General features: G+C 41.8%; 1 protein-coding gene across 3 annotated transcripts; it reads right to left on the bottom strand.

The window, feature by feature from the left end:
* Nucleotides 1-23,439: 23,439 nt before the first annotated feature.
* KMT5B (lysine methyltransferase 5B) lies at nucleotides 23,440-57,061 on the bottom strand. 3 transcript variants are annotated; one of them, XM_075426236.1, is made up of 10 exons: nucleotides 56,404-57,061; nucleotides 47,809-48,054; nucleotides 46,815-46,962; nucleotides 35,746-35,911; nucleotides 34,331-34,440; nucleotides 31,269-31,435; nucleotides 30,589-30,608; nucleotides 30,291-30,427; nucleotides 27,524-27,720; nucleotides 23,440-26,245 (listed from the first exon to the last, which is right to left on the bottom strand). In XM_075426236.1, exons 2-10 carry the CDS (start codon nucleotides 47,966-47,968, stop codon nucleotides 24,777-24,779), a joined length of 2,574 nt encoding a protein of 857 aa, XP_075282351.1. In that variant the 5' UTR covers nucleotides 47,969-48,054; nucleotides 56,404-57,061; the 3' UTR covers nucleotides 23,440-24,776. The 3 variants fall into 3 exon arrangements, with proteins under 3 accessions (XP_075282351.1, XP_075282350.1, XP_075282352.1); XM_075426235.1 differs by having other exon boundaries at nucleotides 47,809-48,051; XM_075426237.1 differs by lacking the exons at nucleotides 46,815-46,962; nucleotides 47,809-48,054; nucleotides 56,404-57,061 and having other exon boundaries at nucleotides 35,811-35,866.
* Nucleotides 57,062-72,089: the final 15,028 nt, after the last annotated feature.

Here is a 72,089-nt window from a genome sequence, read left to right as displayed (position 1 = left end):
TGTCTGCAGTGTTTTGTCCCCCATACTGAAGTCTACAGGGGCCTGTTACACTCGTTTTTCCCTATTCAAAAAACATCCATCTCCGTGTAAAGTTGGTATAGTCACAACCTTAACAGGACTTTCTTGTTTCCAATAAATTGTTTGTTTACAGTCTTCCTGGGCTCCACATCTTCCTTTCACAGTGCAGAACAACTCGGGTCCCAGGATCTCCTCCAAGACTTTATTACACCAAGGGTGAGATTTCATCACAGACATCTGCATCTCAGCTCAGCCCAAACTCCTGTGTACAGTCAACAGCACCAAGGGCAAGGTTCACTTACCCCTGAAAATTCTTCAGACAAGTGTCAACTTCTTTACTTTGGCTATTAAAGGAATCCAGACCAGGCAGCTTGGGTGTACACATCCACTTTGCAGATGTCTAGAATGAATACAAACACCATCCAAAGTGACGCTGAATTCTGTCTGAACAAGATTTACCTCCTGATTATTTTCCCGCTGTGCACACAAAGGAAGAGAAAGCTAAGCCACACACCATCAGCATGCCAGGAGCGTGCTTTTTTCCAAGCAGGAGGACCAGACTTCCTTTTGCTTGGTAACCTTCGCAGCAGGGTCTCTTTCCTTAAGAGCACGCCACAAACAAATGAGATTAGATCCACCTAAATTCAGTATCATCCTCAACACCTTGGGTGAGACAGTGTTTGTTATTTCATTAAAGAGCATCTGCACTCCAGAAAGATGCAAAATGCCTGCATGAGAATCAGTCCATGCATTGTTGCAGTTCTGGCCCTCAGGGAGGCTTTTTGGTCAGATACACATCCTTCCTCTTCCTTGGTTTCAAACTTGGCAACTTGTTTGTGATAGGGCCCCCCTGAAAAGACAGAAGACTGTCATGAACACACAGAAGAGGTAGCAACTGCTAGAGGCAGGTACAGGCAGCTGTAAAAAACCTACCATGTCTTAATAGCAAAAGTAAGATAGGAGAGAATGGAGGTGTTGCTGATTTGCACTGGGAGGGTGGGAGTGCGTAAACCTGTTTGGCAGAGGGCAGGAGGCCAAGATCAGGGAGACCAGGTTGTTTGGGGGGGTGAAGGTCTCCATGTCCCCTCGTCTCTTCAGGAAAGTTCTAGAGAAGTATCAGAGCATCAGCACAAAGATTCAGCACATGCGCTGCAAAGGCATGAGGGATTATATTTTCTGGTTTAGCCTAGCTGTTGCTTTTGGCTGATAACCAGTGAAAATAAAGATATACTGTTATTATTACCACATTTGAGAGATCAGTGTGAAGGACAACCCTGCCACCCAGCAGAGTAATGCAGTGGAGAATCTAATAGCTCCCCCCTATCCTTTTCTTTTAGATTGTGCTGAAATGATAACCTTACCTTATCTGCAAACTAACAATAGCTCTACTGCAGCATAGGAAAGTTAAACAAGCCTTAAGTCAAGGGGATGTAGCCATTACCCTTACACACTGACAGAAGCTATAGACCACATACTCTTCTAGGGAAAAAATCTGCAAAAGGAACAGGTTTTGAGGCATTACTGACCTAAAACTACAGTCCTGTGGTCATCATGTTCCACCTACAAATATTTCCCCGAAGTCCTGATCACAGGCTATCAAAATCACCGATTTGGAGGTTTTTTTGCTGTTAAATCAGAATGTAGCCCCCATCAACAGGAAAGAAAACCTTGACATCAAGCCAGTCATCAATAGACAGGCCCCACACGGTGACTGAACTAATGTGCCCCCAGGAACTCTACTGCTACAGAAGGGTTTGTTGCATATGACAGAGAAGGGAAGTGGTAATGTGGGAAATCTCTGCTCTTTTCTCTGGGTTTGCAGTCAGGCAGTTTGCAGATGACTGGTAAATTCTCTTTAAGGACTTTTAAAGTAAAGACAGAAATGTAGTTTGGAGCATGTAGTTTCCTTGCTAGAGCTGCATTAATTCTGAGTAACTCTGCTGCACTGCATTATGCTAAGCAGAATAGGATCCCTCTGCTTCTAGAAGTTTTTGTGCTACCAATTACTGAAATCCTGGACAATACACTTTGCATGGAGTGCATGGTACTTGTGTGATTCTCCTCCTACACTACATCAATTTAATTAAAATATTACAGACTTCTGGGCAGCGTTTTGTTTGTTCCAAGATGTATTTTTTCAATGTTCTTAGCTTTCCTTTCAGTAAGGTATGTTCTTCCACACCCACCCTTTGGCCTTGAGAAGGCCAGTCCCTTAACAAACCACTCCATGCTCTGTTTGTTTTAGTAATTCTTACCCAAGGTCTTTATCTCAGAATCCTGTTTGTGCAGCTTTGGACAAGATTCATTAGTTGGTGGGGAGGGAATGATTTCTTAGGGCCTTTAGTGTTTAATATGTTCTCTTACCTGTGACTATTAAGTAGATGATTTACAAGCGTGTTGACACCTAGACGGTGTGAATCTCTGCCCCTTACAGTAGGTGTAAACACAACTTGACACAGCAACTATGGGAGTGGTAAGGGCTACAGAGAATTACAGTTTCTGGACCATGCACAAAGCACCCAGGAAACCTTAGGAGAAAACACTGTGGTGGATAGCCAACTGCAAGTCCTGGCACCTGCTTCTGGCAGATCTGTTCATGACAGCAATGCACTAAAAATCATATCCATCTTCTGTTGGAGTTGCAGCTGCAAATTCATAGCTTGCAGTGCTACTCCACATAGTAAATTTGCTAATTAGAGCAATGGATCTGGGAGTTTGTGATGGAGTAAGAGCCACTTGCCAAGGCCAGGCTGCTGCAGCCTGAGCAGCATTAGCTGCTGCTATGTGAGCTTAGCAGCACAGTGCAGGAATGCCTGGAATGTTTTAGCTAGCAGGTACTTCAGAGATCCCTCTCTAGGAAATATCTGCACTTCTCATAGAAATTGTCCCCCTGCCCCTTGCCTCTCTGAGACAGTAACAGTGGTCTCCCTCTTCTCCCCCCCAAACCCCACACAAATCAAAATCTCTCCAGCTCCAGTCTTAACCCCAGCTCCCCTTTCTGCGGTAAAGTCATCACAAGAAATGGAAATTCCACAAATCAGCAATATACCAGTGCCTTTACAAACATGCTGTGGGCCTGGATACAGCCTGGGCGGCAGGTTGCTTTTAGAGGATGGTCTCGTCCACAGCAGTGAGGCCAAACATCTACATCCTGTCAATTCAACAGCTTCCAAAAGCCAGAAAAAGAAGTTGCTGATCTGCCTGTTTGAGACAGGTGGAGCTACCACAGTTTTAGAGAAGGCCATCTCTGTTTTTGTAATTATCTTCCCTGTGCTGTCCTCATCTTCCTCCACCTCTCCAACACTGAAACACTTCAGAGACATTACGAGTAAAACTTTCTGATGAGTGCTTTTCTGATTTTCTGTGTCTTTTAAACTTCCCACCTCTGCAAAGCAATGCTTGGTAAAAGAAGGCTGTCCCTACCACACCAACCACCAGCCCTGCACTCACCACCACCACCAAGAATAGCAAAGACTTGCACTCCAGTGTCTAGGGCTATTCTGGGAAAGAAGGAGCTACAAAGTGGAGCCCTTTTTAATATCATATCCTAAAGACATATCTTTTCCTCAAAAAACACCTCCTTGCAAGATTCCCCAGCCGTTCTAAGTGTGAAATACCTTTGTCCAGTGGATTAATTCTTATCACTTCTGGACAGATAAAATGACTGGCAAGATGCATCTTTTGCTCATTTATAATTGGCTAAGAAACTTCACTTCTGGAAGAGGAGATTATAAATCACTATAGCTGGCAGTAAAATTGACATGAAGTGCAGATGCGTCAGTTTGGGGGGAGATAAAAGCAGGGCTAGTTTCCAACTCAGCAGTGTAAACCTCCGGAAACACACTAGTCAATAACATCTCCTTTCTTGTCTCCAACTTCATTTGTGTCACTTAAGATGCCATCAACCAAACACTTGCAAGTTCTGAAAGAGTTTTTATACCCACCATCGGCCCCATTGATGAGGTTTGTGTTAGGAACGCACTACCAGGGACAAACAAACAAGCTATTCAAAAATACTTTACAGTCACTGCAGGCAACCAGGGGTCTCCTAAGTAAGGTGTAGGTAGATATCTTATATACAGCCAGCATAAGCAGAATTTTCTGAAGGAAGAATTAAATCACACTCCAATGATTCTTGCACAGTGGCAGGCACAGCTAATTGACTTGCTGAATAGAAAATATTAATTCAATGCATAAATATGAGAGGAAAGAAGAAAAAAATTCACTTCACACATTTTTTTCTATATGCTGGGAATCTACTAAAAGCTAGTCATCTCAGTGTTCAAAGAAGAGATTCCTCCGACGTTTGACCGCATCCTAAGACAAGCTGCTACTGCTTGGCTCTCAGAAGGAAAGGGGCTCTGACAAGGTAATTGGATCAAGGATCTTCAAGAGTGGCAGTGTCAGTTACACAGACAAAGTTCCACTCCTCAGTCTAGGAGCCAAAGCTGAAGCCCCAGCAATGGCAAGAGGTGGGGTGCTACTTCCAGCTGGAACATCTAGGACTGTAGCGTGCCAGGCAAGCTGCCTTGGCCAGGTTTCTCAAAGGCTGTATGCCCAGAGACAGACTATGCAGAGAAGACTACAGTTGTGCAGTAGCTATTCCTCTGGGACCCAATGTCACACACAAATCCTGAGCAAATGGGGAAATCCATTTGCCAATGACACATCCAGAGAAACTCTGAACTACGGCAGCAACTCTAAATGAGAAGTGTTTGCTGCTGTTAAACAAATGCACAAGGAGAGGGGAGCACCCAGGAGAAGTGACATGCAGCTTTAGCACTTCATATTGAGGAAATGTCCACTTCTGTAAACAGAACGTCCACTTTATGACTCAAGGAGAAGGGCTGGGGGAGGAGGAAATAAGTGAGATGAGAAACAAAACCGGTCTGCAAGTGGATGATCTGCCTGATGAGAGCTGTTGAGCTGTGATTACAAACTGCTACTGTATGCCCTTTGACTCTCCCATACTGCCCTATAGTAATTCAATTGCTTCCCTATTTTCCTCTCTTCCAGTGTCCAACTGAAAGTTGAGTCTTTACTCAACTCTGTTGCTGGTTTTCTTCCACGGTCTCTTCTGAATTTAGTGACACAACTCCCCTCACCCAAAACACACACAACTTTTTTATTGCTATCAGCACAGACCTTAGTGCTTACTGATCTCTCTGTGCCTTAGAGCAGGTCTTCCCCTTCCATATTTTGTATCCTTGTTGGAGACCATTTCATTCCAGCCTTTCCTTCTCTAGCCCTATTTCCTGTGCTATTTGCCTAAGTATCCCAGGACTCTTACATCCTGTACTGGAGAGCCAACTCACTTTGCTGGTGCAATTTAATATAAGAAAGGGAGAATCCTAAGCATCCCTTGCTGACTTCTATCTGCACCTCAACCTGAAAGGAGGTTGTAGTGAGGCAGGTGTTGGTCTCTTCTCCCACGCAAGTAGCGATAGGACGAGAGGCAATGGCCTCAAGTTGCATCAGGGGAGGTTTAGATTAGCTATTAGGGATAATTTCTTTACTGAGAGAGTGGTCAGACATTGGGACAGGCTGCCCAGGGAAGTGGTGGAGTCACCATCCCTGGAGGTGTTCAAAAAACGTGTAGATTTGGCACTTCAGGATATGGTTTAGTAGGCACGGTGGTGGTGGGTTGATGGTTGGACTTCATGATCTTAGAGGTCTTTTCCAACCTATGATTCTATGTTTCTATGCACTTAATACTTTACCTGAAGCCAATGCTGTGGAGTATGAAGGGTCCTCTCAGGTCCTGGGTGTCTCTATAGTACTTGAGTGAGTTAATTATTTAGCAGGTAAGGCCAATGTTACTCTTTTATGCTCACAACTTGTGCAAAACCCTTGACAATTCACAGCAAAGTTCTCTCGGAGCCTGTAGTGATCAGTAACACCTGGGTTCCAGCTCTTCATCCCTCTTGGACCAGGTGCTTTCTCCATCAGTGGTTATTTTTTGGTAGACTAGGGTGTAGTGGGCATTGAACAGCAGAAGGCCTGAGGTAGCAATCCTTCAGATCAACAGGAGCCTTACCTACTGACTTCCAAGGCCTGAGGTAATTCCACAAAGCTCAGCAAAGAGGATATAAGAAGTGATGGGCAGTCCTCCATGATTTGGGGGAAAGGAGCTTTCTTATAAGGTAAAAGCAACCAGCATCGAAAGCACCTTGTCTAGAGTCCCAGGTTTTGAAGTCTTCTTTTAAGCAGCCCCTCTTACGCAAAGTAAGTGAACATGAAAGTAGCAGCATCTGCCAAAGCTCTTAAGCCAGAGGGACCGTCTGTTCTGAATGCTGAGGCCTTCACTGAGGTCACTTTGATCCAACCAAGCCTCACGATCTTGGTTTTGAGAAGCATCTGACCAAAGGCAGCCCAAAAGTTGCAGAACTTGGATTGAGCTTGTGCCAGCTGTCATATAAACCAGAGAAAGCTGAGAGCCGCTGCCATTACTCACAGGGGACGCATCCTGCAGGAAAGTACTGCCTGTCAATAGCAGCTAGAATGAACCCTAGCTTTCTTCTGGCTGTATCAGCCTACCCCAAACTCTTTCTTTGTAGGGACTGACTGGAAATACCAAGGAAGATGGTGTTGGATTTGGAGGGTGGGCAGCATCCAGTCCAGGTGCTTCATGTTCCTTTTGTGCTCCTGCAGGCAAGAGAATCCATCCTTAACTTTTCCCTGAAATGAAGCTGAGTAATGGGGCCCTTTCTAGATTGACAAAGGGAAAGTAGGACCAGTCCTCCACATGCACCAGAGTGAACTTGAGGCAAACGGCAAGAATCAGCCATCTGAGCTCTTGCATGCCACTTCAAGGGTCCAAGACAGAACGAAATCAGCAAAATTAGGGAAGTTTCAAGGTTTTACTAACTCAATAGTGCAGTGACATCCACCCTAGAGTCTAACCTGCTAAGTGAGTGGTAGAGCTGGCAGGACAGATTTCACTCAGTCCCTCAACAACTGGAACTTCAAAGCCAATGAAAAATGTCACCTGCTCAGACTAGTTGCCTTGCTTGCATGGATGGTGACACTAGCTTCCAGGGAGGGAAGAATTCGACATGCCTTGACTTGTACAGAGAGATGAATTTCCTTTAAATCATTATTGCTCTACCAGCTGTAAAAACTCAGATGTCTATTTTTGCACAACACTTCTCCAAACAAAGGCATTATGCTGATACGTGTAATTAAAAACCACACTCTGGGAAACTGCAAAATTGAACATGCCTTCTGAAGATGTAGCTTCTAGAAGAAAAGTCAGCAACCCGAGAAATTTTTTCAGAAAATGGGGGGATGAAACAGAAGAATCCCTTACTCTTGGATTTCTGCTTCCTACCACTTGGTGCATGTGTTTATTTCCTTCACTGCATGAGAAAATGGTTGCACAGCTGCCTGGAAATCTCCGTGCAAGGTCCCTCCTCCTCAGTACAGTTTAGTCTCATTAATTTTTCCAAGGTCTCTGCTTTCCACTGCCTATTGCACTTCCATCTGCTGAGCCATCAATGCCTGCTGTTCTCTCCTGTCAATGTCACCCTTACCTCTGTTCTTGTCGCATTCTTTCTACTTCCCTCCTTTTCCTGTTGCCATCTTTCATGCAAGTGCCACTCAGCCTCTCGTCTCATTCGCTAATTCATCCAGTCTTGATCCATTTCTAGAGCATCTTGAAACAGAGGAAATTGGTAGAAGCTGGAGAAACCAAAGCCTTCAAACTTGGCTACAGGACCAATGTTTTTGCTGTCCTTCATAAATGGAAGTCATTGCAAAGAGACTTGTTGCCCTTCTGCTCTGTGTTGTGTTCTCACATAGCGTTTCAGTTCATAACAAAAAGGCTTGCGCACATTGAATACAACAGCAGATGAGAAACACAGCAGGAAGGGTTGGGAGGCTGTGTTCAGCTTGAACTGCAGCAGATAGTATTTCCAACCAAGAATAAGGGTAGTCCATATTGTCAGCTGCTGTGTTTCTCTCTCTGATTAACAGGTCAAGAAACTTCCATTTGCTACAGCCTGCAGCTAAAGTGGCAGCATGCACTGCTGCAAATACCAAAACAGGCAGGTTGACACTCACTCACTGGCAGTGGTCTGGCCATTGATATTTCTCAATTAGGTTTTCAGCTCCACCCCTGCACACTGAGCGTAGCAACTTAAAGCACTATTGCCACCCTTGCTGTATAGCTTGCTCTTCAGAGCACGAGTGACACAAGGTGTCCTCTTACTGCCCCAGAAGCAGGACAACAGCACAGGATTTACAGAGCCTGAGGGAATGATTTGCTGGAGCATACAAAGTTGGCCTAAAGCCGCTGCCATGGAGGTCAGGGACAAATCTGCCATTGGCTTATATGGCAGCTGGTACTACTGAAAAATACCACCTTTGGGCTCTGTGAACTTGGGCTTCTTTATCTGTCCCACAGTAGAACTGAAAACTTCTTTCATCCACAGCCCTGTAGAGAGGATGAAAAGTAGAGAAGAGGTATCCAGACAAATATCCTTTGCTTCCTAACAGCACTTTGAGACCTGCCGTTTAACCAGACTCCTCTACAAAGTGACAACATCACAACCCTTTAAATAGGAACTTTTTCTCTACATAGATTTGCATCTAAGTAGAAGTCAGAGAGCCCATTAGCTGTCAGAACCCATCTAAGGCCTCACTCAAAACTTCAGTTGAACCTAGCTTCCTTCAACAGCTTATCCTTTTTGGTGGTTTTTCTCCTTGTTTAAATAGGTGCCCAGGCCATCTGAAAAGAATTTAAAAACTTAAGACACACAGCTAAAGTAATCAAACATCCAAGCAAAGAGGTAGAACAGCACTAAAATGAAGCCTGAAGAGACTTGCTAATGACAACAGAAAAAAATCTGCTGCACACCCAGCCTTAACAGGAAGCAGGAATTCCTTGCTTAGAGATATCTTCTGAACAGAAAGACCTGGAGATTATAAACTCTGTAAGAGCATTAGCCCTTGGATGGTACCAGCCAACAAGCCTATGGCGAGATGGCAAAATGGATTCCTCTGAAGTAACACATGCCGTTATCTCAGAGCACATTACAAAGCTGAGGTGGACATGGCATTTATATCGAAGTTCAAGTCATCCTTGTTTCAGTGCACATGTAATTCTACGGCCCTTTAGTGACTCTTCAACTGTGGAAGTCCAGAGTCTAAGGTCAGGCCCTCATAAATAGGAATTTACTCATGCTCAGCTGACTCTGATGTTGCCCTTTGAATGGACACATCAACAACTTGAGTTAAACTACCTTACCCACTTCCACTAACCCCCTCCCTTTTTGATACCATTTTGTCAATGCAAACTGGAAGGAGAGATGACAACTCAGACCTGATAGAGTGAACTTTGGCTGCAGTGTGAACTGTTTACCCTGACCATTGGGTTGTATGACCCACCAGGCTCCAAAATCAACATGAACTACCTGATCTGATGGGCTTAGATAACATTCACTAACAGCAGACAGAGCAACACTAAGTAAACTGCCATACTCCAACTACTGCCTTCTGACTTGCAACACCGTACAGGTGTAATACACTCCTCTGCCCAAAGAAAGGCCACATGCAGCTTTATAACTGAAATCTCACTTACGTACAGAAAAGGGGACTTAAGCATGGGCCTAGATGCTGTTAAACTGGAGTGTTCAGGGCTGCTTGTAAAACAAACTGTCTGCAAGCACTTGATCATGCCTGCTTATACTAACTTAAAAGAAGTTACACATGTAAAAGTTTACCCTCTTTCAGCCTATGTCTCTAGCACAGTAGTCTCCTAGGACTGCTGTTAGCACTGATACCTTGCACTGTTCTCAATCTGTCCTTCAGAACTCTGCCTGATGCTCACTGGAAAATTTCCCAGAGTGGTTCAGCTGACAGCAGCATCAAAAATCACAGCATGTGTCTAGACTTCTTTGTATGAAACATTCAGAGATAGCGCACAGCAGAGATGTAATTGTTGCAGCTATGCTCTTCTGTCTCAGGGTATGTCTTCACCAGAGATGACCATCTCTAAGCAGACAGCTGCAGATCTCAATCAAATGAAAATAGTTTATTCCCCTAATAGCTGTGTAACTTCAGGTCTTTGCTGCAAAATCTACTCCTCAAGTTTTGCCCTTAATTTGAGGGTCATCCATGCACAAAGCCTCTTAAATCTTTCCACTGGCACATCAAGATGAAGAGTAATACTATTATTAATGCCAGTGACTGCTACAACAGACTCCCTACCACACTACTTTCCCAGGACTCCCATTGAACAGATAGCTTGCGCTGTTGTCCTTGTCTTGTCCTTGAGAATTCTGCCCATTACTCCTTGGAAATTTTCCCAGAGCAGTTCAGCTTACAGCAGCACTACGAATCATAGCACATGCCGGTAGATGTTTTGTATTAGATGTACTGAGATACAATGTAGCAGAGGCTTAATTGTCACAAGGTTAGCTCTATTCTATCCCTTCTTGGTGAAAGACAGACAGACAGATAGGAATATAGAGAGAAAGCAGTCATCAGCAAGAAACTGCAAACCCTTCCTTAAGCTATAACCAGGCTATTGTTTTTTGGAACTTTTCCTGATATAACAAAAGACACAATGAAGACAGGAACTTTGGCAGCAGTGGTTTTGAACTCCACAACATCTCATTTTCCTCTGGTTTTCTATGCATGTGTCACTGGAAATTTAATCAGAATCAGTCAACCTCCAAACAGATATCTAAGCAGCAGCAAGCCTCTGGAAGTTATTACTTCTAGAATCAAAAGAAGATTTTCACGAAAGCAGCCCTGAATTGCTGAGTTAACTGATGCCCTGCTTTGCCTGAGCACTCTCACCATAGTGATTGCAGGAGCTGCCACTCAGCCATGGCTCTGTGGCTTGGGTCAGAGACAAACAGGACGCAGTGCTGGGAGGGAAGCGAGTTGAACTCAGGGACCAGTGATGGAGATGTGGGCCGTGGGCCGGGGCATTGGAAGCAGCCTTGGGGTGCACTGTAGTGGGAAAGGCAGTTTGAAATGGGAAGAGGTGCAAGCATCTTCACCGAGTACCAGCCTCAAAGCGCGAGCATAGACAAAGGTACTGCAACGTTATGAGAGGAGTGAAGGTGAAGGAAAAGGAGTTGAAGATGACGAGCGTGAAGAAAGGCGGCGTTCACAGCAGCACAGCAAATGCTGTTTAACTGGAGCTGGAACAAGCTGATTCATTCCTCTCGACATCATTAGTGTGGACTGCTCCCTCTCCTGGGGAAAACTTGCCAAAATAAATATAAAAATAATCATAACCCAAACCATCGCTTCAAGCAAACAATGCACCCACAGAGCTCACAGGCAGAGAGTCTTGCAGACTGAAGCTGGAGAGGGCAGGGTGCAAGAACCCCATGCTGCCCTTCCCAGTGCATGGCTCTGTCCTGGCTAGAGGAGCCCAGCGTGGTCACACAAGCTGTAACCTCCAGACTCCAGTGCAGATCTAAGCACCGCTCCAGCCTGCACAGACAGCAGCAACACTGTATTCTCTGCTGCGGTACTGCTACCAAGCACCACCCAGACCATCCTGCACTCCCAAGCCAGTGGAGTTACCCAGTGGTGCAGCAGGCTGGGATCCAGGAAACAGTGCTTGCAAGGACTTTGCAGAGTGAATATTGGAGTGGAAATGCCTCATTTCTGGGAATCAGATCAAGGTCATCTGTTCCAGTCATGAGTGCTGGTAAGCACCGATATTTTTAGCCATAGAAATAAATTTCAAAGTCTGTGACCAAGGAGGAAGAAGGACAATCTTGAAACACACTCTCATGGTGAGAAATTTTCACCACCTACCTACCATTTACTCCTTTAGGATTCCAAAGTCCAGTTAAAATCTTCGCAATGAAGCTAGCTCAGAAGATCTTGCAAGAAGATTAGAAACAGATGTTGAAAATGGCATGTTACAGCAGCCAGTAAATACCCACATGAAGCACCCCTGGAGAGGTGAAAGGCTCTGCTGAGCTTAATAGCTCATGAGCATATACCATACTGGCTGGTACTGGCGTATGACAAATGCCCCTTCAGCCTCTTCCTTCTAAATCCTTGCCAAGTTGATGATCTCTGCTGTCAAAAAGTTATGATTTTAACACACACAATTAAAAATGAGAGAATTATTATTTCTGTTTTATGGAGGGGGAAAAGGGGAACAGGTTTGCCTTGTAAGCAGGAAGCACTGTCAGGGCTACTAAGAAACCTAACACTTTCCAGATCCCTGGAGTCCAGCCGAAGTCATCCACCTCCTCTAGGTGCACATGCTATGCCAGCTTTGTGGAAGCTTTCACCCTGGTGATGCAAGGATGAAAAAAGCCTTGCCTGATTCTTAATAGTCTATGAGAGTCATCATATGACACTACATTGGGCAATTACGCAATCAGCAAGGGTCACAAGACATACAGCCATTCCTCTTGGCTTTGCAGCTGCTTTTCAGAGCCAGGACTCCTCCCTTCTTACACCATTTTGCAGTCAAATGCCGCAGCACTCACGCCTGCCAAGCGCTGGGAAGCCCTACCGTAACAGTCAGGCCCTGTAAGAGGCACACCATTTTTCTGTCTACAGGCACCAACAAGAGAACCATAACGGATTTGCAAAATCTAATTAGCCTGAATAGATTCTTACTGACTGCAGCTGCTTGGCAACATAAAAGGGGTACAAGTCTCACAGATACGCTTGGGTGGGGAGAGAGAGCTTTTCCAAAGGATGATAAGGAATAGAGGAATGTTACTGTTGCCCTATACCTTCTACAATCTCAAAGAGGTCTTCCAACTAGTTTACTGTTCTAACTAGGGGAGTCATGGCTACCTAATTCAAGACTCGTAATACATACATAGATGTTTGCATAACTTGTCCTTGTCCTGAGGAGCTTATAGCTTTATTAGACTCACAGGCTTTATTAGGCTTGTAGCTTTATTAGGTGACAGGTAGCATCACCCCTGTTTTACAGGCAGAACGCAGATCAGGAGCCAGACTTCAAATGCTTCAGTGACATGTAAGGTAAGTCTAGTCAGGCATGTGTGAAGGACACACAGGAACAGGACAATTAATAAATACGAAGTGGAAAAGTTCAAGACTGAAAAAAATAATACCCATTGCAGCCTTCCCTGACCAAAGCAACCAAGCAGTCCGATTCCTAGGCGCTCAGACAAACAGCTCCTTTCCCCCAGAGACTGCCATCTCTGCTGCTGGGGCTGCAGCACAGGATGGTAGCCAGTGCCCCGGACTCCACAGTGCACAGCCCTGTGCTTTGCCACCGACCCACCTCTACCAGAGATCACGTACGCAAACCAGGTGGCTGAGGTGGGGGTGCAGGTTCTCTTCTGCCTCGCTTGGCCTGCTACTTCTGGCAGAGGCATTTCTCTCCATAAGCTCTGGAAAAGCTCAGCTCTCAGGGCCCTTACCCCACTGGTATCTATGACTATTTCTTCACTGATTAAAAGCATCTACCTATGCTTCAGATTTGGAAGAGCCTCCTATCTACTCACCTTGCCTTCTGTGAGTCAATTGGACTTTCTGGAGCATAAGCCAGACTTTCAGAGCACATCAGCATTTGGGTATAGTTCTGCTCTCTTTCTACAGAAGTAAAATTTGGATTCTGAGGCCCAGTTCAAGGACACACAATGAGCTTTTAATAGCCGATCGAGATTTCCTGCATTTCTGATCATTGTCATCCCACTGAACTAGCTAGCCAACATCAGGGAATGCTTAAACCTGCACAGAAGGTGATGCACCAAGTCTTTTCTCTGCCCTTCAAGCAGTGTTTCGGAGATCAGTGCTATTTCAGAGTTTGTCACTTCTCTACTACGTTCCCTCAAGGAGGCCAGTGCCTCCATCTCTTTGTCACTGTAACTCTGATCTCCTTCACAGGTCTTTGTGTGCCATGGATTATTGCTGCATTGTTCTTTGTAATTCTTGATCCAAAGAAGGCAGGGGCAACAGTAAGAGTCCTGAGACTTAACCCCACAGTTTCTGTGAGAGCAGCAAGCCAGGGCTGCAGAACAAAGGAAAAGGGTGACACAGCCTAGATTGAAAGAAAGACAGGCAGTGTTTGACTACATCTTTCACTATTTGCATTCCCCCATAGTTTTCATTAAAATGTTGTAGAAATGAATCTGCTAGGTCAGTTTAGATAACAAATACCTTGCAGTGTGGGGGAGAATATCAAGTAAACGAAACATGAGGGTTCAGTATACCAGAAAGAGATGTTGACTAGATGGCCAGGATCTTCCTGCCGCTGATAGCACATAGCACAGAGGTGCAACCTCTGAGCAAATATTGATTTAAAAGTACTGCATAGCAACAGAACAGGCAGCAGCCAACTCGTTCTCGCTTGATTTTGTGAGCTGTAAGACCAGCCAACAACCCCTCCCCTCCAAGAACGCAACAGCATTCCTGAGGCAAGTGTTAATGCTGGATCTTGACCAAGAAAGGATTCCTACAGACTAAGCGGATGAGAGAAGGATGTCACACTGCTTGCCTCTTTCCGCTCTTTCCCCCACTAGCCCCATTCCTCCTGTACTTGCACTTCCCCTTGTCTGAGGGCCTTGGACAGAGCAGCAAGCGGCGGGCAGCAGGATACAAGGCGCAGCAGCACGCACAGCCCGCCTGCCCTTGGCAGGAGATACTCCGGCTAATGGGAACAGCAGAAACTCAAGAGACAGGCACCAATAAGACTGGAAAATGCTGAAGGGGGACCTTTCCTTCTGGTAGAATGCAAAAGGATTAAAACTAGCGAGAGCACAGCTGCGTTCAGCATCAAGATATTCCCCCACTCCCCTTGCCGATCATTGCTCTGTAACTTGGATCGTCCCCTCCCTCCAGATCACTGCTGGCTGGCTGCTTTCTTCCCCCAAGTATCATCCAGATGCAATCCTGGGATATCACGCAGTAAAAGCGATAAATGGCCAAGCAGCTTGCAACTCATAGGTACTGGTTTCCAAAAGGGAGCGGGGCTGTGGGGCTGAGATCCCTTTCCTGGAATGTGAGTGCCACCTTGTGCTGGGACCCGTAACAGTCAGGGGACAAAAACCCAACTCGTCTAGAAAAGCAAGCGAGAGAAAGGGGACAAGAAGCCATCTTTGGAGCAAAGCTGCATTGTGTGTTTTGGCTTTTGGAGACCTTTCCCCCTGGTACCAAGCAGCATCCCTCTCAATACCCTGCTGTAGGGCAGACTCTGCGTTTTGAAGGGCGAGGTGGGCTGCAGTGAGCAGCTGTTTGCAGACAGGCTCGGACCCCAAGCAGCAGCACAAGGCCTTACCCAGCCATGTCAGATCTCAGAGGTAACCACGCACAAACAGCTACCGCTGGCAGGCGTCATCTCCATCCTCAGCACGGAGAAGTCCAGGGAGAAAGAAGGTGTCGCCTCAAACAGCAAAATTTTGCTGAGTGTTCCTGACATCCACACTGGAGCCTGGTTCACAACAGATAAGTCTGTAACACAGGTGTGGAAGATGAATCAGTAATGATGAACCAGATGTGGAAGATGAACCAGATGAATGCAACAAGCATTTTACAGAGCAATTTCCAAATGCAAAATACTGCTATCTGAAACCAATGTGCAGATGAGAGAAGCCAGCTGGCTTGCCAGAGCAAAAGCAAAGCAGGGTTTGAGTTTCTTATTTGTATCTTTAAAATTCACGTTGAGGCTTAGACTCTAAAGATGGGTTAAAGTTTCATCTGGTCAAATTATATGAGGTGCCTCAAATGAACTTCTGAAAATGCCTGCTTCTCTACACTGATTTTTAGGGGAGCTTTAGCATAGTCAGCCTCATGCAAATTTTTTTGTTTGTTCAAAAATGGGAGGTTGTTACTGTGTGAAAATACATTTCAAAGTCAGCCTAAAAGACTTTGCATTTCTGTTGATCAGTTTGGGTTTAATCTTCCTATAACTTGGAATATTTTCACAAGCTGGCTATAGACTTGGAGACAGTATTGCTCTTAGTTTTATTTGCTTCAGGGCTTCTTCACAAGCTTAAGAGCGGAAAAAAACCCCAGCGGCTTCTGGAAAACATTTCTGTAGCAAGGTAGGAACTCCTTTGCAAACACTTTGGAAAGGAAAAGGGTGTGAGTATCATGCTCATGAAAACTTCTCACAATCAGAATCCAGTAACTTGAATTTTGAAATTAAGACTACAGCTAGGTACTCTAAGAATTAAAATGCCACAAGCACAACACTGTTTTATCTCAGAGCAAGAGTGATAAACCCAGGACATTCAGAATTTGAGTCCTGTTCAAAAGAAATCTGACTGCCACATAAATGCAATTAGAGCATACAGCTCTTATCCTAAAGAGTCTTACACAAAGCGTAAGTCCAAAGCTACACGTCTAAGCAGTCCCCCTGTCTCCAGCAAGACCAGAGGTGCATACAAAGGTTACCCTCTAGGTACACACTCACAAGGCTGAGTCAAACTAAGAGTGCTAGGTGGATCATTTTTCCCATTAGTGATTAACCAGCACAATGGTGTGTGGGCAGGGAGAGCGCATCACGGCTTTTCCACAGAACCTACCACCACATCCTGGAACGGGAGGGAGGACCATCAACTTCAGAGTGCTGAAGACAGAGACTACCGCCAGAGCTGAATTTTGTCTTCCACTCCCTCTCCCAGAGTCCTGTCTCCTTTGGTATTTGCAGCACACGAGCTCTGACGTAACAGGACAGAAACATCATTAGCGACATCACCTAGCTCAGCAGCTAAGGTGGCAAAGAGGTGCCAACATCGGTTCCCAGCAGCAGGGCCACTGCTGAGTGCTTTGGTGCTGCCAGTACAACCTCAGAGAGATGAGACTGCACTGCAGCTGCACAGGGGTGAAGGTCTCCGTCCGACTGAGACAGTGGTCCTTAAGGTGATGCTTAGCACCAACCATCCACATTGGCATGAGGACAAACATCGGCACCTACTGGGAGCACGGTTCAGGGTTCTCGCTGACTGCTAGCTCTGCACTCCTAGACACAAGCTGTTAGGTGGGGTATTGTGTTTTTTTTGAATCTCCAGACACCTCTCTCCTCCCTCGGTAGATGCGCCACTTTAAGGGCAGCAGCTGCATCTTGCATGCAGGTCAGCTGCACGGGATGGGAGTGTGATATTGGAAAAGCCCTACAGAAAAGAGCTGGAGTAAAACATTAAAATCCCAGATGAAAGCAGTAAGCAGGAGGACTGACCCAAACATTTCCCAGCAGGCAAGTATACTATCTGGATACTTGATACCACTGACATAGTATCCGTGCACTCTGCCTACCAGAGCTACAAGGAGGCCTACGTACATATGACCTATTTACTGTTTAGCCTAGTAACTCTATCCATAATATTTGATTACAACAGTTTTATTGACAGCATATTTACAGCCCAACTTAACAGAGAAGCGTTACACACAAGCAGGCACGAGACAGCGATCAGTTCATCCCTTACCTAACCTGTGTGTTCTCACTAGCTGACAGCAACCCCTTTCCCTTCCTTCCTACCAAACACCCCTCACATCTCTTCCCTCTTCAGGTTTCCCCCTCTTCAAGTCTCCGAAAGTTGTCCTGTCCACCCTGACACACCTTGTATGAGCAAAGCTGTAACGGCTCGGACTGACAAACATCGATCTATCCCAGCACACAATCTCTGACAGCAACCGACAATGTGAGATCGGCCTGTAGGTAATAGGTCCACGCACTCCTTTACCAGTAATACTGCCAACTGTTTCCCCACAACTAACTGAAGCTCAATTATACAAACTCAATCCCTGTTAAGCTACTACACTTAGATTTACTACCATCAGTGGTTCATAGATATAATTAAAGCTTTAGAATTTGTGTATTACAGACCTAGGAAATATTAATGTTTTGTGTGTGGGTGTTTTTTTTGTTTGTTTTTTTTTACAAAGAGTAAGACTAAGTTTTGGTGTTTTTTTTTTTTTTAATAAAAAGATACTACATTTCAGTCTTTCTTAAAACTTTTAGAAGTGTTCAGAACACTTTTAGTACCTCAATTCCTTAACCTTTCCTTAATCCTTCTCCCAATGCCTGCTATTTTTCTTCTACCTTGAGTTCAGACTTCATGCTATTTGTATCTACCAAAATAACTGAAAACACACACATATAGTTAGTTTCACCAGAAATTACATTTGTCATCCTGTGCTATAAAGTAGATATACCATTAGCTTTGGGCTTTTTGCTAGGAATCTAATAAATCTGAAAAGATTTTAATTTTATTACACAACATATTCCCCAAGCTGGAATCCTTCCCCATTAATCACTTACTCCAGACAGCTGAATCATCTCTGCTACTCAATACTGACCTCAGAATTCAGTGTTACCTTCTACAGAAGAGAACCTACTCTAGGCTTCAACCTTACAAAACACAGCATGGAACAGCACGGATTTTTTTTTTGGGGGTGGGGGTGGGTGTGTGAAAGTATTTGTCCACTTCATTTTACAGCACTCAACACAGAAGTTAACAAGGCAGCTGAGAGTAGACAGGAAAAGACAAAAAACTACTCTGCCTCAAAATACATCCCTTCCTCCCCCCTCAGTAGAGGAATATAAAAAAGTTTTTTTCATTTCAAAGTGGTTTGAAATGAAAGCCGGAATGCAGAAAATGCATTAGATGTTTACAGATTTTTAACAACTCAAGATTTTAAACATCTTGTGTGTTATTCAGCTATCAACAGATACACAACTTCAAAAAAATAAAGAAAATATACTGAATTTTCAGGAGTGATTAACATGACCTCAGAACCAATGTTTGGTCCCATATTTAAATGGTATATAAGTAGTTTGTCTTCTGGATTTCACTGTAGATCTAAAATAGCTGGACTCCACATTACTTTTGCGTGCCATGTCAAAGACAACTTTCAGAAGTATTTAAGTACTTAAAAGCCTGAATCTGGTTCTTAAAAAAACCTGTAAATCCTGTCTCACTATTAATACTGAAGGCACCAGCACAGCATTTTCATTTCTAAGTATACTCTGTGGTCACACCCAGGGCTGGATCTCAAAGCTTGCTGTTACTTCTGCAGTCAGAAGGTGTTGTTTGCTGAAGCATTAGCAGTCTGGCATTACAGGAAGCTAATCCCTCCCAGACTGTGGCCTACTGTGACTGGATGGGCCATGGCTAGTCTTTAGTGCTAACACATTGCGGGCAGGCCTTGCACTTGAGCTACAGGAGAGGACTTAATCTCTGGATCTGGAAAGACTATCCTTCTGCCTCGGCATCCATTATTATCCCAGAGATTCTGGTAACCCCAACCATGAATAACCCAGCAGTCCTGCCCTAATGCTGTATATACGTGGGTTAGGCAAATATAAGTAAAATCATATCCTAGCCAACACACTTCTACAATTGTCATAATCTACCTCAGATCTATCAGTTTACAACCAATTCTGTTGTAAAATGTTGCAGCCAAACATAGTAATTGGAGCAGAAGAGACTACTAATCTAATTACAAAATAGAATTGACTTCTGATGAACACCATACAGCATCAGTGGAAAAAGCTATGGTTTGCTGGACCCATTGATAGCTCCACATTTGACTGAAACTCACTGCCAAAACCACAAATCTTTGCTCGTTAAGCTAAAACAATTCCTAAGCAACACTGTTTAACTGGCCCCATACCTGTTTCAGCACTGACATACCTGTACCTACAACAGGGAGTCCTCCAACACCACCACCTAAGCTCCTGTTTCTGTGGCAGGAACTGTTCTGACCAAATTTCATGCAAGGATGAATCCAAGTAAAATTACAGTTAAATCAAATGTAGCTGCCTGGGAAGAAGTCATGGATTTCCTTTGTCTGTGGGGAGGAGTAACACCGAAACAGCCATGTATACCTTGCAATAATAAAAATATTTCATGGGATTAGTATAAATAAGGTATGTGAACTCAAGCATGACTACCGCAGAATTTCCCTTGGTGGGCAAAAACCAGTGGTTACAACAGGCAAAAAAGAGCCAAACACCTGTAAGTGTTGCTGAAGACAGACAGCCTACCATAATATTGTTAACCTGTGAAATCAAGAATTTCAGATGCGGCAACAGAGATTATGCAAGGCCATAGGTTTACTTACGGCCCAGCCTAAACAACAAGAAAATACTCACTTGGGAAAGGGATTTAGGAAAACTAGGAGATATAATGCAAAGTTATGTAACTTTGCTTTTAATTTTCATTAAGTCTTATTCTGCACAGCTCCCAAACTTTCACCCCCTCATTCTAACAGGGGCAACCAGACAAATACGGGGAGCAAAGGAATTGTGTTTCTGCGCTTATTTTGAAGCACATTCACTGGCAGTGCCAGGCAAAATGGACAAACAGAAACCAGGAAAAAACCCAGCCAAAAGCAGACATGAATACATACTTTGGGGAGTACCTTGGGTGTGTTTAACATAGTGGCTGGCAGTATAACTGAATAAAGCCAATGCGTTGTGAACAAAAACCAGTAACACTCTGAACAACAGTAAGCTTCAGACAAGCTAATACCCCAGCATTCAAACTACATACAGAGATGACACCTAATGCCCAACAAATACACTGGAGGGAAAAGAAAGGGAAAAAAAAAAAAGGCGCATTTGAAAAACAGAAGAATAGACAGTAACAGGACATTCATGTAGAACTTACAGAGAATCCACAGCAATTTTATCAGTTTTTTCCAAGTCCAAAATCCCCTGCTTGCACACTTATAGCTGGAGCTGAGGCAGCTTGATGATGCTTCACTAGCTCAGAAGGGGACTCATGTCAGACAATATTACAATAATATCTGACAATCACAAGAGTCTGCTGTTTGCAGAAACATTGCTGCTTCTTTGCACAAGCAATTTTCCAGAAAATCCCCAGTGCCACAGAAACATCCCTACACATGTGAAGCAGGAAAGGCTTGATTCTTATTTGGCTATTTCCAATCAAATCACTCCTCCTCAAATAAATGTGAAAAACCTTTCTGTATCAGTCCAAAGAGACACGGGAAAGATTAGACTGCCCTGTGCAAGGCAGACAAACACACCGAGCAATCACCTTTTCTGCCCCTCTGGTATAGAGAGGGAACAGTACGCAACAGGACTGAACTGCCTGTAACATACTTTGTAGCCATTTTACTGTAGGGGTAGTCTATGCAAGCTGCTACTCGAGCAGAGCGCTTAGGAGCACTCCCTCTCCCATATGCTCACTGCATTTTTTTTTTTTGAAGAACACTCACAATTCAGTAACACCGTTTTGTGAAGAAACAGTATTTGGTGTTCTCTTATGAAGAATCAACACCTTCGCCCCTACCCTATTAACTCACCACATCAAAGGTGCAAGTCAGCTAACAGCTACATCTGCTACCCAAACATTCAAAAGCTCATGCTAAGCCTGTCCTCAACTACACAGCAGCTCAGTACACACTGCATTTACCAGGACGCTCACAAACCTGCACCCAACCTGCCATTTTCATGGTGGTTGTAATGTTTCCCTTTTAGCCTCACAACCTGCTACACATAAGATTAGCTGACACAGCCCATCTGTAATATGCTTCCAATTCTTCAACCCACTAAAAAGATACGCTGTGGTCACCATAAACCTACGCAGCTCTTGCATCTTTTCTAACCAGTATCCTGGGAAATGAGAGACGCGGAGGCTAGACAGGATCCCCGACATTCAAATTGCCATTAACTTCACAGCGCTTTGTGAATGGACAGCAAGAAACAGTGCCAGGTTGTCAGATTCTCATACATGTGACAAACATTCATCTTCCTCTCCTACTAAGGTTAAGAAAACACCATGATCCGTTAATTCACACATAAATGATGGGAAAAAAATATTTTCTGCTGAGGAAAGAATAAGAGACTGGGGTTGTGCAACTCCTGCCTACCTGACCAACCGGGAGGGAATTAATTTCTTTTAAAGGCATCTGTAACACCAAAAATCTGGGTAACAGGACATAGCTATGGACCTGTCTACCCTGGAAATGACTAGAAGCTTTTGTTCCAAATTCTCCAAGACAAGACGACTGTTCAATGAACAAGAGCAATCCAGAATTCCTGATGCCTGAAGAGATGCTTGTATTTATTTCTGCGTCAAAGAAAAGCAGCTCTCATTAAGGGGCTGGTTGAACTATGAGTTAGTAGGAACATCTACTCCAGGAAAAGTTTCCACCTGTAAGGGCAGGATTCTCTTGCACTTTTTTTCACCATGTGTTTCATGATCTGCTTTCACTGCTTGATACTACTTTAGCAAGCCCTAAAGCTGCTCTTGAGCATACTGGTCAACAACAAGGGCTGGCAATGTTTACTTGCTGCATCAACCCCCTTTCTGTCAAATGCCCAGGTGAATGATGTTTCTGCAAACCAATCACCCCCCACTAGAACCACCAAGACTGCCAGAGGACCATTCAGCATGAGTCTGCAAGCAGGAGCAGCAGGGAGACAGAAGAGCTGCCAAGAAAAACAGATCATGGAGCAAAGCAGAGGAACCGGTACGCCAGCAGTGAACAGAAAGCACACAGATGCTCTGTTCAGCTCTTCACATCTTTCACTGATACAGCCACACACTTGCATGGCACACCGAAAATACCACTGAATTCTTGAGGAAAAAACTGTATTACTGTTACTTGCCATCAACTGTTTGCTGATAAACTTCCTACTACACAGCAAGCCCTTCATAACACAGCTATCTTCCCTGTAACCCCGTTTTTAATAACCCATTTTTATATGCTATAGTACAATTAAAAATCCCACAAGACAATCCATCACAGCTGACAGTACTCAAAAACTCCAGCATACTTACCAAAGCTTTTGTGTTCAGTCTTCCATGAAGTAAAAGCCCAGGTCTGACAGTAAAGACTGTGCATTACATACAGGCCTACACATTTTTTAAAAAATATATACACTGTACATGAGACACAGCAGGCCTTTAACAGAGACTGGACATCGTAAAAACAAAGTTACAAGTATTGTGGTTAATTCTACCCTTAATTCTCTGCTAAGAATACAGAATGGGAGTGAGATGAAGGGAAAATCCACCATCTAATGTGCAGCCCAGCAAATTACCGCAATGCATCTGGAAGGATTTCTTTGAAAAAATTCTTCATTTCTTGCGAGGGTCAGACAGATGGGCAAACCCATTATGACCACTTTACATGCAAATTCACCCACCCATTTCCACTGATGCTTTCACAACTGGGCAATACAGTGGTCATGTAACTCAAGCTATTGCTTTTCTGGGCAGAGACCTGACATGAAAATACTATGCTGTTAATACTGGATTCAACTACACGTTTTATGATGTGTCTTCTGTTTCTAAACTCCTAGATACAAAATGTCTAAACCTTAATCCGTGGTTCAGTAAAAAAACAAATACCATAGACGAAAGTGCTACACAGTTATGTCAGCTATGACATTTTAGACCTGCTTCAAAGAAATGGCTTACAAATGAGCCTATTTATACATAAAAACAAGTCCATTGTGCCCAGAAGTTTCCTAACATTCTTTTATTAAAAACAAAAAGAGCCAAAGATTGCCCTGATGCTCTTGTTACAAAGAAGACTCTGAAGTACTACGTGAACTCTGAAGTATTAAGTATGAGCAAAGAACTCCAACTGATGCAGAGTTTAAAACTAGGTTTACAATTTCCTATTTTATTGGCATGGATGTATTTCTAAACTTAAAAACCCTTCTGGCAAGTTATCTCAATTTCTTATGACAAAAATTTCACAACACACAAATATTTACAACATATACATATTTTTCAGTCTTTTACAACTGGCTCTTAAAAGACAAACAATTTATAGGTTACCACAGAACAAAAGCTGTGACTTAGTTGTTTTTAATTTCATAAAACTATCATAAGTTAAGTGAATAGATTTTCTTTAAATCCCTTGTAGCATTTTACAAGTGCAACAGAAAAATATGAAGAACCAATTTAGGATAGCTGCAGTTCATTGGATAAATGTTGCCCGTTGTAATCACATTATTTCACAGCAAATTCTTGAAAAAATAAGCACCAATCATTCTTGCAAAGAACAATTTTATCTAAAAGTATTGAAAAGTGTTAAATACAAGATGTTTAATTTACATAACAAGCAATAAATACACCATATCCAAACTTTTATTCTGCATACTGCTACCCATGTACATATAATGTACTAAAAAGTCAGCAAATTGTCAACACCTTTTAATCTTTTTTCCTCTTTTTTAAAGAAATCAATCTGACTTCCAATCAACAGTTTGCTACTATAACAAAGGCCACAAACAGTACATCTGCGACAGCATACAGTGTTAGAACTGACAAACTCCAAAGGGGGAAAAAAACATCTAGCAAATAAATCGAAAAGCTGTAGATCATTGCTGGTGATATTAACATATACTAGAAAACCTTAATAAGCTGCTACTATGATTTTTTTAAAATTATTTAGTCAATTATCATAAGAGCAAAGTAATGCTCTTACTGATCGAAAATAATTATGTAGCCACACTGTATTCTCATTGTCCTGCATGGAAAGATTTGATGCAATTTTATAACTTTGCTTGAGCCTTTATTATACAACAGAGCATTACCTCTAACTCAGAATTGCACATAAGAAGGCTATTAAAAAGTACAATAAAAATCTGCACAAATCAGATTTAAGAAGAGTCAGTATGCTGTACACTTTCTACAATATTACGTTGATAGGTGAATAAACAATAAAGAAGTGCTGCCAAGTTTTTCAGAAAGTTCTTCAATGGAGGAATAATCAATGGAATTTTTGTTGTTTGTTGTTGTAGGTTTTTTTTAGTTTTCAAATTTTTTTTTAAAAATGACATCCAGGTCAGTTTAAGACCTATAAGCTTATGCATTGAGCCTTAAAGACTGATCTTCTCTCCTCCTGGAAGAAATATCAATATCTATTGAATCCTTGCCAACAATAAGCCTTAATCTCTTAGCTGGAGGAAGAGGAATAAAGTCATCAAATTCATCATCATAGTCATCTTCCTCTTCATTATCGCCTTCTGATGAATCTTCATCTGCTGTTTCTTCTTCATAGTGACTATAATCATCTACTTCCATTCTTGACTCCAAAAGGGAAAGAGTTTCACTACAACACATACCATTTTCATGAAGGTCCTCAGGGTACGTCCCTCTGTTTTCTTCCTCTCGTTTTAGCTGTATTTTTAATTTTGTTGAACTATTGCCTGATCCTGAGTTAAACCCATTATTTAGCTTTGCTACATATAAATTACTATCTTTTTCATGGTCTTTACTTAATTTTATGCTTATTTTTGAAGAATTCATTCCATCGCTTTCTTGGTCATTTGCCTTGCTACTGCTATCATGGCGTCTACGAAGAGTCAGTTTAGGGATCCCAGAGCTATTTTCAAGGATAAGTTGTGCATCATACCTTGTGATTCGCCTTTTCTTTTTACTTTTTGCAGTTCTAAAGCTGTCTTTCACTTTAAAATTGTCAGATGTTACAATAGGGCAGCCACCAGATCCAGGGATACAGTCTGTATAGCCAACAGATGTGTCCACCATGTTATTCCTCTCTCCGAGATCTGAATGAGAACTAATCAAATCTGGTACTTCATCTTTCACAGGTGTATTGTGCGTAGTATTAGTTTCTTCTATTTTTGCAGATGGTTTCACAAGTTTTCCTTGTCGAGATTTCTTTTTTGAAATGCCTGCATCATTTTTCTGGCACCTAATCTCCCCCTTATGTGATGGTCCATGAGCTATGTCATTTTCATTTATCACAGGAGACTGCTGCTCTAAAATGTCCGATTGTGTTCCGGTCAAATTATTCTTGTAGCTATCCAACATATTTGGTTCAAGCTTTATGTCAGAGGTCTCCTTCAAATTCATCCTTGTTCTCATTGACCTCCTTGTTATGTATGTGCAGGGTGGTATATCACCATGCTCATGAGCACCTTTCACAGAATTCAGTTTATGTTCTCTTGCTGCATGCCTTGTTAAGCATCCACTAGAGACTGCAACTTTGACTGGTCCCTCCAATTCTTTATCCTTCTTAATGGGCAAGTTTTTATACAAAACTACTTTAGGCTCTTTGAGAACTAAATTTCCCATTTCAAGCTTTTTAGACGCATTCTTTTGCTCTGGCCTTTTGCACTGATTTCTCAACTTTATCTTTGAAAGTAAAGGCTTTGCAGGCTTCTTCAGTCTCTTTGGTACCCTGGAATTATTTATATGAGTTAGTTTAGATGAGGTAGAATCTGAGGATGCTGGAATTCTTGATATAGACTGTCTTGTTAATGTTCTATTTTTGCTGTTCTTCTTTACACCAATTGAAGATTTTCTGTTAGCTGGAAAACAAGAAAGTGTTTTTGTTATGACACTGCTTTATCCTGGGTTTCCCACTCCCAAATACTGTAGTTATTTCATTTATTTAAACATTTCATCAAAATCTGTGAAACAGGCTAGATTGTCTCTCTCCTTACTGCATACTATTTAACTTGCAACTCAGACATGAAAGGAATTGTCATGCAAGTACACCTAAATTTCAGGTACACTTCCCTCACTGCCCCCTATATACCATGTTTGTTTTTTACTGAATTTATCCTCCTTTTTTTTTTTTTTAATCCATCCCACATTATCCACAGTTTTTATTGAGTATTATTCCAGCAAAATATGAGGATCAGCATGCTCTAGAATTAACCTCAGAAAATAACCGCAAAACTGTAACTACTATATTGGTTTCAGTTTTCTGTCACCTACTGTGGTAGGCAAAGGAGTTTCATCTCCCCAAGCAAGGCTCCAACTCTAAAACCTCTATAATTAGAGATCGTAAGAGGGTTTTGGGAAGTGTGGTTTATTTGTTTGTTTTGCTTTTTTTAAAATGTCACAGCAGCAAACAGGAGCAAGATGGAACCATAATATTTTACTTGCCTCCAAACCTGTTTGCTAGTTAAGTCAAAGTTTAAGTTGTTTATATTTTGCCTATGCTGAGGGTGGTGGGCTTGGGGAAGGGGGGGAAGTAAATAAATGATACTCACTACTCCATGAAGAGAAATTTCTCAGGAGCACCACAAACAAAAATCCCTTCCAGTTTCTCCTGATATTATTAACTGTGCACTTTCACTTCAGAATAGGTACCTGAACTATCAGTCCTGGATGTGGAGAGGGAATAGCTGCCCAATTTAAAGGATCTCCAAATGAAACAACTATTTAATAATCTCTACTAAGAGTGTTTATTTAAACGCCGTTTGCCTACAGAATGTAGCTAATTCAGACTGTGTAAGTTTTCTTTCCTAAACCATACTATTGCATGTGAGAGTCTACCATATTTTGAAATACATACATTATTGACAGAACTTTAACTGACACATTCAGAAATATGACACTATTTGCTTTTGATATAAATAAAGCAAACCAAGAACACACCACCTATTGTTCTTGAAATACTTAAGGAAAACCGTGAATTTGCTATTTAAATTGCCTTCAGATTCCTGAATAATTCAGTTCTAAAGAGCAGTATCTGAGATGCATCTCAACACTAAGAGAGGAATTCCATCACAGTGAAACTTTTTCTTATTTTTTATGAAATCTTTAATCCTGCACTCCAAGCTTTTCCCATTACTTACTTGCATTAGCTTTTTCCTGAGTGGTATCTGCATCAGTGTTAGAGCTGACAGACTGGCTGTCTGAATTTTTGCTGCTGTCACCCAACTTTTTAAGTCTGTTCAATCGTTTATCTGTTTCTCTCAGTCCATATTTACTGTTAATCACAGGAGTAGGTGCTGGCAATCCCACTCTCGATTTAAAAGCACCAGTTCCGCGTCTATAAAGAAAATGAGGACACATTGTATTAAAAACTGTTGATATAAATTTAGTACTTCATTTTGCATACAATAGTTTGAATCCCAGGTATACTTGGATAAAAAATACCAAAACCCACTGAATTTATCAGCATTTTCTGGGCTATTTAAATAAGTTATCTATACACTTATCTCATTTGAGTAAGATGTGCAGAAAAACCTTCCATTTATTTCTTGCAAGAAGAACTGCAGAAGTAGGTTTCCCTTGCTTTGTCTATTTTAGTATAATTTCATAGTCAAATTATACAAGTGAAAATGAAATATGGTAGTTCAAAATACTGCCTATATTAGCTTAGATAAGAAATTTTTCCTGATCACATCAGGCTAGTAAAAAAATGCCAACTTCAGTTACAATGCTTGTTACTGCATCAGCAAGAGTTGAAAAGTACAGAAAATGGAATAAAATTATCACATAGTTCTGTGTTCCTTTGTAACTGAAAGACTCCGGTATATATTTACCATGAAAATGAAATGGCTGAGCAAACCTAGGATTTTTTTTTCTCTTAAGTTATCACAGAAGAGGATGAAGATTAAGAATTCTGGTACCTGCACTTCATCCACCACTACAAGGATTCCTTTGATACTCTTTACTAATCCAGTACACTTGCGGTTCACAGAATTATTAAAAAAAAACTTCAGTTTGGATTCCAGTGTGTTGCACTGGAAGAAGATCTACAAAACTTAACCAAAAGTGCACCAAAAAGATCAGACAGGATCTCAGGCTTCACAAGGTTAATTAATATGTACACATATTTGTACCCAAAATAACTGGTGTTTGTTTGATATGGAATATTCTTTCAGTATTATTTTGAATTCTGCAAATTACAGGCAGCTTAAGAGACTAGTCTGAACTTCGCACAAGCAACAGCCACTTCAGATCAGAAAGTAATGGTGCTATAAACAACCACAACTGTCTGCTGACATGTTGTCTGTGGTGCCTATTTGTCTCAGCCAGCATGAACAGCAGGCTCACCTAAAAACAGTACATGCACATATGTAAAGATATGCAAATTACTTTGGTGATGATTTTTGGAGGCTTGGGAAAAAAAAAAAATTGTACAGTGCCAACCTTCCCACAGCTCTGAAATGTATCCCACATTCTCAGAACTCTAGCATTTTAACATTACAAATTAGCACTCTCTATAGCATCATCAAAATTGGGCCACTTAAAGATGTTTTCTTTCGTGGCGTACAAAGTGACAGTTGCCTCATCAGTGTTGGTAAGGACGCGTTTTTACTTACTCAGCTCCCCTAAATTCAAATCTCTCATATCTGATTGCTGTAACACAGCTTTGTGACTGAAAAGTAGACTCCTAAAGTTAAAATAGCCAAACACTAGCTTTAAAATATAACGTTTTCATGTACTTAAAATACAAAAATGACAAGTTAGTAAAAATGTTCGGACACACAAAATTGGTTTGTCCTGAAAGAGAAAGTATGTCCATATTACACTGAAATTAACAAAGGAACTTGAGCAAAAAGAAACATATCACTGCAAGTAACAAGGAAAGGACTACGACGGTGCCCATTTACTCAATCCTAAACAGCTCCCAGGACTGAAGCCCATTTTTACTAGCAGCTCTCTAGACAAACTCTGAGACTGTACGCTTCACTTAGAATGATCTATCAACACCATATGAGCTCAGAGGTCCGCATCAGGTTTTCCCTTGAATTGCAAAAATTGTTAGTGACCAAACTACCTAGTAAAAATGAAGGTAGAATTATTAAACTATTTGTATGTAGGTACACTAAGCTATTCCTCAATACGATTAAAATTTTGTTCTCTATTAGCTTTTCCTCTCTACAGTTAGGTCAAACAGTAACAGAACTGTTACAGCTTCTGTGTAGTTCCTCTTGGAGCTAGGTGAAGCTCTCGCAAATGGTGTTGAGTCTCCATGCTCACAGTAAGCAGAAGTTTCAACATGGCAAAAACTACCTATGAAATTCTTTCAACTGATTTTGTGAATAAACTAGGTTGGGATAGCACAGGTGAAAAAGAAGTATAAGAACAACTTTGCTGCTATTGTGTGATGGACAGATACAGACAAGTACCATCCAAGCCAGCAGATCTTTATGAATACACAAACCCCCAAGTTCTAGCAACATAGGGTGAAAACTACTTTGCCCATTCCCAGCAGAAGAGAACTTGAGGTCAACACAGAAAACATTAATGAAATTTGTTTTTTCCAATGCAAAAAGGAGCAAAAGCTGGGGGTCAGCTGCTGATGGTCTCAAAGAAGCCACAACTGCTTTTACTTCCAATTATAATACCAGTATTTTTAAGCATCTACATTTTTTTGTTATTCTCATTTTGGGCCTTCTCCAGAACAGAGAATCAAAAGAAAAACAGAATGCAGGAGTTCTCAGAAAACACGACCATTCAGTAACAACATAAAAAAAATAATTACAACAAACAGCTAGGAATCAGTTATGTCCAAAAATCTGAGAACTCATAATCAAGGACTTTCAACTTCACAAAATGTATCATGAATATGCCCAATTCCATTTGAAACTTATTTACATCAATACATACCTTTCACAGGTGTAACATTCGCAGTATTCATTATTTTCTCCAAAAAAACCATCTCCATAGTAACAAGAGATTTCTTCTCCAGGTTCAATGTCTCTTAGAGCTTTCACACATGCTGTATCTCTTCCCGTTGATACAAACTAGGGAAGGAGATGATAGGGGAGGGGGAAGATTAATCATTAAGGCTGAACAGTATCTGAATAAGAAAAAAAAAAAGTAAAACAGTTGGGGAGGAAAACGTGCAGGCACAAAGAAAAAGAAGTGTGGTGCTTTATTTATTTACTTTTAATTTCTTGCTTACCTTACAGTTAGGTCTGCAATCTGAAAAAGGTCCAAAAGATAAAGTCAATTAACTGTTGATAAGACCTGAAACATGAATAGTTGTAGATATCTAAAGTAAGGATTCACTCTGACTTCAGTAACTGTAGAATCTCAACTAAATACTGGGAGTTATGTCAGTATTGCACAAAGCTGTACACCAAAAGATACCTATTTTGATATAGTTTGGTTTCTGAGCTTGTCCCTATGCTATCACAAATGTGCCATTTCCCTCCTCTTTCAGGTAATATATTTATATTAAATGCTACCTGCTGTCCCTTCAGCATACAAATGAATCAGTTAAACTTCTGTGCAAAAGGTTAAAGATGGCATAAGTAGTTCACCTAAGAAATACATTACTGTTGACTATGTTCACAAAGAATTCAAGGTAACCCACAACATGCCCCACTAATTTAGCTGATAGTTTGAAAGTCATCGTGAAGGAAGAAGGCATCAGTCCCTAGAGCCTTCTGTGAGTTTCCCAGCTCACAGCCAATGAGCTCTAGTCTGGGAAAATCCCAACAGGATTTTGTCCTACAGGAATCCAGTATGTAAGATTTAGACATTTTCTCTAAGGTCCTGTGTTGTTCAGCTCACATATAGCAATACTTCTGAGTAGAATTGCTTATGTCCCTTAACATGCTTCTTATACTTACTACTCACCATGATTTATAAATGCAGCAGGGCCAAGCCAAAGCTGTGCACAGTTTTTCCGCGTGGAATACATGACACTGAAGTCATTTTCCCCATGTCTCAGCAGCATGTTTTCTTCCATTTCTGATAGTTCAGCAATACAGCCAACAAGCAATTCTATTTTATCATTTCGTTTCCTTTAGTGTAAAAAGAGTAGCAGAAATAAGAATACATATACACATTTCACAGAAGAGTTGTCAATAACAGGAAGTGTTTTGTAAACCATTTCTCACCCCTATAAACCTCATGTTTTAATTCAGTTAGAGACAGAATACTAGGCTAAATAGACTTACCAGACACAAAATAAACTTTTTTTATGCTACTATATAGAATCAGTTACATCAGTTCTGACAGACATTACCACCATTGTTTCTACAACTTTCTGAGACTGCAAGAAACTGCAAGAGTTGATTACTTCAGCTTCTGCAGCTGTTAAAACCAAAAGCAAGACTTTTTTCATTTGTGCACACTCCCTCCCCATGAGCACTTAACACATTTTGATTTCCTCCAGCTGCTCTTGTTTGCATTTCCTATACTTCTTCCTTTGGCAAGGAAAACACAGCACAGTGAAGATGCTTAGAACTCCACAGCTTCTTAAAAAAGGCCCAGTATTGACTCAAAAAAACGCCAGAATTCACGCAAGATGTTTTCCTCTCTCACAAGTGGTTCTTCAGCATCAAGCTGGTCCTTCAAGCTACGAAAATGATTAGGGGACTGGAGCATCTCTCCTACGAGGAGAGGCTGAGGGAGCTGCGCTTGTTTAGCCTGAAGAAGAGAAGGCTGAGAGGGGACCTTATAAATGCCTATAAATATCTCAAGGGTGGGTGTCAGGAGAATGGAGCCAGACTCTTTCCAGTGGTGCCCAGCAACAGGACAAGGGGCAATGGGCACAAACTGAAGCATAGGAAGTTCCACTTGAACATGAGGAAGAACTTCTTCACTCTGAGAGTGATAGAGCAGTGGAACAGGCTGCCCAGAGGGACTGTGGATTCTCCTTCTCTAGAGATATTCAAAACCCGCCTGGATAAGGGTCCTGTGCAGCCTGCTGTAGGTGACCCTGCTTTGGCAGGGGAGTTGGACCAGATAGATGATCCTCAGAGGTCCCTTCCAACCCCTACGATTCTGTGATTCAAACAGACCTTGGCGGGGTGGGGTGGGGGTGTGTGGGAAGGCATGAATAACAAAACCCAGCAAAACCATGACGCCTTCATGTGCAGACGGCCCATCTGCCATCATAAGTATCACAGATCAGAGACACTGAATACTCAGCCTAGAAGAAGTGACCAATATCCATTATCTTGCAGGGGCATTTTTTCCACTGCTCTTTAATCTGGCCAAAATCTGGCTACTCTGAGACAAATGAATATAGAGATACTAAATACACATGAGCGACACAAACTAGCAGCCAAGCCTTTTAAGTGAAAAATTATCCTTTTAGAGAGTACCGAGAACTCTATCATTGAGTCTCAGCAATTTTCCAGATATTGGCAGGGTTAAGAAGCAGCCTTCCTGTCTTGCCCTCACTCAGGTCACTCAAGATTGTGAGCATGTAAAGTTAATTCATTTTCAACACATCTAAATACAAAGCTTCCAGCCCAAAGAATGAGCCAATTCAAACTGAAAAAAAATCAACCCCCAAAATACTGATTATATTATGATTGTGGAACATCCAGCTACAGTCACGAAGAGCTAGAAACTGTCCTCAACTTTCTTACAGCTTACTCTCCCACATGCTGAGGCCATAGCCCCACCGTAACAGCATGCTTACTTGGTATGTTGCCACCATAATGTCTAGCCACTCTATCCTAGCCTGCACATATCATCATATCAGATATGCTGTTACTAGGTCGAGGGAGATTTTCCTTCCCCTCTACTCTGCCCTAGTGAGGCCCCATCTGGAATACTGTGTCCAGTTCTGCGCTATCCCCACTTCAAGAAAGATGAAGAGCTACTGGAGAGAGTCCAGCGGAGGGCTACAAAGATGATGAGGGGACTGGAGCATCTGTCCTACAAGGAAAGGCTGAGGGAGCTGGGCTTGTTCAGCCTGAAGAAGAGAAGGCTGAGAGGGGACCTTATAAATGCCTATAAATATCTCAAGGGTGGGTGTCAAGAGGATGGGGCCAGACTCTTTCCAGTGGTGCCCAGCAACAGGACAAGGGGCAACGGGCACAAACTGAGGCATATGAAGTTCCATCTGAACATAAGGAAAAATTTCTTCTACTTTGAGGGTGATGGAGCACTGGAACAGGCTGCTCAGGGAGGTTGTAGAGTCTCCTTCTCTGGAGATGTCCAAAACCTGCCTGGACAAGGTCCTGTGCAGCCTACTCTAGGTGACCCTGCTTCAGCAGGGGGGCTGGACTAGATGACCCACAGAGGTCCCTTCCAACCCCTACCATTCTGTGATTCTGTGAGTATGTAATGCCACAAAGCAAAACAAATATAAATTATGAGGGGGTGGCAGAAGGAAGGGGAAAATTTACTTAAAAATCTGAATTAACCCAGGAATCTGCTGGTATTGCCATGGACACGTTTACAACGCAACTCAGATCTGCCAATGTGAGACAGGGAAACACACTGGGGTTTCCAACTTTGTGTTTCCAGGAGAGATTTATCTTGCACAATCAAAATATGCAAATAACACCCCTCAGTTTCAAAGGTGAAAAACTTCATTTTCCCCACAATTATTTGTTGTAGAACAAATCCAGCATAACATGGTCGTGCTTCTCACAGAAGGCCAACAACTTGTAATTACAGGAAAATAATTATCTGACTGAAAACAAGATGAAAGAAACTTGTATACTGGAAACTGCATGGCTATGTCCACATATACAAAGGCATGTTTTACAGATGCATGCATTGTGTGTTAAATACTTTGCAAAAACAGACACCAAATTTAATTTTGAAGCGAAAATACAAAACTTTGTATTTTACTGGTTGCAGTTTTAACTCTAAATCATACTTTTTAAACATATTTTTTAGAATCTTTCCAAATAACTGACAGAAATAGAATGCAGCAGTAAACTATTTCTTACCATTCTTTTGTTGCAACAATTTTGGCTCCATTTTGCTCAGAAGAATACCGATTACAAGGCAGTATCTCAAACCCACTGTCAGTTGCAAACATTCGTAAATAAATAAATACCTGCAATGAAAGAAAACAGTACTATTCTGTTACAAGTAAAATAAAATCAGTGAGGAACTTTTATATAAAAATAATGAGCACAAAAAAACACAGAAAATGGATATTGCAATGGGATGTTGTTTGCTGAAATGCATTTCTGATTATAAATTTTAGCTATACACATTATGTTAATCTCATTTCTTCAGAGCAACTTGCAGGAATCTTCACATGGACAACATGACTATCCAAAGAGTTTAAAAAAAAATTAAAGATGCCTCAAATGGCACAAAACTAGCCAAACCAATAAAAATGGATAGTCTCTTCTTAAAGTCACCGAGTAGCTCCATTCAAGAATTCTCCTCAGATCTTTAAGAGCCACTGAGACGTAACAATCTACAGATTCAATTTTATTCTTTCCAGGTCTGAAAAAGGTTTTCCATGCCAAATTTAGACACTGAATTCAGGGATTGCTGCATCAATTCTTTTTAGTTACAGTGCGGCTGTATTACTCAAAAAACACTTCAGGAAAGTAGAATTTGCTGCCTGTTTTTTCCTACACTACTAGATTTGATGCAATTTAAAGTAGACCAAATTCCTTTTGGTTTCATCTGAAAACAATGCATTCACTCCTTAAGAAATTGTTTGGTTTTTTTGTGGGTTTTCTGTTTGTTAGTTTAAAATAAAAAAAAAACCACTAAAAAAATACTGTTATTTCCTTGCCGCTTTGAGAGTCAACCATCTTTATGCTACATATAAAATGGGTCTGGAGTGTGGGAATGGAGGAAGAGTAACAACACTCCCACATTACGACCCTATACCCAAAACAACTGAGATACTTTGAGGTAGCAAGTCTTCTCCCTTTACCTTTTTTAGTCACACAATTTGCTTTACAATAGCTGTAAATAAAAAAAACAAACAAAACAACACACCCAAAAACACCCACATAAAACGAGTGAGAAAAAAAATGGGGGGGGGAGGGTGGAGGTAGGAGAACCCCCTTCCAAAGAATGAAAGAAGTCCTTGAAACTTGTCTGTCCCAGAAGTAGTCTTCTCTCTTCTGCTTATGACTTAAGCCAATAGCAGAAGCACAAATGTGTTTTCCTTTCTATGTGTTTATTAAATAAAAGGCAATGGTAAGTTAACTCAAAAAAAAAAAAAAGGTGGGGGGAAGCTAACTGGTTTTTAAAAAACAAACGAAGTTTCTGTTAAATAAATTAAACAAATCACATAAGAGCAGCAGATTACTACTGCTACATTCCTAAAATTTTTAAATTTTCATAGTCTTTCAGCCATCTGCAAAAGCACATTAATTATAAATACACCTACATGTTCCTTGAACAACCTTTCCTGCATTTTGTTCTTGTTAAGAAAATAGTGCCGGGCCCAGTCACCTGACGTCAAGGACTTGAAGGCTTTTTCTAAGTGCTCATCTTTCTTAAAACGTTCAATCACCTCTTTTAGTTCTTCTTGCCTTCCTTTAATAGGTCGAAATCTGAAATAAAGAACAAAGCTATTCCAGTCCACTGTTTTTCATTCTCCATTCTTCCTCACAGTTAGTCACAGCACAGAGTTCTTTTGCTAGCCACATAAATATTTAACTCCTAGCATAAAGAAACTGATTATTAGGTACTCAAATCATAGGCCTCATTTCCTGAGGTAATGGCAGAAGTAAGGTAAAGCCAATCACACTACTTGGAATGTTAAAACTCTCCATTCTGCCGAGAAGCAGAATGTATTTATGGAACAAGTCATCTGATAGGATTAACCGCTACGGAATAATATTTCACTGTTTTCAACATCTATTGTTTGGAACAAAGCAGCTAAATAACTAGTATAATAAAAGTGTTACTGTCATTACTTTCCTAACAAATTTACTGTTATTAAAAGTGCATGTGCAAAACCACCAGCAAATAAACGGGATGCTCTAAGTTTCCCAGTTAACATTGGTATCAAGGGAGCTATGCACAGTTCTGGCTTTTGTAGCCAGGTAGAGGGGGGGTGGGGGGAGGTGGGATTTTGTATTTAAGTCCTATACAACCTCACATATTACACTATTTTTTTTTAATGGGGAACAAACTATTAGCATAACTGAAAAGACTGAGTAAGAAATCTCGAAACAGAAAAAACATGCAACTACCTTGAAGAGTAATTTCAAATCAACTTTTGCCCAACCGAAAGCCTTGTTACACTGACAAATCCACTATATGGGTTTATACTGTTAGCATACTTAACATTTGCATTCATATAAAACACACCTCAATGACTACACAAGAAGTATCTATGAATAGGAACACACAGCATAGATACTACATCTGTAGAAGACTGAAGTTCCGCAAATTAATGCCATTGTAAGAATTTTTCTCCAAAATAGTGGCTACAGGAAACAGGTAGATGAAAATCATGGGTAGACAAAATATGAAAATAAACCCCTGGACATTAGCAGAGAACTCTGCCTTCTTCCCATAAGCTTGTGATTCAGGAAAAAGTATCCTTCAAACTTTCAACAGGAAGAAACTGGTTACAGAAAAAGTCTATATGACTGCAAGAAGCAGGCGTTCCATTTTTGAGCTGCAAAACCATCAAGACAAAGCAGAACTTAATTAGAGATTATATTGAATCTCTATAAATTGCATTTGACTGAGTACCTACCTATATATGCTTCGCTTTGGGGCGGAGGTGGGGTGTGTATACTTTTAAGTGTACAATACAGCCCAGGTGACTCTTATAATCCACAGGACTAAGTCCCATTACTTGTTGCTTGAAGTGTGTTACCACACTGTTACTTACCAAATGAAGTCTGTATTTGATGACAAAAGTAAACAAGTGGAAATAAATTCTTAATGTTGGTGGAAGGAAACCTCATCAACTCCCTCACTGATAGCCTGTTTTTTAAATTACCATATCACTTGCCTTATCCTCTTCTCAGAACACTGAATGTTGCAAGTAACTTCTTTTCCGACAACCAAATAAGATTTGCTTCTTCTATGCAACTTGCATGAAGGAAACAAAACACCTTAAGTGTTGCACATTCCAATTTTATTCCACCTTGTAAAGCAGTAAGAGTTTAATCAGAAATAGCTAATAATGATGAGGATTCAACTTCCTTCATTAGAAGTAAAATTCTGTATTTATGCTCCTGACACAATAAAGATCTCCTAGCAGCAGTATCAGTTCCAGCAGCAGTCCAGTTTATCAGAGTTCCACGCCACTGCTTTTACACATCTTCTCTGCATTTTCCACCTGAAAAACTTCCATATAACGACTATGCAATCTTTTAGATCTTTTTGAATATGGCAATGATTATCAGCATAAACTTGTGAGCTTTCAGAGAAGATACAGTAAGCAGGTCTGAAAAGACATTAGATTAAGTATTCTTCTGGCTGGGATAACACCTAACAAGACAGCAACAGTCAGTCAAGAAACAGATGCCCACTTAGAATTGTGGAACAAAGTGCCAAGAAGTTTCAAATAAAGTTCCTTATTAACGAATATACTTATTTCATCTCCCCGAAAAGCTAACTGGCTAACAACCTGCCGAGACCTCATCATGCAAGAAAACTCCCTTCAGACTACAGATGACATGATCATTATTATTTTTGTTCTGTAGCACAGCAAAGTCTCCCTCAACTTGCCAGTCAGACACAAGAATACTATCTCCCAGTTCTCCCAAAACCATAAAGACTTCTCCCAGATTTGACAGTTGTAACTCACAGATTCCTCAGACATTACGGGAACTTAAAATTATATAGCCTGAACTGAACCCGACTAGTTTCTGAAAATGAGAGCAAGTCCTATTCTATCAGAAACAGTTTTCCTAAAAAGGACCCAACTGTACTTACACCATGAAAGTACAAAAGCACACCAATATACACAAACATGACAGGTCAACATTTTGTTTACATCTGTATCTGCAAACATTACAGGAGGAAAAGCCACAGGATTTACTACTAAAATTGGTCTTCAGCTATCTTGCAGGGCTAAAGGAACGATTGCCCTCTCCCTTACATTTTGTGTTAGGCATTGAAATGCAACTTTTTTTTTTTTTTAGCTAAGTGACCTGCAGAAGCAAAGACACATGGAAAAACTGTCACATTCAAAATTGCATTAGCACCTGAGACAGGCAATGTATGTGCTGATAGACATATGCATACTTGTTTATTATCAAGAAGCAGCTTGGTCTAGGCTAGCTGAAGAAAGCAGTATTCCAACTCAACCACCGGGGGGGGGGGGGGGGGGAAGCAGGGCAAGGGCAGATACTAAGCTTAAAGAGCAGCTCTCACCTACAGAAAAAGAATCAACACCCTACATTTTCTAGCAATCAGAAGCACATCTTACAGCCCCAAAGCAATGCTCATATTTCAGTCTTTCACAACATAACATTCACAGAGGCTGACTAGATGTCTACATAACTAGCTACCTTAGTTAGCTCAGAACCTGGCGCGAACCCTTTAAAAGTCACCTGCATACCTACATGGATCACATACAGCAGGTGTTTATAAGGGTTCTTGTCTCGGGCATTCCACACTGCTGGTGGAATTCCTTTAAATGTCTACCAGAAACTCATGTAACATCACTCCTGAGAAGCAGAATAGTTAATGTATGCCCCAGTCTTGAAAAGGCCAAAAAGAAGGCTGGAAATAAGGGGGTAAAGAGATTGTAAAAAACCTAAAATGTTAAAAGGTCAGATGAATGTTTCACTGTATGCCACGCATTTGAAACTTGGAGGAGGAACTGGGTTTTTCAAAGAACCCTTGGCACCCAAGGGTTCAAAAATTAATTCCAAGGACCTCCTGCAGCATCTCTATCAAAACACTGTACTGGTATTTTTTACATGGTGCTAAGACAGAGATAATCAAAAGAGATAAGCAGGAATCCAAACAAGCAAGCAGTGTCCACAAGTACATGGAAAGATGCTAGAAACCAACATAATGATGTAAAGCATTTCACTTCAAAGGTTCCCAAATCAATGAAAACAGAATGACACTTTGCACCCTGAGCCTGAATTAGGGAGTTGTTCACAGCTCAACTGCACATGTAAACTGCACTGAGAGCATATAATGCTTATGAGCTAATCTAGAATACCACAACGACTCCTCATGAAAGCTTCTGTACTTTCACAGGTGTATCTCGCTATAGACTTTGAAGGGTACCTTCCCGTTTGAGACACTGAAGCCAACATCCCAAGAAAGCCTAGAAGTTGAGTGTTCCTTAGGATAGATCTGTCACTGCTCCCAGAAGTATAATGAAATGGCAGTTTATTCATTAGTCTTTCCCAGCACCACCTACCGAAAAACCAATTGTTTTTGAGAAGCAACCTTGAATACTATCATTTTGGTGTTGCAGGGCTTCCTCGTTTACACACAAGATTAAAAAAAAAAAAAATATCTACAGATCTGCTGGAACAGTCTTCATGACTGTTTCTGAGCACCACCAAGAAGAGAGCCTGGAAAGACCCCACAGCTAAATGTATATGTATAAACTGAGCCAAAGAAACTGGCTTTCAAGTGCCAGGAAAATAGGAGACAAGTTCAAAGAAGAGAAAGAGAGAGATACAAAGAGCACAAGAAAACCAACACAACAAACCAGTCAACCCAGTCTCTAAGCAGAGAGTCTATTAAAATCAGAATTGTTTATCTGGACTTCTGGTTTGCTCCTATGAACAGTATCTTTATTAGATTTCATCATGGAAACTGAAAAAGATACTCTGGTCCTTGAATTTGCTCACAGGCACAGGCTCCTTGAGCCACCCTACCAACAGCTTTAGGGGTCAGGAGTCACAGAACATGAGCCTACTGCAAAACAGTCTGTTGTTAAAAGCTAAGAATGAAAAACTCAGCTGTCACAGTAACTTTAAAGAAATAATAATAGCCCTTCTTCCCGACAAGCTGCAGAATATAATCTTTTCACACTTCCCCAGATTTATTTTTCCCTAGTCAACAAGATCCAAAAGAGCTATGGCTATTGCAGTTTGAAAACCAGCCATAAGATGATCTTAGCCTAGTTAACAGCAAACTGAGGTGGTCTCAATAAGGAAGATGTAGGAAAATGCTTGGGGAAGCAAAGCTCTTTCTCTCTCTCATGTTTCTCTTACCTCGGGAATACTTAAAGAATCTTGAAACTCCAAGGTATAAAGCCAAAGGTCAGTGAGATGCTTGCCTATAAAGGAAGTTAAAGGAGAGTTTCTGGTAAGTTCAGAAGCACAGTACCTTGCTCAGTCAGTCACTGAGAGCAGTGAGTTTGAACACAAAGGATAAATTGATCCTGCAAGAGATCCAGTATGGAACTCCACACAGTGTACCAGTGCATGATAAAGAGTTACACTTCTAAACCTATTTCTTAACTTCTGATTAGGGAACTTCAAGAAGAGCGAATTAATCAAAACCTAGCACCCCATTAGCCTCTTAAAAACAGGCAACTAACTTCGTTGGGATGATATTTTCATCTAAGTGGCTATGGAAAAAGAGCAAGTTACTGTTCATCTAGCAGAGATCCAGCACAAAAGCTGAAACTCCAAGGCTATCAAGCTTTCAAGACAGCACAAAAAAAAGTTGAAAATCATCTACTTATAAGTGGAAACACATTCTTTGGTTAACATACATTTTCGCTTCTCTTCCACCCAACACTGTAGTATGAGTATCTTAACTAAAAGCTACTTATAAAAAAAATGAACTTGTTCTGTGTTTAACCTCCAGTATTGTTATCTGGAGAAAAAAACATGTTCTTTAAAGGACAAAGTTCAAAATGCCACTTTTAAAGAAGAAAGTAATCCGCATTACTTAAACTTCTTGAACTGAAACTATACATGAACCAGCGTGATCAAACTCTAATAAAGCCTAAAATAGAAGAAAATTGTAACAGCCACGTAATTTCATTATCCTTAATATTGCTAGAAAATACACACTTTTTTAAAATAAATATGGGGGACACACAAAAAAACCCCAACACTTTCCTTCATTTCTATTCTGACACTCCCCAAATTTAATTTAGCAGTTACCATGACTACTGGATGCACACCACTTCATCTTTTCGAGATATAACATTTTTTATTGAAGTTAAAAGTGCAACTAGAAAAACTGTGTAAGAGTAAGGTGGTGGGTGTTGGTTTGGGGGGGCAGGTTTTGGTTGTGATTTTTTTTTTTAAATCCAAAACATTCAGCAGCAGCAAAACAATCAGTTCCAACATAATCACTGTGTGTGATTAAACACAGACAACCAGGAGCAAGCTAAAGGACTTTACTGCATTATCATCAAAAATTAAAAAAAAAAAAAAAAAAAAAGACAGCAGATTTTACAGGAAAGTCAAACAAAATCATTTTGGAAAGTGCACAGACCTTGAGGTCTGAAGAATGTAAAAGCTTCATTTTCAAACAGGGTGTCACTACCTAAGAGCTGTGTATCTCTAAGCCAGTAACTCCACAGTGCCACAACACTGAAGTTGAATTATATAGCCATGTCACCTTATTTAGCAGAAGCCACAGCTTGTTCTACCTCCAAACGCCATTCAGGATGAATGCTGAGCCCTTAAATTATTATACTGAAATGAGCTAAGGAGCATAGAAGAGATTCAGCACAGACCCACGAATGGAAGTGGTATGGAACTGTGTTGCCTTTTTGTCTTTATTTCTCAGCAGTGGTGCTAAGGGACAAAGAGTGACATACTCTGTCAAGTTCACAAATGACTGATGGTTTACACCAAGACTGGCAATTGCTCTCGGTGCAGCATTGAGAGCAAGCAGCTTCCCACAAATCATACCCACACTTTACGTTTGCTATGGAAAATACGGAAATTGGTCCTTTAGACTCATGTTACCAGACAATCACTCGCACCACACATCTGTTTAACTTCACTGAAAGCAGCAGTATAGACTTAGGAAACACCTCCAGATTCTCCTAAAACAGACTACAATGCGTTTGACGTCCTAAATCACTTGCAAACTTAGAAAGACATTGGAACTGCTCTCAGTATTCCCTAGCATGATGCTGGTGCTTTAGGGAACCAGGAAACAACAGTGACTGGTAACACCACCAGTATGATCAGGAATCTGGCTTAAGATTTAAATACTAACACATTTGTACGCAAGATAGTAAAGAGTGGATTAACCATTAATGCGTGCAACTCCAAGATTCAGCGCTCATCCAAAAATAGAAGGTGGTAAGATAAGCAAGAACTCACTTCGCTTTATGTAAGTACCAGTTTCAATATCCAGTGTCAGACAATCTACAACCAAGGAAGTAATAGCTTGCAAAAATCAGTTTTGTTTTTACAAATAGGGCAGGCATGCAAGACTAAGTAACTTTTAAAGCCAGGATAGCTTTTGTCACAAAAAAAAAAAAGGTCTGATGTAACAGGATTTGTATAAGAAGCAACAACCTCTTAGAACAGCTATACTCGACACGGTTGTACTTCCTAACGTATGGGTTTTATTTTTTTATTAACTGCTAACCTGCTATTTTGTTGAGATAAGAGCTATCAATTTGATGAAAGAATGACCACAGGGCCTGTGAAGAGGGTCAGAAGCTCTGAAACAACCTACTGTCTCTTGGAAATCCAAGAGGATGAAAAAAAAGTTACTTTTGGGTAAAGCCACTGAAGACATTTCCAGAGCTACCTTTCACGCTGTCCATCAAATCCCTAGTGACAAGAAGATACTTCAGAGGAACACCGGACAAACTCATTGGGGGATCTGACTACAATCTTTCAAGAACTAGTCTTCAGCTCTTTCACATGTTACTGACTTGACAGCTTACAGAGCTAACGGCCCATTTCCCAAGATGGAGGGCACTCAGGAATTGCAGGACTTTATTTTTATGGCCCCCAGAAAAAAAAAAAAAAAAAAAAGAAATTGTCACGACTCTACCATAACATCACTAATTCAGCACAAAGGAGATGGAAAACAAAGACTTTCCAACAATAATCCAGATATTTTACTAGAATGTTATGAGGTTTTTTTCCTCTAACCAATATACTCTGGACAAAACAAGAGGTCTATACAAACCCTTCAACTAAAGGAATGAAGTACAGAAAGTGCTTAAATAGAAGACACACATACAAAAATACAGACTTGGCTTGCAGAAGTAAGATGAAGTACAACTTCACTAAGTGGTCATCAACTTATGCTGAGCGGCTAGCTGCAAAAATACAAACCTCTTATGCGTTTCCAACAGAAAAGCAGAATGCTGGCACAGTCACTTCCACAGTATGTCTTCAAACAAATCAGAACAAGGCAACAGGAAATACTTGCTTGCCACCATAAATGGCTCTTATCCATCCATCTCCATCCTTCCTGTAGGCCCCCTTCAGGTACTGGAAGGCTGCTCTAAGGTCACCCTGGAGCCTTCTCTTCTCCAGGCTGAACAGCCCCAACTCCCTCAGCCTGTCCTCATAGGAGAGGTGCTCCAGCCCTCTGATCATCTTCGTGGCCCTCCTCTGGACCTGCTCCAACGCATCCATGTCCTTCTTATGTTGCGGGCTCCAGAGCTGGATGCAGTACTCCAGGTGGGGTGTCACGAGAGTGGAATAAAGGGGCAAAATCACCCCCTCGACCTGCTGGCCACGCTTCTCTTGATGCAGCCCAGGATACGGTTGGCTTTCTGGGCTGCAAGTGCACACTGCCAGTCATATTGAGCTTCTTATCTACCAGTACCCCCAAGTACTTCTCCTGAGGGCTGCTCTCGAGCCACTCTCTGCCCAGCCTGTACTTGTGTTTCGGATTATCCCAACCCACGTGCAGGACCTTGCACTTGGCCTTGCTGAACTTCATGCGGTTCATGCAGGCCCACCTCTCAAGCCTGTCAAGGTCCCTCTGAATGGCATCCCTTCCCTCCAGCCTGTCAACCACACCACACAGCTTGGCGTCGTCGGCAAACTTGCTGAGGGTGCACTCAGTCCCACTGTCCATGTCGCCGACAGAGATATTGAACCGCACCGGCCCCAGTACCGACCCCTGAGGCACACCACTCGTCATTGGTCTCCACCTGGAGAGCTGACTGCAACTCTGAGTGCGTCCATCGAGCCAATTCCTTATCCAACGAGTGGTCCATCTGTCCAATCCATGTCCTTTCAATTTAGAGACAAGGACATCACGTGGGACAGTGTCGAATGCCTTGCACTAGTATGACTTCATCACACTGAAGCAGAATATGTCCAAATGTAATCTGTGAATCTTAATTTCTACTACAATTGTGTCTTCGGGTACTGGCATCCAGTATTCTGAAAACAGTCTAGTCTTTTCATATTCGCTTTCTCCCGCCTTCCCTCAAAGCCATACAACAATAAATCTCAGGAACTCTAGAAAGATGATAGCTTACTAGACGGAAAAAAGATGATCTAAGCATCACAGCTACAATAACAAGCAGATGTCATCACTGTACCAAAAAGATCAACAAGAACTACGCTAATGCCTTTATCTTAATTCATTGCAACAATAGAAACTCTCTCAACAGGACATTATGAAAGAGGTAAGAAGATGTGTTTCTGGCAAACACTGTAAGCCTCACCTAAGTATTTCCCACAGTGCTCCAAGATCATTAACTACTGTCCTTGAAGACTGCCTGTAACTGTTTCTCCAAGTCTGAGAAATAAAGAAATAAATGCTGATAACCTTTGTGTAGCCTTCTGATTCAAACTAGTAATTAAAAAAGTATTTTAGATGTTTAAAACATATCAGCAGAAAACAACATTTATGAAAGTAGCTTCTCCAACTATTAAACAATGAATACATTGTTTCCGTAGCAAAAAGCATAAGAATTAATTACCTGTGCATAACCTGCAGACTACCATTCATGCAACATAACAAGAAAGTCTTTTGAGCAAGTATCATAAAATGGTCTGGGTTGGAAGGGACCTTAAAGATCATCTAGTTCCAAACCCCCTGCCATGGGCAGGGACATCTTCCACTAGACCGGGGAGCTCAAAGACCCATCCAACCTGGCCGTGAACACTGCCAGTGAACACTCCCTCTTTCAGTTTAAAGCCATTACCCCTTGTCCTATCACTACATGCCCTTGTAAACAGTCCCTCTCCAGCTTTCTTGTAGGCCCATTTCAGGTACTAGAAGGCTGCCATAAGGTCTCCCTGCAGCCTTCTCTTCTCCAGGCTGAACAGCCCCAACTCTTATATACATTTAGCTTGATTAACTGGTGGAAATACAAAGACACTCCGAACCGTTAAGAGTATCTATCTAGACACTGTTCTGAGCACAATGTGCTATTGTTACCAATAGCATGGAGGAACAGCAAGAACTCAAGCATTCCTCTTAAAAGATAGATGTTGCACTTTCCATCAAAAAAAAAAAAATCTCTTTGAAGTAAGTCTTTACAGTTATTAGGAGCACAGTGCTACAATTCCATGTGCAACTCATGCCATCAGGTTATATCAGCAAGCATTTATGTTATGCAACAACACCAATTAACCTAGCAGTCATTTTTGAAGCAATCAGCTTGTTACATAAATACAAAAATCTACTTGACTGACACACTGGTTATGTGACTATGCTGCACAGGTGAACTGTTCTTCTTCAAACTGTTGCTGTTGCTATTTTTAAAGGGTTGAGCAGCCCGTTTCCCATGATGTGCTGCCTGGAAACCCCAGCTCTTATTATTGTATAATAAGCAGCACATGATTCCTGTCCTTAGAAACTTATCCTTTATATATACCCCCTCCACTAAGCTAGCAATGCAGATCTTGTACGCAAATAAAAACTTAACAGAGATCTATAGAATATAGTTACACTCTGTAAGCATGTCTAAAACTGGAAGAAGCATGCGAAAACTAAACCCTAAGACCACACTGAATTTAGACCAGAAGTATTCAGACAGGTGCAGAACAGTGTAAAACTATGTGCAATTCTGCTAAGCAAGCTCCCAGTGCGCCCATTAATTTGTCTTATACAGACAGACATGTTCAAACAGCACTCCTTCAGCATGGGTCTGCAAGAACTTAAGACCAACTGGCACCAACACTGAAGTGCTCAGGAACTATATCTTTGTTGTGATGTCATGAGTCAGAAAAAAAAAAAAAAAAAAAAGGAAAAAAGCACCCAGGTACACCAAATGAACAGAAAAATCCGCAAACACTGCCTATTTGAAATATTTCAAATAACTAATGGTTTAAAACTTATAATTAGTTAACTGTTTAAGCTAGGAAACAGTGTCTATTAACCTGTTATAATGCATAAACACACGAGGGCTAACAAACCTATGACAGCGCTACAAATACACGCTGCTACAGAGCTCCAAGTTCCAGTCTCAAATGCATCACCACTTTAAATGCAGAAGCTACTCACAAATCGCTGTTTTTTCAGACTTCCATAAACATGCAAGAAATTCCACAGTTTTGCTCTAATTACATCCACTAAGAAGATCACTTCTTTTCTAGAAAAATAAAGACAAGTTACCTAGTATTCATTTTGTGTGTCTGAAAACCTAAATAGGGATCAAGAACCAAACTAGTTGCTAGGTCATCATTTTCACACAGTTCCTTGGCAGACATTCCAGAGGAAGGCACGTAACGACTTTGACCCTCAAATCCTGAAGCACCGCTACCTGCAAATAAGAAAGCATAAATTAGGTATCATTTCAGGAATATTAGAAAGTCTAGTCCCACTTGGGGACAGCCAGCCACAGGTTGGAGAAAAAAATACAGAATAATTAAGCAAGATGATAAAATACTTGAAGAAGCAGAAGCACAGTTAATTTTTCACTCTTCTTATTGTTCATTTATGTAGCAGCCAATGAAGAAACTATTTCAGAATGTATTTTATGGGTGTCTAATTAATTTTGGTTTCCTTCTCCACCTCCCCAACTACAAGCATCTCTCCAGACTATGCAGTCCAGTCATCCCTGCCTCTAGAATTTCTGACCTATAAATGTCATGAAGCCACGAAAATTTCAAAACTTATTTTCCCAAAAACCAAATAAAGGACTTACTCTGAATTTCTAATTTGGTCCTTCATCCCAGGCCAACAGCAAAAATAAAAACCCATATTCCTTAAAATTGTTTCATAAGGACTACTGATATACATGACTTCATTCAAAATGGGATTTACTTCTACACGGGCATTCATGAAGAGTTGGGCTAGTAATTCAAATTATATGTTATCCACTTCTGATCACACTCGTTCACACTTAGTGTCAATCATGTATTTTAAACTTAAACCCGTTCAAATTTAATTTATACCCAGTTATTCTCACTTAACTTTTAAACTGATCTGAAGAGATCTATACTTCTGAAGTGAGTTAACACATCCAACAAATACAAAAATAATACTTCTGATGATAGCTACATGCTGAATGCAGACCTCCTTCATGAATTAAGACAAGACAGAAGCCTGACTTGCAAATTGACAGATGAATCACATACAGCACTAAGCCACATAAACATGTACATACATCTACTTGATCTTCTCTCAACTCCATTTTTGCCCATCTTCGGATTTTCCTTTCCTGCATGCTGCAATTTGGTCTGATTCTGCGCATGGTCATTAGATGACTTGCTTCCACTTCTCCTGCCATTCACCACCATGTTCTTGGATTCTCCCAGCCACTTCATTCCCACAGGCAATCTGACTCAGTTGCATTTAGTCACTTTTCAAAAGGCTCAGAGAAGTGGATGAATAATTTCAGTTCAAATTCCTACTGGAAGCAAAACATAAACATCATTAGAACTTACTGGAAAACTGTTTCCAAGACACATAATTTAACAAAAAGAAAAAAACCCCCACAAACTATGAGGGGATGTGTTGGGGGAGGAAAGACAGTGATCTGCACTTGCATTAGGCAGAAAGAAAAGCAGCTCATTAGCACTAGTACAGGGAATTATCGCAAATATAGATTTCCACAGGTGAAGTATTGTTCTACAACTTACAACCACATCTGGAAGCAAAGACAGAATTCAAAAGCTGATAAATTGCTAAGGACAACTTAATTTTAAGAACTGGACTACACACACATATACACCTATGTATTTCTATAGACATACATACACATGGATAAATACACACACAGCTACGTGACTCCAAAAATGGAGTATTTTCAAATACACACCCAGTTAAGATTATATTTCACAATAAATAAGATCTGTAACCTGTTTGGAGCTCTACAGCAAAGAAAGACATTATACAAACATTCTTCAAGAACTAAAGAGAAACACAGTTAAAAAAATGAAAAAAACAACCAACCAGACCAGAGTGGGGGAAAGATGTGAAATCTTTATTTAAAAATCAGAGTTCAGAACACCCTCCGTGACTCCAGCTGCTACTTTTGCTGTTTTATGTAACAAAAAGCCCATCACAACACATCTGGCTCAGCGGGCCAGTAGTAAGTGGGGTGACAAGTAGGGCTGATATTTTACAGTACCTAAATGGTCAGCAAAGCACATGTTAGTTTTTGTCTGCAGTCTCCCTGCTATTTGCATAAATAGTTACAAGAAAGCTACTAATGCTTTTGTACACAGTTGTGTCTCACACTGTATAATTTGCAGGAAGAAAAATTGGACACTGATTTACACAATTATCTTACAATTGCATCTACACCTTAGTAATTCATTTACTCAGTTTTAATTCAACCTCCTCCCTACTCCTTGCAAGTAAAGAAACAAATTGTGCCTTTTCTTTTCACTGTTATAAAAAAAAAAGATCGTTAATGGTCTGCTCACAGCAGATCACAGGCATTTCAGTCTGGTGGAAAAAATTCACAACAAACAGATGTTTTGAAATAGTGCCTTTTGCAGAAATTCTGTTTTTAATGACTTAAAAGCAGCAAAATATCGGACTTGTTAGACACCTATCAGATCCAGGTACTAAAAGCTAAAGAAATATTTATAGCCAGATGACTTGTAACTAAATTACATACAAAGATTCAGAAGGCTGAGGTATTAGAGAAAAACAGTAAAGTGACTTGCAGATGTATTGGCTCAAACATCTTACTAGAACTATCATGCAGACATCTACAGGTTTTAGAACTTTTTACAAATGGTCACAGAAGGATAGTAATATTACCGACAAAGTATCACAGTGAGGAAAAGCTGGCTGAACTACTGCCTCAATATAAAGAAAAATAATGGACAACGAATTTTCTTGTTGCCAGTGAGAGAAGGGATTGGCTTTGACCTCAAGATTACAAAAAAAAGTTTAAATGTCTATTTTACTGGACCAGCAAGATTTAACATAGCTCTTTAACAGAGCTGGAACTCAACTGTTTGACTACCAGAATACAAAAGTTGCTCTGTATACTGACCAAATTCTTTAGGAAGTTACCAGATACAGCCTTCAGAAAACAAACCAGAGAATTTGCTACAGAAAACACTATTCATTGTATTTACATAGTACCGCCAAATAAAAAACACCCAACCTTGGAAATCTTACAGCTAAACCTGTACTAGACAACACTAGGCTTCCCCCCTCCCCCTTCACAGAGATACACACATTTGAAAAGCAGAGGGGGGTGGGGGGTGAAAACAAACCCCAAAATTTTCTTGTTGAGCATTCCACCTGAACTTCTTTCAGAAGACAGCCACCCTGTGAAGATCTGCGCTGCCTGTCATGTAAACACTTAATGACAAACTCACTCTTAAACTTCTCTCTTAATGACAAACTCACTCCTAAACTTCTCTCTTTCTCCTACTTAATCAATTCATTTTACAGCTCTATATACTCTAATTAAACCTCATTCCCCATTTTTGTAACAGTGGTAGTAACGAGCATTAAAACACGAACTACATTAAAGACTTCCACTAAATTCAGTCTTGGTCTCTTTATAAACCAGGACTGAACTACGCTCTGTGGTGTGTACAGTCCAAGGAAAATGAAGTCTACCATGAAGTCCAATTGTAGATGAATATTCACACGTAACAACCTGGTGGGAAAAACATTCAATACAGTAGTGGTTCTGACAACTAACAGGTACAGTAGCTACACTTTCAGTTGGAAAAAGGCATACTCTGTACAAAGAAGGAAACTGAACTTTCCTAAGTCGAGTCTGGGGAGGGTGAGTACTATCTGTGCTGATGCACTTTTTTACCTGGCAAATACAGTAATGACAGGGAAAGCATGATAGCAAGGTAAGCAGCAATGTGGCCACACAAGAATACTCAAGCCATACTAAGCATTAGGAAAAAATACTTGCTTTTGCTGCAAAATATATTGATGTAGATGACAACAGAAGTCCTCCACAAACAAAATCAAGTGTTATCTAGTGAAGCCTAGCAGACACTCTTGTGAAAAATCTTTATTTATTTGAGCCTAGCAGCCTAATAAGGAAGGAAACCTTTGTCTCCATCTACTGCTGCCTTTTATTTTCTAATACCAGCCAAATGACAGACTCGAACACTGCAAGTGTGCTTCTTCAGCCTCCATTCCTTCTCCCAACACACAAACACTGCTTTCAAGAGACAATATCAAAAGCCAGTGCTTTTGGGATGAGACTCCTTTCCCAGTGAGTATCACAGCTCCTAACGCCAGATAACCTAAAAGGGAGCAAGAGATGGCCCATTCATCACCATCGCATGATCTCTAATACATCTTCAGACGTGATTTGCTCTCAATACTTTCACCAGGCTCATGCTGACAAGTCCCTCAGGAACGGAGGGAGAAAAGGAAGAGATGAACACCATGTTCCCATTCAAGAAAAAACTGGAATGTACTTACACCTCCACATACTTAGAAATTCCTGCTAAAGGGCTCCACCATCAAATTACACAACACCATGCATCGATCACATACAGCTTCGGGTTTATCTAGATTGTTAAGTTTACCAGCACAATTACAGCTTCCAAGGGACCTTATTTATTTCAATGCAAATATCCACATTGATGTTTTAACCCTTTATTAATTATACCACTACTCTTTATAATTATACTGCCTTTTATAATCCTATTACGGTAGTGTTACAGGCACATTTCCTCAAGTGGCAAAATACACCTCAATCACGTTCAGCACCTCTGAGAAATCTAGCATTTCATTGCAACAGTCCTTTCAAAAATGAAAACTCAAGTTTCATTTACTTGGTTCTAAATTTATTAAACCTATTAACACACCTTCTGAGCATTATTTGCATTTCAGTAACATTCAGAAACGCCAATCAACAACTGAAGCACAAACACAACTAATGCTGTTATTGCTTAAGATACTCACAAAGCCAGATTTATCCAGAAGTGTTTATTGGACTGATTAAACAGTACCATTCAGATTTCTCTCACATCTGAAAAGCCTTAGTTCTTTTTATACTGGAAAGCGTAGTAAATCCCTACAAATCTGAGCAAGGAATGGCTGTTAAAATGGATCTGAAAGGCTGGCTGAGTCTCTCATCTGTGAAACCTACCAGTTCAACAAAGTCTTGGGTGGGGGAAAATCAGTAAAACCCTAAGCCATACAAACACATCAGTAACCATAAGAAATGCAAGTATCATTTATTTTAGTCTTCCATAACACAGTTTTTGCATATAAATATTCATTACTTAAAGGACACGGACAGCTTCTAAACAGAGGCAGTGGATTTTGTTCATCTCTCTCCAGGACACAAGCAAACAGATGAGAATCAGGAGGTTTCCTAACAAGCAGGGTCATCCTCCACATTCCCATGGTCCTCAGTACACAGGCAGCCAAATGACCGCATTCTAATATAGGGTTTCTTAATTTTATACCAGAATCACAGAATGGTAGGGGTTGGAAGGGACCTCTGTGGGTCATCTAGTCCAACCCTCCTGCCGAAGCAGGGTCACCTACAGCAGGCTGCACAGGACCGCGTCCAGGCGGGTCTTGAATATCTCCAGAGAAGGAGACTCCACAACCTCCCTGGGCAGCCTGTTCCAGGGCTCCATCACCCTCAGAGGGAAGAAGTTCTTCCTCATGTTCAGACAGAACTTCCTATGCTTCAGTTTGTGCCTACTGCCCCTTGTCCTGTCTCTGGGCACCACTGAAAAGAGTTTGGCCCCATCCTCCTGACACCCACCCTTCAGATATTTGCAAGCATAAATTAGGTCCCCTCTCAGCCTTCTCTTCTTCAGGCTGAACAAGCCCAGCTCCCTCAGCCTCTCCTCGTAGGAGAGATGTTCCAGTCCCTTCACCATCCTCGTAACCCTCCGCTGGACACTCACTCTCCAGTAGCTCCTCATCTTTCTTGAACTGGGGAGCCCAGAAATGGACAGAGTACTCCAGATGAGGCCTCACCAGGGCAGACTAGAGGGGAAGGACAACCTCCCTTGATCTGCTGGCCACAGCCCTCCTAATACATCCCAGAATCCCGTTAGGTTTCTTGGCAACCAGGGCACACTGCTGGCTCATGATTAACCTGTCGTCCACAAGGACACCCAGGTCCCTCTCCACAGAGCTGCTCTCCAGCAGGTCCACCCCAAGCCTGTACTGATGCATGGGGTTGTTCCTCCCCAGGTGCAGGACCCTGCACTTCCCCTTGTAGAACCTCATCAGGTTCCTCTCTGCCCAACTTTCCAGCCTGTCCAGGTCAATATATGTATATATGTTCGGTGTTTTTTAAGAACTAAACCATCTAAACCAGCTTTGGTGGTTTTTGGGGGGTTTTGTTTGTTTGTTTGGTGCTTTTTTTTGTTAAATGAACCATACCTGTGAAAAGTCTTCCTCAACAAGACAGAAGTTGAAAGCAAATATAGGACACAAAACCAAAACAAAAGACCCAATGACTACAGCCTCAGCTTTTCTGGACTAATCAATGGTATCACAAGAAAAAATGTATGTTTCATTAGTGATAGCTCTAGAAAAAGGTAACAGACCTTTGAATTTGGGAAGCAGAGTAAAACTACGCAACCAGTTTTTCGATAGGATCACCAGGCTGCAGACTATTTCAGTACAGACACCCCATCTGGATAACAAAAAAACCTCACCCACTCCTAAAAAGTGTCCAAGTTTCTAAGAACATATAAGACACTAATCAAAATCAAAGCTCATGAAAACTTGCACAGCTTTACGGAGTTATTCGAAACAGTCTCAAATCTTATTTCTGCTACTGTTCTTGACAGCTCAGACAAGCACCATTAAGCCAGAGAGGAAAGGGAGGCACAGAATACTTCTGCCTCACAAAGGACATGAAGCCAGTGCAAAGTCACTTTAAACAGGAACCTAATGATGTATGTTACACTACAAATTATTGATGATACTGAAACACAGCAAAACCAGCACAGAACAGTAGTCTTTGCAGCCACAGAATATGACAAAAAAAGTACTTGGAAGATAGATGGGAGTTTACTTTCCCATAAACTCTGTAGTCATAGTTGTATCTTAAAGGTCAGGTGGTCCCACAGGACTTCAGAGATTCTGGAGCTAAGGCTGCAATTCCTCAATAGGATAAAAGCTACCTAGGAAGGTCTACTTCAATCCCACCCCTGCAGATGCTTATTTTAGACACCTGATTTCACACCCACTTTCAACTTTCTTTGTCCCTGGGTTGAACTGATTCAGTAAACTAAACCACCAGAAATGAAAAAAAAAATAAATTGTTTTTGAGCATTTCTTTTCAGCTAGTTAGTTCTCAGAATATGCTCACAGGACATGGATTAACAGTGGCACATGGGAGGCTGTAAGACTGTGTCAAAACAGGCTCAGGTCAGTTCAAACTTGCAGAATTGCAGCCCCAGGATGCAGGTTTGTGAGAACACACATGGATCCAAAACTCACCCAAATCCAGGCTTCAGACCCCCATGAACAGCTCAGTCTGTATATTCCCATTTTCTCTTGCAGCCATGTGATTTTTGTGGGTCAGTTTGGGTACCAAACCAAGCACAATGCAGGCACAGCAGCAATAGCATACCAGTACAAATAAGAGGGACTGCACATACAGGCATGCCTCATCAGCTGCTGCCCCTTGTCTTCCCCCACCACATGCCTCCTCAGGGGGAAGCTGAACAACCAGCTGAGCAAAGCACCCTAAAGGCTGCATGGTCTCCCCCCAACTCACTACAGCAACTCAAGTGTTCAGCAGATTTTCACAGAGATAACCCAAAAGCTCACCGCTCCCAAGAGAGGGAGAGCCTCCTTCCTTCCTCTTGCCAATTCACAGAGTTATTCCCACCAGTGCTGGAGGACCTCTCTAAAACTCGATTTAATCTCATTAACCCAACAGGGGGCAGAGCCCCTGCTCTAATGCGCTGAGCAAGTTTAGCAAAGGATTCAACAGGCACTAGAGCAAGAGAAGCTGCAGTACTGGAGGAGCAGCAGCAGAACTACTGAAAGGGGAAGGAAAAGTGTCAGCTGTGGCAAGTTTAGTTATGTAGCTTACAGAGGTTCAGCTGAACCTAGCAGTTCCGGGCAGTCCCACCATGGCTGGCATAAACAGCACTACAGTTCAACAAAGACTTCAAACCAGCATAACACCAAAACCAGCCCTGCTACCTCCTCACCTGCCTGTGCTCACCTCCGTGCCAGTAAAATAAATACAGAGCCAAGCAGTGATCGAATCGGGGGAGTCACCAGAAAAGTCTGAATCTTGCTGGCTCGAACCATGGTACAAGGGGATGTTATGGGAGGACGGGGGTACAAAGTCAGGGAACTGGTCAGGAGCACGTAAGCTGGGACTGCTCCCAAACACTTTGCATTCTCAAACCAGAGCTCTGGATTCACTGTTTAGCACAGAAGCATCATACCTTACACTTACTATGTTAATTTGGATAACTATCTGTTGCATTAAAGTATAATACCGTTTGAAGCGAGAAGAATCCTGGGAACTGTAGTCCTGCAACAGGATAGTGCTAACAGAGCAAAACAAGTACTGAAGAGCCCTGTTCAGTCCTGTTACTGAGTATACACGGATAGATCATCCCACTCATTTAATATGCAGTGCACTAACTAACTACTTCAAATAAGTCTTATCCTCCACTTTGCAAAATCAAATGGGTACAAGGCAGAGACATTTGTAGGTGTCTACCCTGCTCTAACAACAAAATAGCATGATAAACAAACAAACAAACAAACAAATCCCATTTTCCAATCAAGTGAGTCTTCATTTCCTCACACAGTGTTACCCAAAAGCAAGAAGGCTTAAACAATTCAAGACAAAAGTTCATTTTCAATGAAAACAGAAGAGGATGCATCCATAGCTATAGAGACCAGATTACAGAAACAGGACATGACTGCACGAGGTTACTTTGCAACACTTTTTAACCCCACCGATTAAAACCTAACACTATGTACTTATTGTTACACTACTCAACACTCTGATCAGACTGCCATCTGGTATGCGTCGCCCCGTGCTGAACTCGACCCAACAGACCAACTACACCAAGTTATGTGTACTTAAGAGTCTCACACTGTCTGTGATACAACTCACAAAACACCACCCCATTCTCTCTCTCACCGCGATTTTTACTTTGTCAGAGAGTGAACGGTCACTCAAAAGAGATCTGGATAAAACCCAACACAAACCCGGGTTAAAGCTCCCGTTAGGGCTCACCCAGAACCCCCCCGCCGGGACCGCAAAGCACCTAACACCGGAACTGCCCAGGAACTACCAGCCTCCTCCCCCACCGAACCCCCCCGCACGAACCCGGCCACGAACCACAGGGAAAGCCGCGGGGGAAGCCGAGCCGAGCCGAGCCGGGCCGGGCCGGGCGGGGCGGGGCGGCACCGCCTCCTCAGCGCCGTGCTGCCCCCTAGGGCTCGCCTCCCGCCGGCGCCGCCATCGAGCCCCGACCCCGCCGCGGCCCCCGGGTGCGGCGGGGAGCCGGCACCGCCTGCGGCACACGCTCCCCCTCTGAGCGGCCGCAGATCGCCCCCCCTTCAACGCCCCGGAGCGCGGGGTCCGTCTGTCAGCGCCGCCGGAGGCCTCCTCCGCCCTGCCCGCTCCCGCACGCCGCCCCGTGGACACCCACCCCCCCCCCCCCCGGCCTGAGGGGCACAGCCCCCAGCGCCCCCCGCCTCACCGCCCGCCAACGGGCTGCCCCCGACGCCACCCCACGCGAGGGGGCACCCTGCTCGCAGGGCCCACGGGAGGCGTGACCCCCCACCAGAGACACACACTCACCTCCCGGCTGCCCTGCGCGCTGGGTCCCTCGCCGCCGCTGCCCCAGCCGCCACTGGGGGAAAATGAATCATCAAAGTGAAGGGAGCGAGAGGAAAAAAGGGAAGGTGGAGGGGGGAAAGCGAAGACTGAGCGAGGGAAGGGCGGGGGGGGGGGAGCTAAGGAAGGGAAGAAAAAAAAAGCAGCGATAGTGATAAAAAATAATTCCGAGTGGGGGGAGGAAAAAAAATGGCGGATTAAAATCCAAGATGGCGGCGCCAAGGGGCGAGCGGTGCAGGGAGGAGGCGACAAGCGGTACCGCCTAGAGATCCCTCCGCCGAGCCCCGCGAGAAGAAGTCCCACGGGCTCCCTCGCAGAGACCCCGCAGGGCGGCGGAAAGAACCGGCTGCTGTCGCCGCCGCTTCCTCCTCGTTTTTCTTCTTCTCTGCGGGGAGCCCTCTTTCCGCCGGCCTGCCGGGCCAGGCGGGTCGCTGCGCCAGCCGCCGCGCTTCCAAGTTTCAGTTTGTTCTTCTTTTTCCCGACGAAGCCCACAACCTCCTTGCCCCGTCTGGAGAGACGCCGCCTGCCCGTGAGCTCCCGGCGGCGGAGGGACACCGCGGCCAAGGGCTGCTGTACGCCCGCCGCCGCGGAAGGGTACAGAACTCGAAACACAACAGTGCCGGTTCTCTCCGCCCCCACCTGCACCGCTCCCCGCCTCCTCCCACCGCTGCCGCCAGCTCACAGCGTTCGGCGCAGAGGCAGGCCGCCAGCCCACGAAGCTCCGCGCCTCGCCGGCGGAGGAGGGACAGACACCCCCCCACACACCCCCCGCCGCGGGTGCCAATGCCGCTAAGCGCAGCTCTGCGGCGGATGGATTTCTCTGAGAGAAAACTAGATCCGACCCATCCCACGGCTTGGGCCGGCCGGTTATGTGCGTGAAAGAAGTCCAGGCCGGCTCACGAGGTAGAGGGATCCCTCCGCCCAGAGCTGACCTTTAAATGCAACGGCCTGTCGGCTGTGGGGGCAAGTTGCGGGAGGTTGGCCTTGTCTTTTTGGTGACTCCGCGGATGCTTTAGGTGCCCCTTCCACCCTGGCCGTGGGGTCTGTGAGGTAGCGGTTCGCCCCGCCTAGGGGAACGGGGATCGCAACTTAGGCGCCTCACAGAGCTCCCGGCACCTGCTCCTCCCGCTGCTCCCTGACGGGCATTTAAAAATGGCCCCTGCGGCTTGGAGGGGCCGGGACGGTACCTACTTCCTCGGGCCGCCGAGCGGGGCAGGACAGGGCTGGGCCGCTTCCCCCCACCGTTCTCTGCCGGCTCTGCCCAGGCGCGTCCCCCCACGCGTGTTCGCGGCCGGGCGTGGGTGCGGGCGCCCCGCATCGGTAGAGCCCGCTTGAAACAAAGGTGGCTTAGCTGCTGCGGGACCGGGAAGCGGTGGTGGACGTGACGCCGCCCGTGAGCGGACAGGCTGAATCAAAGGCGTTTGCGGGGGGGGGAACTTTCTGATGCAGTAACTGCTGGACGTTTCTGCATGTGCAGGGGATGGAAGGCTCCAAGGCAAACGTTTTGAAGTTTTACTAGGTACTCAATATTTTGTGTTGCCTGGTATGTTTTTGCTTGTATGATACTCTGATCGAAATACAGACTGCTCTCAAATATAAGTTTTATTTTTATGAGTTCACTAGAAGGTTTTAGATTATTTGCATTCGTTTTAAGGTAACCATAAACGTTTGTGGAAAAGATTTGCCACATAACATCTTGCCTTTCAACAGCTGCTCACCAGGAATACCAAATCCTCAGTTTTATTCATGGTAGGATGCTGAAGTTTTTTAATAAAATACAAATTCCTGTGGAACTGGGTTTAATTTTGCTTTAATTATAAGAAGGGAAACAATATCTGGAAATGGCATGTGTCCCAACAAGCCAAATTGCTAGCTAAATTGATTTTACTATAATTTGGTAACAAGAAATTGCCTCTGAAGCTGGGATTTTGCATGCCCCATTGCTAAACCAGATTAACAAAGACTTTTAACGTTAAATTATAAACCAGTGACAGATTTGCTTCAAACCAGAATGAACTGTTAACAGCATTGCAAACAGTGACACTGTGATAATACGAGTAACAACATTTGTGTATTGTTTTATAGATGCACCAGGTTGCTCTGTATGTTTATGGGAATGGCTACAGTCATCTCAGAAGTTTAGATAGTGCTAGACTGGAAGATGCTGGCTTTAGTCCTAATGGCAACAAGAGTTTTCTGTAGCTCCAACAATGGGTGGTGAGACCTTATTGTGGTTGAACCAGTGCACGTGAAAAACCCTCTTTACATCCCCACCATAGACTCCAGGTGATCTGGTGACAAAACCATCATCTTGTGCTTCGGCAGGGGGGTTGGACTAGATGACCCACAGAGGTCCCTTCCAACCCCTAACATTCTGTGATCTGAAAGGATGTTATTTTTTTTTCAGAATGCATTCACCCAAGACTTATTTTCTCTGCTATTCTGGTGACAGTTATAAAAGTTAAAGAAAAAATAAGCACTGTTTCCAGTTGGGTTTGTTATTTCTTCTACATCATAGCATTTTTCCATTGTAGGTCTTCCATTCAATAACACAAAATACTGTCTTTGAAAATAAGAAAGTTGGGTGGTCAAACTGAGGTCAATGGGATGCTTCAGGAACAGATTTACTATGTTAAACAATTTTGGGTGCCCATGTTTTTTGTGGAAACCAGCAGATACGTGGCAACTAGCTCCAACTAAATGTAATTTCAGAAATTTATTGTATTTGGTATTGTGAAAGATCCATAGATAGTTTCAACATCGGTTTCACTTCCTAGATTAATACTACCATATGAGGCTTAACCCTCTCTAGAACAGGAAAGGTCTCAGATAATAAATTTTTATTGTTTTCTAATCAGTTATCAAAGGATGGTGATGATAGCATTCTTTTTTAAAGGCATAAAAATTGCAGTCACATGTTACTCAATATCTGTATGGTGATCTTGTGACTTCTGCTGGAAAATTTTTTTTTGATGCTCTAAGACTGAAGGGCTTTGAGCGTGTGCAGGCAATGGATGAGTTTATTTCAGTGTGCATTGGCAAGAATACATGGTCTTTAATTCCCAAAGTAGTATTCCTAAATTGTTACAGTTATGAAAATATAATTTTTACTGATTTTTTAGACATTACTACTTCAGGAATGGTAGCTTTTACATTTTCAACATCCCATATATTCTATGACAGTACAGTCCTAGTATCACAAACATTTCGGTCATCCAGTTTTCACTGAAAAATTGTAGTTATTAGAATATTTATGTGATGAGTGGTTTTGTTTTATATATTTTAAGAAGCAAAAGTTGAACTTCAGACTTGAGTTATCTGTAGAAGCTGCTGCTGCATTGCAGTCTCTGGGGCTTTGTATTGGTCGAGACTTCTGACAACAGCTGCTGGGTCAGAATCCAGCCTTCAGCACTGAGCCTCCCTATTCAAAACCACCGCTGCCAGAAAACCTTTCCAGTGATATGAAGCCAAATCCATTTTAAGCTGAAAAAGATACAGCTCTAGCTGAGAAAATGGTGTTTTGTGCTTGTATGCCTGTATGTCCACTCTTACTTTATTTGCAAATCTGACTTAAATACTATGGCAATGGGTGATTTGGAGGACTACAGACATATAACTACAATTAAAAAGTCCATCACCTGCTTGACAGTTTTACTCAGCCACACAGACGTTTGGGGTTTTTTTGCTTACTTTTATTCTGCAGTACTTTTACCTAGACCCAGCGTAAGCATTTCTGAAACAGACATCTGGGAGTGTTTATGTGCCAGTAACAAAGCTGAGTTGTCATATGTGTTCTGGCTCTTCAGCAGGCCTGCCAGGCTATAAGGGACCCTTGTGCTGTGAAAGTTTTAAAGCACACCATGTCTTGTGCTGTAACTTATGCTGGAATTTTAAACTGGAAATACTGTGCCCAAGTCCATCCCATCAGTTCTGCCGATTTTAATAGCCCAGCAATATCACCCAGTGAAGTAGAAGCATGAGGAAGCAGAAAGAAATACAAGGAAGGAGCTGAAGTAAGTTGTCAGGTGTAATGAGCTTGAGCTTTCATTTATGGTGATGTTTTATCTTCTGTTTACAGCAAGCAGATGCTCTATAGCTGTCATTTTTACTGTTGGGAAGAAATGATCTTGTGCAAAGGGGTAATAGAATTCACATTGCAAACAACAGTTTTATGTTGGCATGGCCACACAGAGAATTTGTTTCCTTTGTATGCTAAGTAAGTAAATATCTTCCTGTGACATCTTTTGAGAGGATCAATACCTTCCATCTATGCAGGAGCCTGGCCTTAAGCACTAGCCACCGTGCCTCACTAAACTTGCCCTGAGGCGTACCATTGCAGTGTGTAATCACTTCTGGCTGATGTCACAGGTCAGTTTTCACTGACTATTACAAACGCAAAGTTGAACATTACAAGTGAATGTACATAGGAATAAAATTAAAGATGTCTGTCAAAATCTTATCAATGTACATATATTAACAGATTGTCAATAATAGATGATAGATGACCTCCTCTGTGTAAATAAACGGCTGTAATTCACTTGAGGGGATCTGCTGATGTCACAAGCTGCCATAGTGCAGCTTGAGTGATTTATTAACAGCTGCAGAAATCCTAGAGTGAATTACGTCTTTGTATTCACTTAGGGTCTGCAGATTGTTATTTATAAAATATGGAGATTTGTACTTCATTATTGTATGGGTCTTTTCTGCGACTCTAATAAAGGGGCACAATGTAGAAATGATGAGTATAAAAGCTCATCTCCCTGCTTGCAATAAAGGTAGATTTTCTCCACTAATACATATCAACAGCAACTCTTTCCTTTATTTTTAAAATAAGCTAATCAGTATCTGCAGAGGTTTACATAAATCCTGTTTGGTTTTTTTCCCCCACCATCAAATACAAATAATGTCAATATCTTCTGATACAGGAATCTCTATCACTCAATGTTGTAGTCACTGCCTCTGTGCACATTAGGCTATGTCCAAACAAAAAGGTAAAAGAGGACTGGGTGCTAAACAGAAATAAGTGCTATCTCTAATAATAACTGGATTTTTCAGTTTAGGAAGAAGGCAACAGATCCAGAAGGCTAGAAAAGATACCTGGAAACCAACATTCTTTGTGTACAGGGAAGAGACTGTCCCATCTCCTAACTGTCCCTGTTCAGGGAGAAAACCCTTCCTTTCCTCCGTGAAATTCCTGCATGGTGAAGGGGAAAATTTTCTCAGTGTGGATCCCAGGTTTATCACACCCTTCTAAAATGTGAGCTTTTAATAATACTGATTTCCCTTCGTTTTCCCACCTCCCTAAAAAGTAGGAGGCGATTAGGATGATATTAAATCCCGTTTCTCAAACAAGATGTACTTTTCCAAAAAGTTGTAGAGGGAGAGGAAAAGGGAGATGAGAATAAATGACAGAGTTGCACGGCAGGAATTATCAGTCAGAGTTCCTTTGCAAATAACTCTGCATGTTATTTTTGCTAAAGATGCAGAATTTCTTGACAGAACTCACAGCAAGTGATTGGACGCCAGCTAGATTCCAGTCAAAACCCTTCCAGCCTTCTCTCTTTGAGATTAGTTTTGTTTGTTGATAGATTTTACCAGTCCTTTGGAGAGTGCTGCAGTTATTGTCCTCAGCAAGGAATACTGCTTTTGTACCAATTACTGCTTTACTCCTGCTTTCCTTCACCAACGTCTGAGTGACCCGTCTCTACATAAGAGGCGTGAATAGAAGGAAGGTGATATTTGTACAGAAAACAAAGGTTAGGGTTTGAAGAAACACAGGCTCCAGAATTTGTTCACTGCCTTGAGGCAAAGCCCTTTGAAGTCATTATGAATTTAGTAATTTCAGTAAGCCTGTTATTGCTCTTAGTGTCATGGACAAAGCCCAATCACATCAGGATCCTGCTATGTTTGGTATTATACAAATGCACATAAAATAGCCATTCCCCCCCCCCCCCCCCCCCCCCCCGGTTGTTTGGGGTTTTTTTTCTGCTTTTTGGAAGGAAATGATGTCCTTGATGCTCTTAAAATTGCTTTTGCTTATGGATTTGTAGTAACATATATCCAAAAGCTTGACTCTCCTTGCTTACCTTTAACATACTTAGAGCACATGACCAGCTGGACCACAGTCTGTCCATGATTTGTGTTTCCAGGTCAGTTCTGAAACAGACTGCTTCCTTTCCACTCAAATTGTATCTGAATCCATCACTTTCCTTTTCAAAGTGAAATTAGGTTAATTTGGGCTTTTGTACGTGTTTCTATGTGTCTACTTGCTTACTTCAGACTGAATTTATATGAAAGATGCTGTGCAAAAAAATTGAGTTGTATTGATCTCCATTGTTCTCATGCTTCAGAGGGAGGAGTTGTTACTGTCTTCCCAAAGCTCCATTGTCGTTCAGAGATTCATTATATTGACAGGGATTTTGCATTTTCTTTTGTCATACCAACAAGGGTGGCTGCTAGTTCTGTACAAGTGCTACACTGCAACACCTCTCACCTGTCTCCCTTTTATAGCTAGGCTTTTCCTCCCTGTATGGACTGGCAAATCAGTGCGAGACTGTGGGGTCCCGAGGAGATATGATGTACAGTATTGCTCCCTGTTCCTGCATTATTTCTGCAAGTTCTGAGACCATTTGCTCCATAAACATCAGCGAGATGAGAGCCTAATGCTCTCAGTCCCCCAATTCCACTAAATGACAAAACAGAGGTAGTTGTTACAGCTGATCTAATCCTGAATGGCTACCGAAAGAAACAATGTGCTATTTACATACAAATAGATCCATGGTGAATAGCAGTGGACCAGGTTCTGCTATGTAGTCTCTTTGGCTTGCCTAGACTTCACCTGTTGTAAAGGAGGAAGGAGTTTAATTCATCAACTACAGATTTCTAAATTCAAGATTATGGTATTTGCAGTCATTGAACAGTCTCCAGCCATGTTAACAGCAATGGGATGCTTTATTTCGAGTGGTAGAACAAAAACATTTTTCACCTTGCAGGCTTTGTTACTGTAAAGGTTTTTGGTTTTGTGGTTTGTTTTTTTTTTAAGTAAGTACAAGATCATGGGAAATTTCTGATGGGTACTGATCTCATTGCAACAGAGCATGCTGATTGTGGCGTTTTGTCCGTGTATATTACCGGTATTAATTATTTCATGCCTGGAAAAAATAGTGTCTGTTTCTAAAATGATCCAAAGGGCAGAAAAAGGGCGAAAAGGACCCCAAAATGTGCGTGTTTCTTATTTTTGCTTGCAGATTTTCATGTGCTGACACTGTTCTGCTCATTATCCAATTATAGAACCTAATAGTAATTTCCTCTCACCACTGCATTTGGTTATGTTGGAGAGATATGTGGATATTCAGCTTTCTCCCTCTCTTACCAGAGTCTGGAAAGCCTTCAGTTTTCTCCTGATGGAGGATGGTTCTCAGGTGAATTTTTTTTTTAATTCATGGGATGCTCACTGCTTTTATGCTCCATCAATACTAAAGAGTTACCTCACAGTGAGCATTGGCTCCACATATGAATCATGTATCCCTTCTGACATAAACCACACAGGCACTTTGTCAAGAGTAAATCCCATGAGAAGGGCATTAAATCGAGCACGATGTTCTGTTTTCCCTGTGGATACCTCAGGCTCCATCTATTGTTTCCAGAGGGACTGATTTACCCAGCAGTGGTGCAGTGAGGAGAATAATTGGTATGCTTGTAATTTTAAATTAATGTCCTAGGGCTGGCATAAGAATTTTTCCTTTCCCTGGGAAAAAAAAAAAAAATGAAAAATGGAGCATGTCTGTCAAGTGACAAAAAATAAGTTGAGTGCATCTCTACCGCATTCCCATCAAGCAAAACTGAGTTTACTGTGTTCATGACTTGCTTGGAAAGGGAAAAGATTGTCTTCCATGATGTGATTACACTTTTCAGAAGTATGCAAGAGGTTAATTTAGGGGACAGGAGGGAAAGATGAAGAATTAAACAAATTCTGTCCTCTGCTTCATTCATCTGTTTTTGGGAAGAATAAAAAGTACGAGCTGAAGCAAGTTTGGACTAGATGATACATCAACACCAGCAACAAAGGAAAATGGCTCGGGATTTAATATGTGCAACTATCAAGCATCTCTGTTATGATGGAGGCTAGCATCTTACAGAAGGAGCTTTGAGGCCAGGCTGGAAGGAAGCCAGAAAAAATTCTCTTTAAAAGCCAGCCAGTTTTTGTTAGGCATTTGGATACCAGCTATCAGTTATGTGGGCAAAACCACTTTGGTTTTATTTCAGGTTGAAAGACTTACACCAGTCTTGGTGTTTCTCTGGTGACACAGCTCTACGGGTGCGAAGTATCTGCTTTGCTGTACCACCCTTACAATTCTGCAGATTCGAGTGTCACACTATTTTACAGGACATTGGACCTAAAAGAGTATTTTCTCAGCTTCAGGAGAGGTTCATGAAAGTCACTGGCAAATTGACTTGTAGAGATGGAGTTTTTGGTGACTTTCCCTTTGGTTTTCTCAACACTAGCCATTTAAGGTGCCAGGCTTAGGCTGAATAAGAGAGGTTGTTGATCTGCTCTTTCTGTAATTAGAGATTGCTGTACATCGTCACAAACTGGGCACTCTGTCTCTAGCTGCTTTTGAAAATTTTGGTCATAATGTCCAGTTGGCTATTTTGTTTGTGCAATGGTGGGTTCTGCTAGAGTCTCTGGGATAGAGAATGAGTTATTTTGGTTACTGAGAGTGGAAAGAAAAATAGATCTTTTGCTACACTTACTTTTGAGGCTTTCACTCAGTGTGCCTGTGATAAGAATGTATATCCCAGTGCAATGGAATTACAGCTTTAATAACATCCCTTCCTTAAACATGATAGAAAGTCTTGCTGGAATCCAAAGAGCAATGCAATAAATCTCCCTCTGTTATTATTACTTCAGGAGCTGTCATAATTGACCTGCATCCTTGTGACTGTGAAACGCATTGAAATGTATCACTCTTAAGTGGCTTTTTCACTCTCCTTTCAGCTCTGTCTAGAACTGAAGTTTGGAAAAAAAACAACTGGCTACTGTCATGGACATATACGGACGTGGCTCGATGTCTCTGTTCTAAGCTTTGGAAAGCTGGTGTTATTCGTTGAGGCCTAATGGAAGGCAAGAGATGGAAATTTTGGCTGTATGCATTTTTTTATACAGGCAAGTGAGAAATTTCCAACACAGCTGGACTGGGCTTTGCCTTGGTAACATGCTTTTTTTGGCTTGAAACATTTTTTTTGCTCCTTTATGGGCTCTATCCTAATTACTTCAGCCTTTGAGTGAAAGTGCAAAATGGCAGATGTAAGAGACGCAATTGCAAGCTCTGAACTTGGTGAGCGAGGCTAATGCTTAATGACAGAAGAATGGGATCAGATAAACTCAAAAAATTGGTATATAATGTGTTCTAGGTGAGCATGCCTATTCTTCTGAATTTGTTTTTCTGCAGAAGACACCTTCTTCTTGGTTGATATCAAAAGCTGTCTGCTTTTCTACTTAGTTGTAACACTTTGCTACTGGTTTACAGAGGAAGCATTATGAAAACACAAAATCCTTCTTCTGAAAATGGTGCTGTTAGAGGTTAGGGAAAGACTGGGGTAACAGATTCATCAATGCAGATCTAGTTTTGCGTGTGAAACACTTCACTAATCTCCTGTCTTTTTCTGTTAGTTCATTGTCTTTCTAATCCTCTTTTTTATACCTATCAATAAGTTGATGAAATCTACCCCAAAGGTTTGCTGTGTGACTGAAGAGTGTCTAAAAAGTGCATTGCAATGAAGTAAAAGGTCCTCCTGAAATGGAGCCTTTCACATTCTCCTCCTCTCCCTTGATTTAGAGGAAGAATAATCTTGCATCCAGCTTTCTAGCTGAGCTGGGAAAAAAGTTCTTTAGTATTATTAGAAGACAAAAATTGTCATTCTTGTTCAGATCATCTAGAAGGAAAAGTATCAAAGCTGTAGTCTAGAGACTATTGCTTCTGAAGTGCAAATGCAGATCATACCCACATATGTTACTGGATTTGCTGTGACTTTCTGACATTCCTTCTCAGTCTTCTGAGAGAAGTAACTATGGTGGTAGCAGTGCAGATGACAGGTCTTGCAGGATGAAGGCTGAGTTGTCATTTTTATCTCTGTTGAAATCTCTGAGGGTTTTAAAGACCTGGATCAGGTTTACAGGGGGGTATATTTTTACCAGCAGGAGAAAGGAGGCCCCAGAATGCAGATACTGTGTTAATGAAGTGTTGACGAAGAAGCAGCATGTGCTCCAGGACTGAGGGCAGGTCTGGCTCATGATTCAAGGCTTCTGAGTCTGTAGCTGAAAGCTAGCCACTTAAACCCATTTACTTTGAAGAACTCCAAGATGCCTCTGAGGGGAGGTAGAGAGGAACAGAGAAACTTCTTCAGTGATGCACCGGGATAAACAAGAAGTTTCTGTGTTCACGGTTAGTGAGAACATGGATGGAGTGATCAGAGTAGATGCTTCCACACATCTCTATTTACGGAAAGCAGATGAATCTTGCTTCTCCTTTCTATGCTTTGCTGTCCTTCCTCATTCCTATTACCTGAGTGCGAGAGAACATCTGATGATAGGGGAAACTTTCCTTGAATCTTCTGAATATTGATGGGAACCCCCTTTTTTCTTTTAAGGAGATCCTGGCTTTTCTAGTGAGTGGTTTTTCACATGAAGAGGAACTTTGTAGTTCTGCTTTCGGAAGTTCATTGTACCATCTCATCAGAAAGCTGCTTCTGCACCAGATGTCTGCCAGCATGAAAGGTCCTATCAGCCTGACCTACCACAAGCAGAGAATGACTGTTCTCTCTCAGGGAGTCAGAGCCCAGTTTATCAATGCAGCCTTCTTCACATCCCAGTTACCCTGGAAAAAATAACTACTTGCTGGCTGCCAGGCAGCTAATAAATGCTTAGTCCCAAGAAAAGGCTGCTAGGTTCAAATCTGTAGGCAACATGGCAGGGGAGTTGGCAGGGAAGAGACATCTAGGTGGTTGCATGATGCACACAGCTTGTGATTTTTATGGAAAGTTGAAAGCAGTGGGAAGGCTCTGGTTTCACTGAGGACCTTGAGGGTAAGAGCAATGCCTCATTAAACGTCTAATTAGGCTGATAGACTCTGGTTTATGTACCCACAACAGAATTCCAGGCTTAAGATCGGGCATTAAGGACTGCCTTGTGTTCCTGTGCATAAAGGGCACTGTGTGTAAGCCTCAGCTGCCAAAGACATTTCTGCATGTGCAGCATTATGCTGAATGCAGAGGGATTAGCTTACCTTGACAGCAAACCATGAAGGTTTTCATCAGCTGCCTCAAGAAATACAGCGAGTTTATTCTTCTATTTGAAACAGCTTCTGTGCTGAAACTGGGAAGCACAGAAGAATAATCACCCCTTTTCCAGTCCAGCTTTGCTTTTGGTAGTGTGTTTGTCTCCACAAGAAAGCAGAAAAGTGGGTATGTAAGAGAAACCCCTTTAAAGGACTGTGTGACTGATAACAGAACTTGTTCTTTATTATAGCTCCCTGATAGGTCTGGGCCTTCTTTCCATTATGGTCAAATAATAAATTTTCTTTAATTTTTTCTATAGTAACACCTAATATCTGGTATATGTATGCTCTTGGCTTCTGCCATCCTTTTTTGTCCAGGAAGTATAGGTACACAGAACAGGTTAATGATTTCAGTTAAAATATAGATGCTTAAAAAAAAAAAAAAAGGTTAAAACCTGCTTAAACTGATATTTGGGTTGCAAATGAAGCTTAATGTTAAACTCTGAAATTCTAGCTCACAACATCCTATCCTGCATCAGCTCTTTTGTGAGGCTACAGTCTGTATATGGTCCCCAGTCTGCCAGACCTATTGCACCTCATAATAACTGCTAACCTGTTCTCTAGGCTTTTTTCCTTTTCATCCAGTATCCATTGGGTGTAGCAGGCAGAGCTAGTAGGACAGGGTTGGCCGATCGCATGCTTCCTTGCCCCAAACAAATCACTTTGCACTAGTGTCCTTGCCCTCCAGTCACTGTCTTGGCAGAGCTGCTCTGACCATCTGGTGCTCCTCAGGTTGGGTGATACTCTGTAAGGCTGTTGCATCTTTGAACCTAAGCTCTGTGTGCAGATTTCAGGTGATACCTTCTGCATTCCCACAGAAATTAGATACTTTTTTTTTGCATTCTTCCAGTTCCTTTATGTTGGGGATGAAACTTTAGATGATAACCGTATTTGACAAGGAAGCAGTAGTGGTCTAGTTATAATCCTTGTAACCTCTTAAAACCTAAGTGGCTGCTGCTGACTGAGAAGTTATCAGTCTAGGAGATATCTATTTATTACTTAAATTACACATAAAAAGGGAAAAAAAGAAAAACCAAACCTGTCTTACCTGTTCATTTTGTCCTCATACGTTTGTTTACTCAAGGCAGAAAAATGTGTTTGGTTTAAACTACAAGTAAGTCGTATTTGGAGGACTAGCAGGGGTGTTTCTACTTTTGGTATTATTTTCAGCAGCATTGTGCAGCTAGTGTCTAGTGTCTAAGTGCTGTACTACTGAGTTGTTCTGCTAGAGCATGTTCTAGCCCATATTCCTCTATGTCAGGGAATGGAAACTCAACAGGTCATAAACCAGTAATTTAGCCACTCATGATATCAGACGGGTACTATATAGCAGACATTTTGCAAAATCTTGCTGCCTTTGTCTAGCTGTTCATCTATCTGTTTCTTGACTTGGAAAGTTTTGTTGTATCTTGTGGGTAAGATGATTGGTTTTTATTTGAAGTTTTGGTTTCTTTGGAAGCAAAAGGTTTTGTGAAGTGGAGTTTTGCAGAGAGAATCTATTAATGGAGTGCACGTGTCTCTAACATATTGTGGTGAGACAGTAGGTACACAGGACTGACTGACAGTGCCCTTTTGGGGGGGGGCACCACAGAGTCAAGCTTGTTTTCAAACAAGGGATAACTGGATACTTGTTTGCTCTCTTGCTGTTTGCAGTCTTATTTATGATTCTACTCTTAATCCTCCTATTTTAGGAGAGAATTGTGAAGAAAGGTGATTCATCCTTCACAATGCCTGACACCCTCTGTCTCTGGAGCATGGATAGTTTGTGTACCCTGTACAAAGTTGAGTGACTGCATTAGTTTTGTGGCTGCCTGTTGTCAACACTGATCCTTTTGATTCATCTCTGTCTGATTCTCTTGACCATGGAACTAATGACCTGCTTAGACATTGTGGTAGGGACATACATGTTCTTTAATGGCCTTGTTCTTTACTTTTTGGCAAAAGACACTACTGAGCTTTGCTTACCTGTTTTGACTCCATCATCTTTCTCTACTGTCTCAAAGTGAATTGAGAATTGTAAGTTTTTCTGTCAGCCTGTCCTCAGTGCTGGAGCTGTTTCAAGGTAACAGTGAGGCCATGCAGATCATGCTGTCTTCAACACATTGAAGGCAGCCGTATTTCTTGTTTTGATTGGTTTGGTCAGTTATGTGGTATCCTGCTGGCAGCAGGGCCTGGACCCAGATAAGGTGGCCACAGCTGTCAGCAATGAAATTAGGTTAGGAATCTGGAGAAAATGATGGAGCAGCAGTCTGTGCTTGTGCCACCTGAAGGATGTCACATGAACTGTGTGTTCTTCATAATGGCTGTGCCTCAGGACTAACCACAAACTTCAACTGATTGCCCATTGACTGCTGAGTCTTTTCCCCAGGAAACAACTATTTGTGCTGTGCAATCTCTGCTGGCTTCTGGATTATCAGATAGAATGTGATGCATGATGTCCTAAACGGGTTGATTCCTGGTTACCTGAAGGGGAGAGACTGATACTGCTGCTTATAAGGCTGTCTGAGGTATCTGGGCTAATAGAATCTTCAGTCACAAGACAGTTGCCAGAGAAGGATCTAGGACTTTTCTTGAAAATTAATTTCTGATGAAATGTGTTTCCCCCATCAGGTTGGTACAACCCTAATTTGTTGACTTTCAGTTCATATTTTGAGTCTATATTTGTTTTCCCCTAACCCTTAAAAATGGTAATGCCTGCGTGCATGCATTTGCCCAAAGTTTCCCAATGCTCTGATGCTCTGATCAGTGGGGACCTGGACATGCTGCCTTCTGTGGAAAATTGGTCCTTGTAGTATGTTCAAAAATGTGTTCTGTAGCTGCTTAATATTCACCAATATTTAATAGTAACATCCTGTTATCCACCACAAACTATGAACTTAGAAAACTGAGAACTAAATAGAGACCAGGGACTGTCCCAATACTGACTTTCTGAATACCCATTTCTTCTTGCTCACTGCCGCAAATTCTTTCTTTTCTGTAGCAGAGCAACATGACCGTCTTACGTGCCCTCTGCATTTTTATAAATATGAAAAACTATCATGATATTTTAAATTAGCTGTTAATAAAACCCCCTTTCTGATTTCTTGCAGGCTCCTTTGGAAAGTTAACCCTCTAGCAGTGATTTGGAAATTTAATGATGTTTTTACTTCAGAGGCTGTGAAAAGAAAATTTCTTTGTGAGGGAGGGAGAAGGAGAAGGGAAGTTGAACTTTTGAAATCAATCTCCTGCTCTGAGGAAGGCCAGCTAGAGCTAGATTCATGAACAAAACTTGTTTTTAAGGAGCAAAGTTTCCAAGTAAAGGAAAAGGCAAACTGTAATTGAGAGCTACCATTCAAGGAAGCTCTTGAGGCCAGGATCAGCAAAACTTTTGGTTCACTACCACAGCCCAGGCACATTGTAGACTAACTGAGACAGAAGAAAATTACCATTTACCTCCTTTATGAATGCTATGGATGAACATGGACAATTGCCCGTTTTGGGTGACACTGACAGTTTTTGGAGGATGACGATGCAGAGTCAGTACATTACCCTCATCTTTATCCAAACCCATGAAAGTCCCTCACCATGGAGTATTCATGTGGAGGAGCTGCTGATACTGCTTTTAGAAGGAAGGAAAAGTGTTAGGTTTGATCTGACAGCTTTAAGAACAGATCTTTGCCCTTTTCACCCCTTCTATGCCATTCGGTTAGTGTCTTTTAAAAGCTTTATGCTAGCCTTACATATTTACCTACAGCCACACAACAAAATCAATACCTTCTCTTTAAAATTCATTTATTTGATGCGTTACAGTACTGGAGACAATTTCCAGTGGGAACAGTGGAAAATTGGAAATTAGTTCGAAAGTAAATATCTGAGGTCTGGTGACAGAAGGCTATTCTAGTTTTATGAAGACAACTTCATAATTTTTGCTTTTATGTATGTCAAAATCGTAACGAAATTATTCTTCCTTGTGATTGTAAAGAAATCTGGCTAGGATCCTTTTCTCTTCTTGCAGTGGCAGTTTCTGGACTGTTAACACATTTAGGGAAAAATCTAGGCTAATCAGGTTCCACAAGACCAAATGCATCCTCCATCTTGGCCCCCTGGGTCATACACAACTCTTCTCTGCATTGTTCCTCCTGATGCTTAATCTAACCTGCTGTGCAAAAGTAGCTGCTCTGATTGTGTTTGCTCACTACACAAATTTGTGTGGCAAACAAAGATTTTGCCATACTTTATGCTATAAATCTTAACAAAACACTTTCTCAACTAATGGCTTTTTCTCCCTCAACAGTCTGGGTCCAGCTGTTCATTTAATAAATAATGGTGTTGCTC

Source organism: Opisthocomus hoazin, chromosome 7, assembly GCF_030867145.1.
Source record: "Opisthocomus hoazin isolate bOpiHoa1 chromosome 7, bOpiHoa1.hap1, whole genome shotgun sequence".
Classification (NCBI taxonomy): Eukaryota; Metazoa; Chordata; class Aves; order Opisthocomiformes; family Opisthocomidae; genus Opisthocomus; species Opisthocomus hoazin.
The sequence above is the reverse complement of the archived record's forward strand: the minus strand, read 5'-3'. Positions and strand labels throughout refer to the sequence as shown.

Excerpts from the sequence above, each read along its gene's own strand:
- KMT5B (XM_075426236.1), bottom strand. The coding sequence starts at position 47,968 with ATGAAGTGGCTGGGAGAATCCAAGAACATGGTGGTGAATGGCAGGAGA. Across the intron at positions 31,436-34,330 it reads ATTGTTGCAACAAAAGAATG|GAAACGAAATGATAAAATAG; the intron begins GTAAGAAATAGT and ends TTTACACTAAAG. Across the intron at positions 26,246-27,523 it reads TCAGGAAAAAGCTAATGCAA|CTAACAGAAAATCTTCAATT; the intron begins GTAAGTAATGGG and ends CTTGTTTTCCAG.